The sequence below is a fragment of the Candoia aspera genome, chromosome 3 (genome assembly GCF_035149785.1).
Source record: "Candoia aspera isolate rCanAsp1 chromosome 3, rCanAsp1.hap2, whole genome shotgun sequence".
Lineage (NCBI taxonomy): Eukaryota > Metazoa > Chordata > Lepidosauria > Squamata > Boidae > Candoia > Candoia aspera.
Genome location: NC_086155.1, coordinates 140798726 through 140870814, shown reverse-complemented (window position 1 = coordinate 140870814; position 72089 = coordinate 140798726). Strand labels below are relative to the sequence as shown.

Sequence of the window (72089 nt, the reverse complement as noted above, 5' to 3'; positions counted from 1 at the left end):
AAGCTTTACAAAAGGACAATATAGTCAGGGCCATCCAAATTTCAGGGGGCAAGCTGTTCCATAGGGTGGGTGCTTAAGAGGGAAGGCCTGCTTGCTGGGTCCATCACTTGGCATTGCTTGATGGAAGGGGCTCAGAGCATGCCAAGACTGTTGGATCTGGTGGAACAAGCAGAACTTTGGGAGACAGGCAGTCCAACAAATAACCTGGCCCTATGCCATAAAGGGTTTTACAAGTGGGAATCAGCAACCTGAATTGCACCCAGAAGCCAACAGGTAACCAGTGCAGCTCAGAAAGTAGTGGTGTAGCATGGTACTACCAAGGCTTGCCAATAACTATCTGCTCCACTGCATTTTAAGCCAGTTGCAGCTTCCAGTGATTTTCAAAGGCAACCCCACGTGGAGCATGTTGTGGTAATCCAAGTGGGGTGGGGCTAAGGCATCTTTTGCTTTTTAAAATATTATGGATGGTCACACAGCCAGATGTTTAGACTGGATTTGGCATTTTTGTCCACCTATTGAGTCCTTCTCAAGGACCTGGGATAGGCGGATGTTGTTTAATAATATCAAAGGTATATTATTATTATTATTATTATTATTATTATTATTATTATTATGTATTTTGCATCCCCTTGCAAAATGATAGCCAGCATGGAGAAGGCATGAGGCAAGTCACATACAAAACAGGAATGGTAAATATAGAGATTGGTGTTTTCCTTTTTAGCATGCCAGAGTTTATGTTATTCCAAAATGAAAGAATCTGACTAAGAATATTGGGACAGGAATCCTGATAAATACCAATGGAGGAATCAGGGGGCACCAATGTGCCAACAGACACTAGGCTGCCTGCACCTGTTTTCAAACTTAATTCCTGAGCTTGGGTCACTTTGAAAGAGGAGTCACAACTTGCACAGGCCTTGTTTGCTGGTTTTTGTTTTTGTTATTTTAACCAGTGCCCGCCATTTTGGATCTTGCACCCTTTGGGCTTTTTATTTTTCTTTAACTGGCCCACAATACACCTGATACGTGATCTCTGGTCAGTGTTAATTTTCAAAGGAAATGGAAGGTATTTAGTTTCGGTTTTGGTCTGGAGGCTGTGAGGGACTGAATGGGTTATGACTGTGACTTAATCCCAGCAGAACAGAATAACTGTTGTTTCGGAAGACTACCCATCTACATATCTATGACAAATAGAAGACCAATTCTGACCACTCTTTACATTTTCTTGTCTCAGAAAAGTGGACTGTAGTGTTAATGCTTCTGTTAAGTATGCATCATTAGATGTACTCTGTGGAGGTGTGCTGAGTTTTGTCAAATTCATGCCTCCAACACAATCACATTCCTGAATAATTATCTAGGAATATTGTAAGATCATGGGCCTTGGCTAGAATCAGTAATTACTGTGATTGGCTAGAACTCAAGAAACATGTTGTCCAGAAGAACTTTAATATTCTGGAAAACCTGCACTGATGAAAAGATTCTGATGATGAAATATTTTGCATCACTCTAATTATTTCTCTAATCTTGTGTTAGCATTATTGGCCCATCTATCGGACACAAAGCTTTATAATAACAAATTGAAAAACATTCCAGCATTCTATTGTTCTCCAGGCTGCAGATGGAAGATTGCACTAAAAACTTTTCTATTGCCCTACTGGGAGAACTGAATTATTGCTAAGCACTTCAATGGTATTTTGCCTTTTATTTTTATTATTAGCCATTTCCTCCACCAAGAGAGTACTAACATTTTTATTCGAGGACATTCATTTCCAAAGTGAAACGGCTAAGCTTGTAGTTTGTTTATGCACCTGGTGAATAGTCAAATCCATTCAACGTAATACAAAATATTATTTCTTAAAGAGCTCTGAACACTTATTCAGCAAGATAAGCATATAGGAAATTGATTAAGCAAGTGCAGTTTCCTCCTGCAATTGCCTTGGTCATCCAGACGTTAAGAAACAATTAACATTGGGGGAACTGAAGAACAGAACATTGAAGGCAAACTGCAGATCAACAGCAAATCTTTCCAACAAGCAACATTCCATTTTTTTTCCTGATTTGACAGAAGGCAGCTCCTACTATCTGCACTACAGAGAGAAGTTGCCTCCTGTTAATTTTACAACAATGCCTTTCATAATTTAAATAAGCTGACACAGGTATTGTGGCAACTTTCACCAAAGGAAATACACTTATACACTTAGATGCAAGATCATGGTGCTCAGGCTAGAGAAAAGCTATGTTAGATGCATCATTGCTTGACTTTTGCATACTTATCCAGCCACATACAACTAAACTGTTTTTAAACCACCTGGGGACAAAAGAAATGAGAGCACTTGTAGATGAGGATAAGAGCATCCTCACATCACTGGGTTCCTCATCCATGGAACATAGTCTTCTTTGGAAGAACCTCAAGCCATGTAGGGAAGGCTACTCTGTTTAGTCCCACAGCCCCCACAGGCTGGATGCTATGTGATCATATATTTTCTAATGAGAAAAATGCAGCTCATCCTATTTTTTAGAAGATAAAAGTTCTTGGGAAGTACCATGCTTTTCATGACTTTGAGTCAGAGACTTGATGTCCCCTCAGTGAGTCAGTTACTTATTAAATAGGTATAGGCAAGAATCAATGGAGACTGCTTGATACAGTTATGTTATTTATCAGTCACTTCAAATTTCTACTCACTCAGTGGGTAGACCTGCATAAAAATAACTACAAAATTTTGCTTTGCCTTTGGGCTGCTTACAGAATGACTAGGGTGCCTTCAAGAGTGCCTGGTCCCAGGTTTTCCCTCACCTGCCAGCTGCTTTGTTGGATTCTTCTCAGATGTAGGTTCAGTCAGCTTTAGTTAATTAATTCTATGTTTTATTTTAAAAGGCAACAAACTGATCATTTCTGAATCATGGAGCTGGTTAATTTACTTTGCCTGATGTAAAGTTAGATTTACAGGCTAGACTATTTTAGCATACGTGCTTAGCATCTGTAATAATTAACGGGAGCTCTGAAAGACGACAGCTCCTTGTCCAGAATTACAAATCATGAACTTGTCTTATCTTAAGTATTCAAGTTAAAGATTTATAACTTAAGTAGTCACAGCGGTGGACCTGCATCCAAAATAAGCAAGAAAAATATCAGAAGATTCCTGATTTCACAGAGCTTGAAAAACACACTCCTCTCAACACCATGTAAGAATAATTAAAGGAATTCATTGACACAAAAGATATAAAAATGGTCTGATAATTTAGGAAGGAATATTAGGCAATTAAGTACCATTTGCTGGGAAGATTAGATTTCCTTCATGTCTTGACTATAAGCTTCCAGAAAAATCGGGATGTCCATTACAGGAAACAGAATGTGACTAGGGTAGGTGGACCTTGGTTTTGCTCTAAAATTAAACATGATATAGTTCCATTCTATACTAGCTAGGCCAGATGCCTTATGCCCCAATATTATAAATGTATATATTTATACATTTATACATCTGCTCCCCAAGTAAGCTGTTCATTAGCTTTTATTCTACATCAGCATCCCCCAATTTGGCATCCTCCTATGGCTGGCTGAGGAACCTAGTCATTGCAGTCCTAAAACATCTGTAGGCTACTAGGTTGGGAGAAGGCAGATTTGTGTTGTGCATGCATGGCAGATATGCTTATCATAAAAATAATAATTTATGGCTACCAGACATGGTCTACAAACTTCTGGATGGCAGCAAAGAGACAGCCTCCCCTCATTTTGCTGCCATCTACTGGTCATCCTGATTTTTGCATCTCAGATCTGATAGCCCTACATATTCCAACAAAAAAATAATGGGGCAGCTTTCCATTGGGTTTTATCCAGAACACTGAGAAATATCTCCATAGATAGACTTCTGGGCTACTATGCTGTAGATCTCAATGTTTCTAACTATAATTACGTACATCATTATTTTCTATTATTATTAGTAGTAGTAGTAGTAGTATTAATTGCAGCCCATTATTATTATTATTATTGATGAATCTACATGGTTCCTTAGGAATAAATCCATCCAAGTGTAAGAATAGATCCTTATGTCTTAATTCTGAGTATGGGTAGTCAATGTATGAATCCAAGCAACAGTTCTTTTTCCTCTCTTGCTCTATAGTAAATATTTAAGCTACCCATAAGCTTCTGCATGCCACTAAATTCTTGGGACAGATATGTTTTTGAAGCATCCATGGCATATGACAGGATAAAATGGCACAACCAACCACATCATCCCCAAGTGACATTTTTTGGGATTTAAGATGGAAAGGAAAGCTAAGTTTTCAGTCCCCCTTCTATAACTGTCAGGGAAAAGATCAATTGATTTAACCTGCTGATGACCCATCTCCTGTTTGCAGCAACTAATTAGGCAGATAGTATTACAGGCAATCTATACTTTCACACAGGTGCCCAACCAGCTGTTTCTGCTTCCCTTTTACTATGGAACTAGCTGACTGAAAACTGAATACTCAGATTTGAAGTCCCATGACAGAAGCTGTTCAGCAGAGGAAACATTTTATTATATTTTCTTTTTGAATTAGAACAGCAAAAAGAATTTTGCATTAACAACATGGTGAAACTACATGTTACTTCCTGAAAGCAGGCCTGGTTGTTTAGTTCAAATTTAGCCTCACAGCTGCTGTATCTCTTGCACAGCAAATACTGTACACGTTGATATTTATATCTTTTCTTGCCATAGGATGAAAAGTAACACTGAGTGGGAAACCAGCCAAAAATGAAAAACTTATATACTTTAAATCATTAAGATTTTCAAATTAGTACGAACTACTTTCAGTGGAAATTTAAGTGGGCTATGGATGGGATGCATTTCTGAACAAATATTTATCAACAAATACTTTGCTTGTAGAAAGAGAAAGCTGGGGATATAATTACATTTTAAGAAGGTAATGTTTCTTATGTTTGATGCTTCTTTCATTTTATATAATCATTCAGTTTTTGAGATTTCTATTACATTGATTGATTGATTATGTACCATCAACTTGTTTTTGACTCCTAGTGATCACATAGACAGATTTTCTTCACAACCACCTATCCCTCAGGTCTTCCAATGGTACACACATTGCCACTATGAGTCCATCCACCTTGCTGTTGATCATCTTCTCTTGCCTTCCACCTCTGAGTACTCACAAATTTCATTGAACATTCTAAGTACATGTAAATCTTGCATTTCCCAAGTTCCAGAAAATTTTGTTCTGAATACTTTACTGTTCTGAATAGTTACTGCTTTGCTGTCACTTTACACTAGCAAGAATTCCTCCTATCATTCTGGATTCCGTCTGGTAGTTTCTATTGAGAATTTTAATGCTATTTACTGAGTGGATTTTACAGCTTGTCCTGTTCAAAAAGTTAGGAGCAAAATTTTGCTACCATTAGGGTTTCACTTATTTTTTTGAGGAAATAGAACAAGCTATTCTTCCTTCTTTTGAGGGATTTATAAGTACATCCTGACCTGCATGGAATCTGGCTCCACAAGGCCTTTTCAATGGGACAATAATGATTGGGAACCAATTCAGGTAGGTTCCAACTTCGGGCATTTTGGACAAATGTTATATAGCCTTCCCAGGACACAGCTAAAATGGAAATTTTTGCAAGCCACCTCAAGTAGCACTTACACATTAAAAACCCTACAAATATCAAGAACTTCTTATGGCAGGTCCTCACTACCTAGATTTGATAGAAGGATGTGACCTAACTTGAGATACAGGGTGGATTGCACACTACATTCCTTTTCCAAGCTGAAAATAAACATAATGCTGTAAATTGCCATTGGAGTTTATGACTTCAGTGACAGAGACTGGTTGACATATCACACTGCACACAATGGTTGGGTTTGAACAATATGTTACGCTGAACCCACGTCAGATTTCTGAATAGAATCTCCTAATGCATTGCTACGGTGACACTAAAAACATCAAAGACACAAACCTTAATGAAAAAGTTGAACTGAGTTTATGTCTGAATTCAGTGTGACTATTATTGCTACTCCACTGGATATCAGGCAAGCTATAAAACTGAGCTCCTTGATTAGTTTAGAATGTCTAACAGTATGAAATGAATGGGTGAAGGGCACCATCTAGTGACAAATCTTCTACTCTACAGATTGCTCATTACCCACAAATTAATGTCATTCAAGTTGTTATTCTGTATCCTTAGAAGATCTTGTGGCAATTTTGGGCCAGGTTATCCATTTCACCTCCTATTTTGGTTGGTTTTCAGAATGTGAACTGCATAGATCTGCTAGCACATAATTCTTCTATGGTTAATTAGTAAAGCACAAGCCTTACCCTTTTCCACTTCTTAAACCCCACTAATAATATGTGGTATCACTCCATATCAAAGTGTAATTTACATCAAGATCAGATTATAAAATACCTCATAAATTCAATGAACAGTTTAATCAATTTATTTTGCTAAGTTAAAATTAGGGGGGAAAGTATTATTCATGATTGTCAGCGTCATGGTCTCTTCTGGTTTGGAGGAGTCAGACGTTGAAGGGCCTGCTCAAGTAGCTGGTAAGCTTCAGGATTTGGTTAGCAGTCAACCACCTGAGGCTGACTCAGCCAACAATCATCTGGGGCAGAATGGGAAAAATCAGCTGAAAGACCAAGCAACCCTGGGACATGTTGGAAATTCTCAAGAATGGCTTTAATTGAGTCTCACCTGTGGCCAGCCTTCATTGGAACAGCTTCCAGTAGCAGGCAACTTCACTGAGAACAAGAGTGCCAGCCTTGGCTCCATGTTCCTTTATTTATGATTCCTGCTTGCATCCTAAACCTCAGTTTTTCAGCCCTGAACTAGCTGACTGATCCCCTTGGTGACTGGACTTCTGAATTGTTGTGGACTATGCCTACCCATGTTGTTTTGGCTTTGGACTGGGCTCTCTCAGATGAGACCTTGCTCTCCTGAAAATATTGGCACCTACTAGCTTCTTGTCCACTTTCTCCATGCCATAGATGATTTTATACATCTCATCATGCCCTTCCTTGATTACATATTTTTTCTAAACATCCATACCACTCTAGCCTTTTCATGTATGGAAGGTGCTCAATATTTTGGGTTTTTTTGAAATGGTGCTGTGGTAGATACCTGGGCAGGAGGTGTGAAAGAGGGATATGATTAAAATGCCTATAGTAGCTGAAAGTGAGTGTATGTTAGCTGAGTTGGACAAGCGAACACAACAGAAAGTAGTAAGAGATGGTGCATGAAGGAAAAGTGAAGTTGAAAAGAATGGAGTTGAACAGAGCGAAATGATTGATGCAGCAAAGAGGCACCTAGCCAGGACTAGTGGTGGAACTGGAGATGATGTGGCTGGTGGATCTCAAGAACTGAGGGAATATAGAGAGTAAGGAAGATGACCTTGAAGGAAATATGCAAGCTCCATTACCAAAGCAACAAGGAGTGAAACATATCTTAAGTCCATAACTTGTGAGGGTAGTAGAGTAGAGATATGTATGAAAGATAGGTGACCTGTCATATAGGCAGGAGATGGGGATGCTGGATGAAGATCGAAGTAGTAACAGGAAGAGGGAGATATGGCAAGAGGCAGGAGATGGGCTGCTCTTGGGGAATGGGGATTGGCTATCTGAGACCAATTCCCACTTTTGGTCCCCTGTACTCCTCCCAAGAACCAGCTCACCAGGTATTTGGAGGCCTTGGTTTCCAACTGCTGCATATGAATGCCAGGTCTGCCTGTTATTCACCTCTCCTCATCCATTATCTAACAGTGGATTAGAAAGTAAAACTGTTAAGTTTCATGAGACCTGGATGGGTGAAGAGAAAGATGTTTCCCTCTCAGAAATGCACCCATGCAGGTTTCAGATTTGGCACCAGCCACAAACCCATAGCACTGTAAGAATGCCAGTTGGGTTTATAGGAACCTTTGCTGGCAACCAGAGGCATTGATCTGGTTATGAGATCATACTGGGTATGAGGCTCTGCTTCTGAAGTTAGGGACTAGCTGGGAGTGTAGCTTTTGTACTGTTCCCCCACTGCACAGCATTGTCCCCTCTTAAGCTCCAGGATCTTATCTCTGGTTTGCTGCTAGAGTTCCCTAGGCTTATAGTTCTGTTGATTTCAACTTAACTTCCCTGGGGGTGGGTTCAATGGCAATTTAGGAGTTCATGGTTAACACAACCATCGATTTGTCCCAAATTATTAAGGGATTAATGCATTATACCTGGGTTTTATGCCAGCTGGGTGGGTCCAATACAGGTAACATCATCTGCAAGATTATCTGGGGTGAATTTGAATCTGTTAGTCCTGATGAAGTAGAGTGTATCACTTCTGCCATTTGTGGGTTAGATTCCTGCCTCTCCTGGTTTGTGAAAGACTCCAGGGAAGGGACAGGTGGCTGGGGCAGACCAGTAATAAATGGTGTACCTGAAAGAGGTGTTGGTGTGCCCACTCCTTAAAATGTTATTGCTTGACCCAGGTGTGTTAGATAATTAAAGGCCATTCTCCAACTTCTCCTTTGGGGGGAAGGTTATTGAGATGGTGGCGAGCCTGCAGTTACAGAGGGTCCTGGAGGAGACAGATTATCTGGACCTATTTGAGACTGTATTCAGGTAGTAATGGCACTAAGACTATTTTGATTACTCTTGTGACTATAATAGGAGGAATGCAGCCTTCTGGTCCTACTTCTCAGCTGCCTTTGATTGATGGTATCTTTCTTTACAGCCACTGGGGCTGAGAGAGGTTACTGTGTTGCAGCGGTTCTCCTTCCTCCAGTTACTGGTGCCGGTGGGGAAAGATCAGGCCCTAAGGCCCTCCTTTGTGGGGTGCTAGAGTGCTTAATATTCTTACCCTTCCTATTCACACATCTATATGAAACTGTTAGGTCATCCATAGGCATGGGGGCAGCTGTACATCTCGACCCTGGGCCAAACAGAGGATGTGGTCATGGTGCTATTCCAGTGCCTGGAGGCTGTGAGGACCTGGATAAGGAAGAAGGGACTCGGGCTTAATCCTGGCAAGATAGAATAGATGTGGGTTCAGAAACCAATTGAGAGCAGAGATACTCCATCTTTGATTTGCGACAGAGTCTCACTACACTATAACTATGAATCCTCCTGGACTCAGGTCCTGCTTGAGGGGCAGGTAAAAGATGTGGCTAAAAGGGTCTTTGTACGACTCCATCTTTTGGACCAGTTACAACCTTTCCTGATCACAGGAGACTCTACTTCCAGTGACTCATGCCTTGGTCATCTCGACTGGACTACTGCAGCAGAGTCCAGATTCACTTTTTTGTGAGATGGGCAGCTACATAAAGCAAACAAACCAACAAACATTAAAATCACCTGGAAAATATATATAGCCACCTCTACAGTATGTTTTACTATATTGTGTTTTACCATTTTACTTTTCTGGATGTATTTAAGCCCCGTTAGCCACCCATGGTAACTTAGTGAGTGGGTGGCCACACATATCAATCAATCAATCAATCAATCAGTACATAAATGCAGCCTGGGTAGTTAAGGACACCTCTCAGTTCACCAAAGTAATCTGGGAGCTGCACTGGTCACCCTTTGGCACTACATGGCTTGGGACTTGGATATCTATGATATCTGTGAGACTGCCTTCTCCCAGCAGCTTTTGCCCATCCAACACAAACTAGTAGACACCACTTGAGTCCTACCCTTGAAGCAGTTTATCAGAGACCACACGGGTGTGTCTTTTAAAATGCTTTACTCAAGGTTAGATCAGCACTAGCTTGCTGGTATTTAGGACAGTGTCATGTTCATCGTTCCAATGAGTTGCATACATCGTAACGTTTCGCATGTCATGTCTCTGATCCGTGTCTATCACCTGCGGGGTGGGGAATTGCAGCTCTGCCAGGCTGTTATCTTTCTGTTGCACTGAAGGAATGTGTGTTTGGGTTATGACATGTATTCAAGGTTACTTTCCCAGGCAGATGTGTGACGCTTGCCAGGCCTGGGAGGGGGTGGTTGCAATGGTGGGGGGGGGGGGGCGGGATCGGCTTGGAGGCGAGGGTTTTTAGTTTGTATTTGGCACGCTTTTGCTCATTCTCAGCTTTCTTCGTATTTGCATACTATCCTTTCAATAAATCAGTTTTATTCACTAAACTCTGGTGAGACTGACTTCGTTGGGATAAGGCAATCATTACATAAAGCTGAGAATCATCAAAGAAACTTATCCCGCCAGGTTACCTGTGACGGGGAGCGCTAGCGATGTCTCTACTACGGGAAGCCGAGTGGATTGAAGAGGAACCGGACACCATGGTGCGGGTGGCCCGGAGTGCCCGTGCGGAGAGGGCGGCCCGCCGGGAACAGCTGGGGCTACTACCCGGTGAGCAGTTGGTAACGTCGGAAATGACGGGCACGTCAGGGGCCGAATATAGAACGGGGGACGAGGACGAGGACTCCGCTGTAGGGGATGCCCAAAAGGTCCAGAATCCAGGACCTCCGTTGTCCCCTACAGTGGTAGTGGTAACTGGTGCGGCCGAAGAATCGGTCACCCCCGCACGAATGAAGGCTCTGGAGGAGAAGTTGGAGTCTTTGGCGGTGATGCTAAGGGAAAGCCGTGGGAAGTCGGGGTCAGCTGAGGGGAGACGAAAGGACGCTAGGGATCAGAGCGTTCACCCGGGGTCACCACCCCCATCTCCGCGGAGAAGAGGTCGGACTCGGTTCCGACAGTCAGCGACAGGGAGGAGGACCCTAGACATGACTGAAAAAGCCGAACGGCTGGAGGCGACGAGACCCCCCCCCCTTTCCTGTGAAGTTTGACGGCGACCCTACGAAGCTGTCTTTCTTCATTACCAATGCTAATAGCTACATGGAAGATTGGGAGCAGAGTTTCCGTTCCGAGAGGGGGAAAATCAATGCCATGGCTAATAGGCTGAAGGGGAGGGCGGCGGACTGGTACGTCCAGCTGTGTCAAGCAGAGGCCCCAGAGCTAGAGGACTTTGAGGAGTTTCTGTGGGCACTAAAGCAACACTTCGAGGACCCTCTAGCACAAGAGAGGGCAAAACGGGCTCTAAAGAACCTGGCACAAGGATCGCTGTCAGTGGCAGACTACGCGTTAGAGTTCAAAGCACTGGCCGGAAAAGTTGAGGATTGGTCCCAGTCCACCTTAGTAGAGATGTTTAAAGATGGACTGGAAACTGAGGTCCTTCGGTGGGCTCTGGGGCGTGATGACCCAAAGACTTTGTATGGGTGGATTCAACTAGTGGGCAACGCCGAAAACGCCCTGGAAACCTTCGCACATCGTAAGGCGGTGAAGCAAGGCAAAACCATCAAAAGCGCCCGCGCTCCGATCTCTTCGGGACGACCCAGCCATCGTGCGTGGGAAGAGGAGAGGGAGCGTCACTTTGCAAAGGGGCAATGTCTGCGCTGCGGGAAGGAAGGGCACTGAGCGGCGGCGTGCCCAAAAAGACGAGCCGAGGATCGCCCAGCTAAACCGGCTGGGAAATCGCCATCCCTACCAAGGAAGATGAAAGCCGCTCTGGCTGAGGTGGAACCTGAGGGCATCCCTTTCTTTGGAGATGAGGGGGAACAGGAGACCGATGAGCCGGCAGGAAACGCCAGCCACCTGCTTTAAAGGGCACCGTGGGGCAGGTGGAAGACGCAGAAGATGGGCGCGACCATGTTTTGGTGAGTGGGGATTTCCCTACCCTGACCGTTAGAGTGAAGTTGGGGTCCAGCACCCGAACCATAGAACTGTGGGCCATGGTTGATTCGGGGTGCTCACGGTCCTTGATGCACCCTGACGTGGTTACTGCGTTGGGGTTACCCACGTTCCCTTTAAAGCGGCCGATGATCTTTACCCAGTTGGACGGGACCATGGCAGGGCGGAAACCAGTCACCCACTCTACCGGGATGGTTGCCTTGCAAATGGGCAGCCATTGGGAAAAATTACCGTTTATTGTGGCACTGGTAGGGGGACCTTTGGTCATCTTGGGGATGCCCTGGTTTGTACGGCAAAATCCCTCCATAAACTGGGTGCATCGAACGGTGATGTTCGCAGATGGATTTTATAAAGCCCCTGCGAAAGACCAGCTAGACGACAACGAGGTGGGACGGGCAGCAACCACTTCTCTGCAAATCCTCCAGCCGCTGGAAGGGCTGCCAGAGCAATACCAGGACTTTGCAGATGTGTTTGGTGAAAAAGAGGCGGATCGGCTACCGCCTCATCGCAAAACTGACTGTGCAATAGAATTTGTTCCTAATGTGAAATTGCCTAGTCCGAAAATTTATTCTATGACCCAGAAGGAGCTGGCAGCACTACGAGAGTTCATTGACAAAAATCTAGCTAGGGGTTTCATTGAACCCGCCAGTTCTCCAGTAGGCGCACCTGTACTGTTTCGACCAAAGAAGGACGGCACTTTGAGACTGTGTACAGATTTCCGTGGGCTCAATGCAGTATCGATATTAAATAAATATCCTTTGCCCCTGATAAAGGACATGCTAACACATCTGGCAAAGGGGAAAATATTCTCTAAACTGGACTTGAGGGAGGCATATTTCCGTATTCACATACGGGAAGGGGATGAATGGAAAACTGCGTTTAATTGTCCTTTGGGTGCTTTTCAATACAAAGTGTTGCCATTTGGATTGGCGGGGGCACCAGGAGTTTTTATGCAACTTATCAATGAGGTCTTGCATGACCACCTATTTAAAGGGGTATTGGTGTATTTAGATGATGTTTTAATATATACTGAAACGATGGAGGAACATATATATCTAGTCAGACAGGTGCTCAGCAAACTGAAAAAGGCAGAATTGTATGCTAAACTGTCAAAATGTGCATTTCATAAGTCGCAAATTGATTACCTAGGCTATAGGATTTCCGATAAAGGAATTGAAATGGATCCCGCTAAAATTGAAGCCATTTTGGCATGGGAGCCACCACGCACGCGTAAGCAGCTCCAAAGTCTCCTTGGATTCGCGAATTTTTATCGGCCCTTCATCCAGGGGTTCGCGGAAATTGCGCTACCCCTCACTGAGTTGCTCAAAACTAAAGGTTTGGGGGACACACGGAGGGTGAAAAATCCAGGAGCGCTGCTAAAGTGGACACCCGCATGCCAGAGGGCTTTTCAGACCCTTAAAAAGCTGTTTACGTCCGAACCCATCCTGCAGCATCCTGATCCTGACAAACCATTTGTGGTACAGGTGGACTGATTTCTCAATTGGAGCTCTATTAATGCAAAGGGACAATCTCGGACAGTTAAAACCATGTGCTTACCTCTCCCGAAAATTTTCGGAGACAGAAAGGAGATGGCACGTTTGGGAGAAAGAGGCTTTTGCTGTTAAAGCTGCTTTGGAAAGCTGGCGTCACTTATTGGAGGGGGCTACCCACCCGTTCGAAGTTTGGACTGATCATAAAAACCTGGAGGCACTGACTGCCTCTCGTAAACTGAGCCCAAAACAAATTAGGTGGGCTCAATTCTTTAGTCGTTTTGACTTTAAACTGAAATTTATACCTGGAAAAACCAACTTCCTGGCTGATGCGCTTTCACGCCAGCCTCAGGATGCTAGTACGGTGCCAGATCTAGTGGGAACTCTCTGGACTGAGCCCCAAATGAGTCTAGCAGCTGTGACTCGCAGCCAAACCCGAGCGCAGCACACAGACGCTGCAGTTTCACCTCGCCTGCCTGTTCCCTCAGACTTGCAACAACAGTTTCTTTCCGAGCTAAAAACTGACACTTGGTTGCAAGCAAACCTCAACGAGGTTACTTTTAAACAAGATTTTGCATGGAAGCATGATCGTCTCTATGTACCTGAGACGTTGCGCAAAACCATTCTATCACGATCCCATGATGACAGAATGGCTGGGCATTTTGGGTTCGGAAAGACCCTTCATCTGGTTAGATGCCAATTCTGGTGGCCAACGCTCCGGCGCGACATCAAAGAATACGTCAATTCCTGCCCAGTATGTGCTGCTTCCAAACGGAAAGTGGGAAAGCCCCAGGGCTTGTTACAACCAGTGGCTAATCCTTCCCACCCTTGGGAGGAGATCTCTATGGACTTCATTGTTGATTTACCTCCTAGCCAAAGAAAAACTGTCATTTGGGTGGTGAAAGATTTTTTCTCTAAACAAGCCCATTTCATCCCGTGTACCTCCATCCCCTCTGCCCAACAGCTAGCCCGCCTTTTCATTGTACACGTGTACAAAATTCACGGATGCCCCGCCCGCTTGGTGACGGACAGAGGAACACAATTCACGTCCAAGTTTTGGCAGGAATTTATGAAATTACTGGGTACTAATCAAGCATTGTCAACTGCGTCGCATCCGGAGACTGACGGAAATATGGAGGCGGTCAATTCCACCCTTGAACAATATCTGCGTGCTTTTGTCAATTATCAGCAAGATGATTGGGTCGACCTCCTCCCATTTGCAGAAGTTGCCTACAACAATGCTGTTCATCAAAGCACTGGCCAGGTGCCATTCCATACCGTTTTTGGCCGTGACTTTGTCCCAATCCCAGAACTGCCTCAGCCAGCCTCCCCCCCCATCTTCACCTGCTGATTGGGCTACACGTCTGGCGGCTGCCTGGCCAACAATACAACAGGCGCTTGCTGATGCTAAAGCCACCTACAAACGACATGCAGATTCCAGATGATCCAACTCGCCACCTTTCCAAGTGGGTGATAAGGTGTACCTTTCCACCAAATTCATCAAGTCTACACAACCTTCAAGAAAGTTGGCACCTAAGTTTATTGGTCCTTTTCCCATCGTAGCTCAAATTAACCGTTACTTTTAAATTAGATTTGCCTGCAAATCTTAAACGCTTACACCGTCTTTCATTGCAGCCTGCTTAAGTCTTTCCATGAATCAGCCCGCTGGCATCCACAGCCTCCAACCCCTGCACCTATCATGATTGATGGTCAACAACACTTTGAAGTCCGAGAAATCCTGGATTCCTGACGATGTCGTTCTGTCCTACAATACCTAGTTCGCTGGAAACATTTCCCTCATCCTGAGTGGGTTGCCGCCCATGATGTTCACTCCCCTATTCTAGTTACCCATTTTCACGCTGCTTATCCCGCTAAGCCTGCTCCGTGAGGTCATTTCCTTTATTGAAGGGGGGCGATATGTCATGTTCATCGTTCCAATGAGTTGCATACATCGTAACGTTTCACATGTCATGTCTCTGATCCGTGTCTATCACCTGCGGGGTGGGGAATTGCAGCTCTGCCAGGCTATCTTTCTGTTGCACTGAAGGAATGTGTGTTTGGGTTATCACATGTATTCAAGGTTATTTCCCAGGCAGATGTGTGACGCTTGCCAGGCCTGGGAGAGGGTGGTTGCAATGGTGGGGTGGGGTGGGGGGCGGGATCGGCTTGGAGGCGAGGGTTTTTAGTTTGTATTTGGCGTGCTTTTGCTCATTCTCAGCTTTCTTCGTATTTGCATACTATCCTTTCAATAAATCAGTTTTATTCACTAAATTCTGGTGAGACTGACTTCGTTGGGATAAGGCAATCATTACAGACAGTCACAATCACTACTAGCTATTCGGGAAAGTCTTGAGGGGTGGGGGCTGGTAAAATGGTCCTTGCAATAGATGATTGGCTGTTACATACTCCTCAGGGTAATGATGAAGAGAAGGAGTAGGAGCAGTCTGATTTATATTGCAAACAAACTTTGAAGTTAAATTCGGAAGGATGCTGAGCTATTGAATCAACTTTCATGCAGAGACTTTCAAGACAAATACATTAACAATGCAATTTAATATCAGTCTAGTGAAAAATAAATTCCAGTGAATTGAATTAGGTGTCCAGTGATTTGTATATAGGACTGCAGTTGAAATGCAGCATTAAGGAAAATATATAAAGGCTGTCACCCTAAAATTTGAACAATCAAGTATTTCAATGCAAAAACATTTATTGTACAAGTGATTTACAGTGGGTTTTGTACATAATTTGAGAAATTAAAAAGCAGTTTTTATAAAATGAGAGTATACATTATTTACATATTATACACAAATGTATTATCCTTTTCCTCCAATCTAATCTAATTAATAAAACATGCAGTATAATGCATTAGGTAACATATACCTTAAATCATGAACACATTATCTTTGCTTAATGTATTATTCCAGAGCATAAATGTTCCCACTGACTCTTGAATGGCCAAGCCAGTTCATATAGAGAAATTACCTTATACATAGTTGCATGTATGCACCAGCAACTACAATTTTTAAACTTCTAATTCAACTCTTTCCATTGAATTGGATCAGATCTACTGCTTTATCTAGTTTGCCAATGCATATCAAACTTCATTTGTCTTCATTGTTCCATCTGATTAAACACGTTTTGAACAAAAGGAAAAAAATTCTACAAAACTGGTTTAAAAAAAAATAAATTTGCTAGAGAGCAGAGACCTCCTTTTATTTACTGTGCATTTGGAAAGTATTCAGACGCCCTTCACTTTTTTCAATTTTGTTATGTTGCAGCCTGATATTACAATCGTTCAAATTCATTTTTTTCCCCTCATTAATCTACACTCAGTACCCCACAATGACAAAGTGAAAACAGAATTTTAGAAATATCTGTAAATTTATTAAAAAGAAAAAACTGAAATATCACATGTATGTAAGTATTCAGACCCTTTGCAACAACACTTGAAATTTAGCTCAGGTGCCTCCCATTTCTCTTGATAGCTGCTGAGCTGTTTCTGTGGTAAATTAAATTGATTGAACATGATTTGGAAAGGCACACACCTCTCTATAGAAGGCCTGACAGCTGACAATGCATCTTGTATCAGAGCACAAGCCATGAGGTCAGAGGAACTGCCTGCAGAGCTCAGAGACAGGATTATTGCAAGGCACAGATCTGGGGAAGGCTACAAAAATATTCTGCTGCACTGAAGGTTCCCAAGAGCACAGTGGCCTCCATAATTCTCAAATGGAAGACATTTGGCACAACCAGGACTCTTCCAAGAGCTGGTCACCCAGCCAAACTGAGCAATCGGGGGAGGAGAGCCTTAGTAAGAGAGGTGACCAAGAACCCAATGGTCACTCTGACTGAGCTCCAGAGATCCTGTGTGGAGATGGGACAAAGTTCCAGAAGGACAACCATCACTGCAGCCCTCCACCAATCTGGGCTTTATAGCAGAGTGGCTAGACAGAAGCCTCTCCTCACTGCAAAACACATGAAAGCCTGCTTGGATTTTGCAAAAAAGCACTTGAAGGATTCTCAGACTGTGAGGAACAAGATTCTCTGGTCTGATGAAACCAAGATTGAACTGTTTGGCCTCAATTCTATACGTTATGTCTGGAGGGCACCAGGCACTGCTCATCACCTACCCAATACCATCCCAACAGTGAAGCATGGTGGTGGCAGCATCATGCTGTGGGGGTGTTTTTCAGCAGCAAGGACTGGGATGCTGGTCAGGGTTGAGGGAAAGCTGAATGGAGCAAAGTACAGAGATATCCTCAATGAAAACCTGTTCCACAGCGCTCAGGAGCTCAGACTGGGCTGAAGGTTCACCTTTCAACATGAAAACGATCCTAAGCACACAGCCAAGACAACACAGGAATGGCTTAGGGACAATTCTGTGAATGTCCTAGAGTGGCCCAGCCAGAGACCGACTTGAACCCTATTGAACATCTCTGGAGAGACCTGAAAATGGCTGTCCACCAATGGTCCCCATCCAACCTGATTGAGCTTGAGAGGATTTGCAAAGAAGAATGGCAGAAAATCCCCCAATCCAGGTGTGCAAAGCTTGTCACGTCATACTGAAAAAGACTCGAGGCTGTAATTGCTGCCAAAGGTGCTTCAACAAAGTACTGAGTAAAGGGTCTGAATACTTACGTACATGTGATATTTCAGTTTTTCCTTTTTAATAAATTTACAGACATTTCTAGAGTGTAGATTAATGAGAAAAAAAATGAATTTGAGTGATTGTAGTATCAGGCTGCAACATAACAAAATTGAAAAAAGTGAAGGGGGTCTGAATACTTTCCAAATGCACTGTATTCACTTTATAGCACTAACAGAAGAAACAAAAGAGATTAACTTAATTTCATTAATTCTTTTAGCTGGAAAACATAATGGAAACACCTTACATTAAAAATATTTGTAATGGCCAAGCTCCATTTAAAGCTGTTTATACACAACTTCTTCATATTAAAAAACCAGACTGAACCAATTCCTGAAGGAAAATGCATATTGCATCAGTGCATAAGATCCAGTGTAACTTAGCCAAAAAAAAAAAAAAAGTGGGGGGACTTCATTTGAGCTAATATATACTTGGTCCTTGTGTATAAAAAGAATGAACTGCTATTTCCATACAGATGTCCTATGGTCATAATGTTGATTATCTGATATATTAAAATTGAACTCACAATCTACCTCTGTGCCAAAAAAATTCCTCACTGATCAAGGTCATTTAAAACAAGAATACATCTAACAGACAATGGTTTGGAACTGGATTATCAGATCCTTTGTACAGATTTGTTCTTTGAACACATGTTTGTGCTGCAGGGTCGCTGGATCATCAAGTTACAAAAAGAACACTTTTACATAATATACAGCTTTAGGCAGCAAGACAATTTACAAATAATTTCAGATATTGGCTAGGAGCTAGCGGGCATGATTCTGACTAGCCTCTTTTAATAAAAGGGCTTTTAGGGTTTTTGGAGGGAACCGGAATCCAACAGAGGCTGCCACTGGAAGAACTAAGTCCCCTCTCTCTACTGCCCCCAGCACTACCTTTGAATGTTTGAGAGGATTCCCCAGGCCTCTCCGTGGAATCACTCCCTTTGCACTGATACTTGAGGGGGAAAAAAATTCCTTAAACGTGTGTGGATCTAATCCAATTTGTGTAATAGTGACTGGGTTCTGAACTTTTGTAAATAAAGGAAATGTAACTTCATAAGCAACAATCACTATTAAATAGAACACCATGAGAGCCAGATATGGCAAGATCAGAACGCAACGGCCTGAAAATATGCTAGCCTGCTATAACAACAGTATATAAGCATTTACCATTCCTCTCGCCCAAAGTGAGAAGCTAGCACTGGGGGGAGAAAAGGGTGCAAGATTCACTCATGTTACAAGTATAAATATGCTTTGCATTTATACTTCTGGATTTTAAAACGTACATTTTACATTTCTGAATTTCTCAAACAGCTTTTCCAATTCTTACAATAAGCATAGCTTATCGAAGAGTGTGTCCTTGAATCATTGCTGCATGGCTTCTGGTTCTAGTATTGGCTGGAAAAAGTCTGACAGCAAACCTAGCAACTTTCTTTTCTTACAGAGGAAAAACCTACTGAGTTCTTAGCTCTAAACCATGGCTACCAATCCTCTTGCAATACTATTGACTGCATAGTATTACCAATGCCTTGATCCAGTATCAGAAAGAGTAGCACAGCATCAGAACCAGGGAGCCCAGATGGACTACATGAACCAGATAATGGGCTAGTTGAATCAGCTCAGCAGATGTGCCATATCCTACTCCAACCAGCCATTGGAATTATATATCTTCTCGAGACTAGGAGAATTTTCCATAAACTGCTGCTAAGTAGGATTTATAATTGGGATTTTGACCAGAAAAGCTGTGAAGTGGCTAATTCCTCTCCTGCAACAAACTGTCCACAGACAATTATATTCACTTTTATTTATTTATATTTCAAATTTAGTCATCGCCTATTTCACTCAAAGAGCGACTCTGGGTGGTTTACAATAAATAGTAGTGCCAAATGGTAACCAGTGCAGCTCTCAGAATTCTTGGTAAACTGCGTGGTGTTCTTAACTACCCAAGCTGGATTTAGGTACTTATCGATTGATTTACTGTATGTGGCCACCCACTCACTAAATAAACTTTATGAACAGTCAGAGGGCTGCCTATGATAATCCCAGCAAATAGACAACAGCTAATCATGTATATCAAAATCAAGCATGGCATATGCCTAGAATGTGGCTGGAATAAATTAGCCTTAGTTGACCAGTTTGCATGGATGGAAGGCTCAAGGAACTGTGTTAAGAGTACAGATGAGAAGCAGAGATGCCATTTCTGTCATTACCTCCTCCCCCTCTCTAGGTCCACCCCTCAGATTCCTTGGATGTCAAAACCTTGCAGCTGGGAGTCAGCAGGTCTCAACTGTTGGTTAGAGAGGACCATTTCTGACGCACATGCAGTGTGTGTTTATATTGCCATGGCTCCCTTTGCACAAGATTGCCCTGCTAAATTCCCTCTCTCTGAGGCTGTGGCTAAGTGCCTTACTTGTAGAAAAGTGAGGCATTTTGCAAGCAGATGTTCTATGCCCGGTTTTAATTCAAACTGTGTTCCACAGAACCCTAGGGTTCCACCAAGAAATTGATGAAGTTCCATGAGAAACAAAGGGCAACGTAAGCCAAATGCAGCCATTTTTTTTCTTTTTTTTTAATCATAGAGCTTTGCCTCCTGATCAGCAGTTCTGGGCTTATTTCTTTCCTCAAGCTATTTCTGGGGAACAAGTTACTCCCTGCCTCTGGGAACCACCCAAAAATTCAAAGGGGCTCATATATATGATACTCAGTACTGTTCTGACACTGTCCTATTTTGCCTTGACACCTTCTCTCAATGACATGAATAATTTTTAATTTCATCCCTTTTTACATCTCACAAAAGGGCTTTCACAGAGCTCACTGGGTTTTCAAATGGGTTTTCAATACCCAACAATATTCCCTCACTTTTGTTTCATAGCACCATCCCCCAACTTTGTGCTGGCAGCTGTTCCATTACAAGTAAAGACCTATATCATAATTTATTGCTCTGGGCTTTCCCCCCACAACTCTTCTAAAAGCAATTATATTTTTAACAAGGAGCTATTTGTGATCATAGATGCATTTCAAACTCCTGGAGGAAGCTTCACACCATTAAGGTTCACAAATTCAAGTTCACAAGAATTTGGAACATCTACAGACTTTCCCCACTTCACTCAATACCAGATCAGTTGGGTACAGTTTTTCATTGTGACTTCTGCATTACCTAGGTTCCTAGGCTGAAGAATGGACAAGTTGATGTTGAGGTGATCAACCTGACTAATGAGGCTTTGTGGCAATCTTTCTTGGTCACTGTTAGGGGGCTTGAGAGTAGCAGCAGGATCCTTATGTGCAGGCTGAAATATATTATGTTCTAAGGCTACCAACACTAACCCCTGCCTAACATCTGTCTCTTTGCCCTGCTCCTAAGGCTTCCCACTTTCTGGAGCTCCAGAAAGTGCCATAATTCCTCAAGGAAGAACTCAATCTTGCCAAGGCTTTCTAGAAATAAGCTACAGAACATTATCACCTGGTTATCAGTCTTCCCCACTGGAGTTGGAGACTGTGTTTGCTTTCTATAAGATTCTTCGTGTCCACATGTGTCTAAAAAGATGAATATCAAATTCATTGGACCATTCCCAAAATTGGCAAAAATCAATCTGATGGCAGCTTCTACATATAGTGAAAACACATCATTTTACACCTCTCTGTATCTTCCATTGTCCTTTACACTGCCCCCCACCCCATCTCAGTTGTGGGAGTAAAAATCTGAGGTGAGGCAGACTGGAATATCTGATTTATTGGAAGGGTTACACTAACATAAGGAAAACCCTAAAAAGCAGTAGTGGAAGTCCATGTGCTCCACCTCACAAGTTCCATGAGAAATATCCACACTCAAGCTCCTAGACTAGCCTATCAGTCCCACCATGGCAGCTATCAATTCTACAAATTTTGCAGGGAAGGGAGTCAGGAGTGGCGAATGTGGTTGGGAGTCAGATTATTACCAGCAGGACTGTAATTTCTGCATCCAAATCTGTACGTAACACCTCTGGACAGGGGAGGGCAGCAAATAAAACAAAAGAAATGGAGAGTCTCTCCCTCACTACCTTAAACTGGGGAAACAAGTTATAGACTGGGAAGAGCTATTGAAATTCTCCCTTCACTGGCTGCAGCCAAGAAATAGCCCCCACCCCCAACAGCCTGCTTTTTCCTCTGCAGTGATGAAATTCTTTTCTCTGATTCACCTGAGCAAGAGTGGAAGAGAGGGAAATCCCTTTTTCTTCTGGGAGGCTCTCCTTACATTATGTAATATGAGTGGGAGAAAGTCTGTTAAAAGTCACGTTGTTGTTATAAATTGTTTTAAGTGAAACTACTCCATTTCCAATGTAGTCTCAAGAAAAATGAAGCATATGTAGAATTATCCCAAGACATGATATGGGTAACTCCTTGTTTTTTAACAGATCTTGTGAAGAAGTGTAATTTAATCATAAATGATTAAACAACTACTTTTTGAATAAATGAAAATGGAATCCACAAGTAAAAAAATAAAGTCTCCTTGCAGTTGATCTTTACAAATAGTGAGCACATTTAAATCTACATTTCAGATCAATATATAAAAAAAAATCAAGCCACCTAGTTCAGTTCAGGTTTAATATAATGGAACATTTCTGCATTACTATTTTAGCTCATAGTCAGCAATATGTAATTCATAAACTGTAACCAGATCCCAAATGTAGAGTAAACCTGAGCAAGCAATTAACCCAAAGGAACAAGATCCAATACATATAATCAATGAAATGAAACAGAACTAAGCATATGTTCTTCCTGAACAGGAGCAACTTACAACTGGTGAATTTTCAGAATGCACTCATTGCCTTGGACTAATTATGGGGAAACTGTATTATAATATTTATTATATGTTAATACATATTATATATGTAGGGTGGATTGAGATTGAAGTCTAACTATGCTAACCAGCCGCACAAATTAATGACACATATTAAGTTGGGTCTGGAAAGTAAAACTTATTTCTAGGAGCAAAAATGGGTATTTGGAGGGTGATAAATGTTATTTTGTTTTTAACAAGTCAAAGATGTAATCCTGTATTTAGTTATACAATAGGAGACACAATGTGAATTTATCAGTTTACTACTAGAAATCAGGACATACTGTTTTTTTTAATCTAGATTCATCATATTGTCTCCTCAGAGGTAAAAGGGAATGCAATTAATAGGCATCATTGCAACACAAATCTTTCAAGCCTCTAACAGAAACAAGTACACGTTACAGGTAGTCCATGCTTAACAATGGTAATTGGTACCGGAATTTCTGTCACTAAGTGATGCAGTCATAAAGCATGATGTCACATGACTGCACCGCTTAGCGATGGCAGTTCTAGCAGACAGACCCCGATTACTGTCAAGTGAATCACCATGGGTTATTAAGCAAGGATCTCACATGACTGCTTCTGACTTCCTGCCAGCTTCCTGATTGACTTTGCTTGTGGGGAGCCAGCAGGGAAGATTGCAAATCACAATCATGTGACTGTGGGATGCTGCAATGGTCAGAAATGCAGGCCAGTTGCCAAGTGCCTGAATTGTGATCATGTGACCATGGAGTTGCTGCAATGGCCAGAAATTCAAGGACCAGTCATAAGTACTACTCATTCAGCATTGTCTTAAGTTTGAATGGTTGATGAACGAGTGGTCATTAACTGAAAACCACCTATAGTTGCCAGGTGCTTCCAGGTGTGATTCAAAGTGATGGTTATTTATTTATTTTATTTATTTATTTGATTTCTATAGCCGCCCATCTCAGTGAGTGACTCTGGGCAGCTTACAACAATAAAACCATAAAACAATTAAAACAATTACAATTAAAAGTTAAAATATAAAATAAATACAAAATAAATATACATGGCTGCTGAGTGAGCAATGCATGGATATTAATACAGCCAAGAGATGGGACCATTCACATGCTTGAGGCCCCAGGCCTGGGCACAAAGCCAGGTCTTTAGAGCCTTACGAAAGGCCAACAGGGTCGGGGACATCCTAATTTCTGGAGGGAGGATGTTCCAGAGGCAGGCACTACGGAGAAGGCATGCCTTCTAGTTCCCGCCAGCTGACACTCCCTGGCTGACGGGACCCACAGCATACCCAACCTACTAGATCGAATTGGACAGGCAGAAACAACTGGGAGAAGGCAGTCCCTTAGGTAACCCCGCCCCAAGCCATGAAGGGCTTTAAAGGTGACAACTAGCACTTTGAATTGCACCTGGGAGCACACTGGCAACCAATGCAGCTCATGTAGCAGTGGTGTTACATGTGTCGAGTACCCGACACCATTTACTATCCGTGCAGCTGCATTCTGCACCAGTTGAAGCTTCTGAATGCTCTTCAAGGGCAGCCCCATGTAGAGCGCATTACAGTAGTCCAGATGGGAGGTCAGAAGAGCACGAGTGACTGTGAGCAAAACCTCTCAGTCTAGGAATGGGTGCAGCTGGCGCACAACCCGAAGGTTATTTGTTATGACCTATAAAGCCCTACATGGCACAGAGTTGAGTTACTATTGAATTACTGTCGCCTGTGGTGTCAACCTGGCCAATTCAATCTGACAGGGTTGGCGCCCTCTAGGTTCCTTTGATTAAGCAATGCCATCTATTGGGACCATGGAAGTGGTCCTTCTCTGTCGCAGAGGTTCCCGCTGAGATCTGGGTGGCTTTCCCTCTGATGGCATTCCAGAAGGCCTTAAAGACCATTAAATATAAACAAAACTACTGGAGAGTACATTCAAGATCTTACATACAATATAGTCATTTCATGGGGTCCCTATTTCCCTGGGATCCCCGTCTGCTGACAAAACCAGGTTTTAATGAGATTTTTGGAAGGTCAATAGGGCCAGGGCCAATTTCACTTCAGGGGGGAATGATGTTCCAAAGGGCACGTCCCACAGCAGAGAAGGCTTGCCTTCTGGGTCCTGCCAGGTGGAATTCCTTAACAGCTGGGACCCATAACATGCCCCTCCTGCTGGACCTGATGGGACAGGTAGATGTAACCAGGAAGAGGCAGTCCCTCAAATAACCCGGCCCCATGTCACATAGGGCTTTAAAGGTCAAAACCAGCACCTTGAATTGAACCCAGAAGCAGACTGGCAGCTAATGAAGCTTGTGGAGAAGAGGGGTAACATGTGCCATTCTAGGAGCACACATAGCTGCTCATGCCATTGCATTTTGCACCAGTTGAAGCTTCTGGATATTCTTCAAGGGCATCCCCATGTAGAATGTGTTACAGTAGTCCATTTGGGAGGTGACCAGGCCATGAGTAGCTGAGAATAGAGCCTCCTGATCAAGGAATGGGTGCAACTGGCACAAAACATGAAGCTGTACAAAGGCCCTTCTAGCCAAACTGCCACCTGCTCTTTGAGCAGGAGTCGTGAGTCCAGAAGGACCCTCAGATTGTGCACAGGGTCTGCTTGGGGCAGCACAACCCCATCCAGCACCAAAGATGGTAAATTCCCAGATTCAGAAAGCCCCAAGACCCAAAGCCACTCAGTCTTGCCAGGGTTCAGCTGATGCCTGTTGCTCTCCATCCGGATCCCTGCAGTCTCCACGCATCAAGACGGGACACCAACAGCATTGCTTAATTTACCAAGGTAGAGATGTACAATTGGGTACACACCATGGTGACAGACGATCTCACCCAGCCACTTCATGTAGATGTTAAACAGGAGCAGAGAGAGTATCCCACATAATAGGGGCTGAGGGTAGGCCCTCTCACTCCTGATCAACACGACAGGAATCAGCCTCACAGGAAGGAAGAGAACCAGCACAACACAGTACCACCTCCTCCCATCCCACGGAGCCAATCCAGAAGGATACCATGGTCAATGGTTTTGAAGGCCACCAAGTGTTCAAGCAGAACCAGGATTTTTATTTTTATTTACTTTATTTATTTATCCAGTTTATATGCCCGCCCATCTCAACAAGTGATACTGCACTACCCCCATCCTGCTCCCATCAGAGGTCATCCAACAGACCAATGCTGTTTTAAGTGAATGAATAAATTTATCTAGTAAATCCTCCATGTGTGAATTAATTACGATGCAAATCAGATTTTCTTTACACTGTCATATATTTAAAGGACTTGCAGTTGAGTAGAGAATCTTCCAACATCTGTGTTAATTGTGCACAAGCAGTTTGCTGCAGACATAAAGGTGGAGGAAATTATAGTAACCACCACTTACATCATGCAAACAGCTGTCTAAGGTTATTATGAAACAACTTCTACAGCTATTTAGATAATATGTATCTCTTTCAAGAAGAAAAGTTACAAGGTTTTCCTATCTTTTCTTCCAGGAGCATGTTTAAGAGCATGGATGTGCAAATGTTCATAAACAAAATGGAAAATGTACCTACACTTATACAAAGAAAGGAAGAAGCCTATTCCTGAGGAAAAAATTAATAGTAATGACTAACCAGGTAGCCTAGAACATCTTCAGAATTAAAAAATAAATAAATTCAGAAACATCGAGGCAAAACTCAGTATTGTAGCTTTCTCATGGATAACATTCTGATTTTTTCTTTCGATTTTTTAACCAAAAGACTTAAACTTTAAATGGCATTAATCAAAATCACAGTATCACAATCTGGCCAGAGACATATATGTAAGCACTGAGGCACTTCTCTCATATAATTCAATGAGGTACCAATTTGAACTGTATAGAATCAGAGGGAAATCCTGCAATTTCCTGTATCTTCAGTAATTTCTACAATTTGCCCACATTTTAATCTCCCAAGTTTTGCAATAAATGGAGAAACAGCTTCTTCCACATTTTGTATCCTTTTTTCCCCCCAGTTAATTCTATTAATCTCAATGGAAGAGAAACACATTTTTCCCCAGGGACCCTACAAAAAGGCAATTTTTAAGACACTATTATTTTCTGTGGCTGTACTTGCATCTGAAGATCACTGTTCTATAGCTGACTTGTGGTCCCCAACACTGTTTTCTTACTCCAAAGCACCCACAATTTGTGTTGTTAAAATTCAGGAGCAATTCTTAACTTTCCTTCTTTCCCAAAAGGTGAAAAAAAAGCTGCGTTAAGCTTTTGTGAGCTTTAACATACCTATTTTGCTCTTTAAAAACTCCTCTCCCCACTGTACATGTCTCTAACAAAATAATAAAATCATTAAATCTAGGTATGGATTATGAAAACCACACAGTCCCCTCCTATGAAAGTAAATACGAGGCTTGGAAGCACATTATTTTACAAGTAAATGCAGATAGAAAAAGGCTTGACTTATTTGGAGAAACTTGGACCCACTGAATATTTTATGCAATGATGCAAGACTCTGATAACATGTACAAAATTAGTGCCTTAAAATGTTAATCTTAAACCTGTTTGGAGGGGGGAGAGACATGGAGTTACCTAAATGGATAATAAACTTCAACCATAACTAATTTTAAAAATCAGTTTAATTATACCAAAAGCTGATTGCTTGGTTTTACTACATACAACAAAAATATGCAAGCTTCAAGTAGAAATAAGTTTATCATACTGAAACAAAATATAGCAAAGTGCAAACTGAAGAGGAAACACTACTGCTTTCCTCAAAATACTCAAGAAAAATATATTTAAAATGCTGTATTACAAATAAATACAACAAATACTAAACCACCTCTTTGGTCCATGTGTTTATAAAACAAACCAACTTAATCTCAGTAACTAAAGAGAATATCTAGAATGCCATTAGAGATTCTTTCATTAAACTTAGGCTATGTTATTTACTTAGAAAACTGAAAGGCTGGAAGAGTTTTACTTCGAATCGTGCAAATTTTTAAACTGATCTCCAACAGTTGCTAATAACTCTGTTCATGGTCAAATACTGGTACTGCAGAAATGTTACACTGCATTTTTCTTAAGAATGCTTCTCCAAGTTGAAACATTTCTCCAAATACATTTTTGGAGAATAGCATAGATAACCCTTTCACTTATTTTAGCAGCTGGAGATATTATGGTAAAGCCATTCATACAAAGAATATTTCACCCTGAACTAAAGCACTGTAATATAAACTTACAAGGAATCCATATACACTCACCCTTTTTAGAAGATGAAAAGTTGTCCTAGTAACATTATTCCTTATATATTATGTTCAAGACTGAATATAGAAGAATATTGCTATAAAACACACTTCCTTGGTTACTTCATTCCTGTTTTTAATATATAAATCTGTTTTTAAAAGCAATAAATAACCATCACTGCAGTCACTTTAAAATACAAGTTTGATGTATTCTGTTCAAAGGCATGGGAGACCAGAGATGTCTTCACTAAATGGTATCTACTGTCTGTTCCAATGTGTATTTCAACATCCATTGCTAAGCAAGAACAGTAAGAGGTTCTATCCACCATTCTTTTATACAAAAAAAAATCATATACAGTGATTTATCTACAAAACACTTCATCAGATTAATCTTACTAGGGATTATCTATGATTGCCTCCTGTTGTAAGATAATTTTGCTTAGTTTTTCTCAGGAGATCCATGTTCAGAACATGTTACATAATACTGGTGACAATAAATGCACTGCAGTATTTTAGGGCTGCATTTCTACTAGCATATAAATTATTCCCAGCCTAGTTTTAATACCAATAGAATTAGTTTTGTGAAAAACTGTTGGTAGTTTTGTCTGATGAGGCAACCACAAACAATATAAGAAGCATCTGAGTCTCCAGCATGACAATGGTTCTGCATATAGCCCTGAAATCATTATAATTAGCAATTTACAATCTATCTAACTGTCTTTAGTTCTGGGGCCTGAGAATGTTTGTTTTGTAAAACCATTAAATTTGTACATGTAACACTAAATATCAAATCAGTTTACATATAAACACAACAGCATTACATACAGCATGTTTTGATGCTCAATAAAACATGGAAATTAAGATGCAGGATTCTAACTATAAAGCCTTGAAGAAATAATCTTCCTCCAACTGAATTAATTCTTTAAAAATTCTCATGGCTTGAATTGGGGTAATATTTTCCAACTGTGTTTTTGTGGTATTTTTAATGGGAACTTCACTACCATATCCATTACAACATTGCCAAACAGTAATCCATCAGTACACACAGAACAGCAGAAAAATGGAAAAACTAAATAATTAGTTCTAATATATACTCAAGGCACTACCACCCCCAAAATCATTTTATACTACTGTATATTTAGTAAATACATTCGTACATTCATACATAAATGTACCTTGGTATTTAAATTTAAATTATCTGAAACAAAATATATTTTATTAAATTCCCAGTAGTAATGCTATTTCCACTGCCTTTTGACCTTAATTCAGAGCCCAGGATGAGCACAAAATTTCTATTTGTAACTACTGCAGACAGAGCTCTGCAGTCAAATGATGAAGTAAGTGCGTTTGTGTATTCTCTCTCTCTCTTTCTCTCTGGAACTGCCTACCATTGTTATTATAAGAATGACAAACAAACAATAAATCTCTTAAATTTTTACCTAGACCAAGGTAGACCTAGGTAATTAATGTATTAACACATATGATTATAAATTGAGATGTTTACCACAATATTTAGAAAAGCTATGGAGCAAAGAATTGTACTGTCAAATTATTATTGCTGTGGGTATGATTCTGTTATCATGACAATTTGTGGCCATGTTTTTATCTTTTAAGATGCATACATAAACACAATGCCTATTTTAATCTTAATTTTAAGGACCAATTCACATAGTGCCTCCTTAGTGGAGAAGTATGTATATATGTATGTATATGCCCTTCCACTGCCAGTATGTATCAGGACTGTTCCTTCCGATTCCTAGCCACACTTTATTAATGGAGGAACATCCGCAGCTAGAGTGAATGAAGTGCTGTGGAAGTGGATAAACTGGTTGGGTGATGAAAGTACCTAAGGTTCTCTGGTAAAACATGCAAGTGTGTTTTTCAGCCACTGCTACTTGTACTGTCTTCCAAAAGTACAGAACCTCACTTTTCTTTCAAATGCTAGCACATGCAGTAGGGGGCTTGACTGCACAGGAGACCTGTATGAGTTAGGGCAAAGGTACAAGTTAGTCACATCTTCCTAACACCCACATTGGTCCATTAAGACACTTTGTTATTGGTACTCATTTCCTAACATTTTACAGTAAAGACAGCTACAATCACACAACTATTGCTTTTGTTCAAGCACACAAACAGAATGTATCTACTCAAAGCTAAGCAGATGAAAGTCACATATAATTGCTTCCAAGCTATCTAAAAATTGGGAAATTGAAATAAGAAACTGAAATTAGAAATTGAACTGTTCTGTTTTTAAAATTATAAGCTTACCAGAATAATTTTGTTCTGAATCACATAAAAAAATGCTTTTTCTTTGTTTTCTTTTATTTGTGTCTGTCACAGTATAATCTACGTGGTAAGCATCTGCTTTTTAAGACTGATGGTTCCCACTGGTCTTAAAATGATATTACTCAATGCTTAAACTTAGAGATCATTACAACTTGCTTTCTGTTTTAAAACAATTAGATTTAGAAAATTATGGATCATTTCATTAAAGACATTTCATTTTGTAAGCTGCATCGTCTGACCCATACAACTTTTTAAAATCTGTAATATGACTATGGGGTGTACCATAAATTATAAGGTATGAAAAGTAGAAATAAAGTTACTGAAACTGGCTTTAGTGAATACAAGGTGTCTTAATAAACCTCTTCATAAAATGCTCTCATTTTGAATCAGTAGCATTCATATCCTTATTAGAGCTTAGTTTCAGTTACTGAATCTGCTCACATTTAAAATCAGTTCACAATTGTTTTCTCCCCATAACCTTGCTAATGTTCTGAACTGAATGGGATTCAATTAATATTAATAATAAGCAAATACCTAGCTGTTATACCTGAATCTTTTAACTGTGTCTGCAGCACTCAATCACTACACATGTAAATGGTCACATTATCAGTATTTTTTAAAAAAAAAATCAATTTCACATTTGGCACATTTATTCATTCTTCAGAAATGCCCCTGTATTTCCTTCAATACTGTCACAAACAATGATCACAACACCAACTGTTTGCCTGATTAGCAGCTTCACAAGGTGATTTATATCAAGCTTCTCCTTAACGGATCACACCTTGCCTATGACAGAGGCACGTTAGGTACAGTGCAGTAGTGTGTCATTTTTGGACTCTAGAGGGAAGTATTTTCCAAATGGATAGGACCTCTAGTTTTGCAGTCCACATACCATGCATTGCCCTGGTAATTCCAATCCATCAGCTACTGAAGCCATTTCTGGAAAGCTTCACTGCAGACTGTTTCCTTTCACACACAGCACTTACATAGAAAATTCAAAGTGTTGCAAGAATCCTTGAAAATGAAATAATTATTGTCAGTACAGTCTGCCCAACTCCAAACACCAGTGCTTCCATGGGAGCCATGCTTTTCCCAGCCACTCTGTAAATTCCAGCTACTGCTGCACCTAAAAGGAACAAGGCAAAAAAAAGTAAAATTACAGTAAGATAGAACAAAAAAATGCTATTCAACAATCTCTATACAGTCAATATGTTAATGTTCCCTTTCTCCATACTAAAAAATACACAATTTATTTTACAACTCGTATCACACTGGACAAGTATAGTTCTACAGTTTACTGAAATGTAGATGCACACTCTTCTACATGTCCTTAATATATTTGAGGGAATGATCCAGCAAAAGTTAAGCACTTCTTTCTCATTCATCTGAATGGGACAGATCTAAATATGTATTTAGCTCCTCCATTCAATGAGATTTAAAGTCCCCAACCCACGTAAGGAACTAATAATTAGAAATCAATGCAAGACAGATTATCAAATAATCTAAAGGTTTAGTTTCTGATTGTTGACCGTCCATGAAACACCCTAAAACAGAAATCAGGTCTGCAATGATAGACTGCTCTAAGCATTCTTTATTTATACAGTCTCAGACCAAATTCCTTTGAACCCTGAGCCACTGTCTAATTCTTTAAAATGTTTAAATCTTATCAGGCACTCTGCCAAGAAAACATGGGCAAAGCAACCTACCTTCTCCAAGCTATCCCACTTATACTTTAAGATAATGCATATTCTTGGTTCAACAGGGCATGCATTGGCATCTACTCTTTCCTTTTGCAATGAATTGGAACAGTGAGAAATATTTCAATTTAATCAGTTTCCCACTTCAACTGATCAGGGAATAAACTTTAGAACAAGGAAGAATCACAAAATCAACTTCAGACTATAGTCTAATATACTGGATTGGTTCAAAGCTGGTAACTATACTATTCCACTTGAAATAAACTGAAAGTTCTTTTCCCCACAGAAAACTGAACATTTTATTGAAGTTTTTCTAGAAGAAATAGGATTCATCCTAGTAAACAGTTATTGTTCAATAATCTGAAAAATATTTTTGAAGTTTAATATAATTTTCCTTATAGAAAATTTCCATAAATTATGCTGTCTTAGCATAATTGTCAGATTCCTCCGATCAAAAGGTTCACAGAACCCCTTATCGGAGCATCTTCCATCACTTTCTTATCAATGGTGGTGACTCTCTGTCACCGGATGGGAGGGGGTGTTGAGTTGGAGTGTGAATTGCATTATTATGGCTACAGATTTATGATGGTTCACATCAAGGCCAGTCAGTAGAGATACACCAGCAACACTACCTGGATGGGAAAGGGGGGTGACATACTTTCGTGGGAAAGGAAGGCAATCAAGGGAATGTAGTTTTAAATGTATGTTTTAGCCGGAATTCTCCATTCACAGCTTTACCTCTGTCCTAGTCATTTTGCTTCATTATACAATTAAAGGAACCGAGTCTCCTGACTGTCATTGTGTGAATGCTTGAATGATCTAGTGCTGACAATAATATTAATACATCATCTTTCTCACCCCACCTTCCATTATTCAATGTATAACTTTCTGTATATGTTTACGTTCTGATTCATGTTTTGGCACGAAGATTTTAAAAAATATAGAAAGTTTATTATATGTAAATAAAATTCTGTATGTACTGGATTTTTTTTAAAAAACCAGACATTGTTTCCTATTTAAAACAACAGTTGGCAGTAGGATCAATCACAATACATGGATCCTTATAGGTAGATGTGACAGTCTTTATTAAAGACGTTACCATGTATATGTATCAATATAAATATCTATATACATAATTAATTATTTAATCAAATCAAAGGTGGCAGACAAGCACATTTCTTTTATTTCTTCTCTCTGCGATAAAAAATTGCTTGTGCTCTAATTCATGCCAGAGAACCACACAAGCCAAATATAAAAATAATAAAAAACAAATCTTCGGTAATTAAAGGGTTCTTAGTGATAACAAACTAAATGCATCACTCTTTTCTACTGCACTTAAGCGTATTCTGCAAAGAAGATAAAATTGACTTCACGCCCAAATGCAAGTCTTGTTCATATCTTACTTTATTAAACCAAAATATCACAATCCAAAAACAAGTAGAAGAGAAAAAGCCCGAAAGACAAAAAGACATTAATGGCTTGCTCAAAGTTGTGCTATAAAGTACTTTTTACATTTCTATGGGCATCTCAAAGCATGTGTAAAAATCTGCACAGAAATCTTTTTAAAAATTAGGGAAAACACGCCACTAAATAAATCCTAAGTATCATCTACAGTTAACAAAGCAAATATTTATAAAGCAAATATGTACTGTACAAAAGGATTACAAAGGCATTAATATAGGCTGTTGCCCCTAACAAGTTTATGAAAATTTCCATAGGCAATAGAAATCTATCACACAAGTATACAAAGGACCACCATACATTCTCATATAACAGTCCAAGCATTGCTCCCCACAAAAAGATTGTCAAAAACTCATGAGATTCCAACTGTTTTATTTGGGGTGGTGACATGTCTCCTGAAATCAGCAAGCACTACCTTGCCAATCCCAGCAATGTTCCTTTTCATACCACACTAGTAAATTGTTTAGGAATCCTGAAGTCATGGAAACAAGTTAATGATGTGGCTGGCTCACATACAAGGGTTGTCTACCTTGATACAGGAGGGAGTTACTCTACAGTACTTTCCAGATTCATTTAGCAATTGTGTTTTTTATTTTTTGGGGGGGAAGGGGTTTATTTTTTAAAAATCAAGAATATACATTATAGTATTATAACTTATTTTTACAAAGTAAAAATGACCTTCATATTAAACTTTTTTTTTTCCAGGAAAGCATATTTTAATAGGCACTTAAGATTTAATATTTGGAGACAATTCAGTGAGAGAGTGCTGCAGAAGAATGAAATGAGAACGAAACCATAGCACAAACCTTGCTTTTTATTATGAGAGAAAATTGTTTAATTAAGATCACATATCTCAAGTATATAAAAATGATGTTTTCATGCACATTGAAAACATCACATATAACAAACATAAATTTACCCTCATAATTTTCTGTGAAATGAGCTAAGCTAACCTTAATTTGCTATGACAGACAAAATAGTGCACCTATTCTACAAAGGGTCAGATCACACTATTTCTTTTCAGAAGCTATTTTTATTAGATATTACTATTTCAATAGCTATCTCCTAAAGAACTTTAGATTGTAACAAAATCTCGAACAGAATCTAAGTGCAACAGATTTTTAAAAATTGTCTTAAAAACACATAGGCAAAGTATCTTTATTGGACAAAGTCACATTGACAATTTATTAAACATTCTTTAAAAACTTCATTACTTAAATACAATAAGAAACATGAATCAACATATAAAAATGCCAGGCTTATTCGCTATTTACTATTTGCTGTACTTAATATAGTTTGTGTACATTATTTAAAATGGGCATTCACATTTCAAATGATTTTTGATCTAATCTAAGAATCAGCTTTAAACAGTAATTGTGAAAACCCACTTGCACCCCCTTTTTTAGGTACCTGAAGCTCCACTGCAATATTTCATTAATGTAGACTAGCAATAAGTGCAAATTTGTCCTGCTGGCAATTGAAAACCTGCTATCCAATGTGAAGATTATGCCATTATTATTCATCCAGAATTCTATGGTGTGACAGCAGACTCTTACAGACTTTATAGAGCATTGTCATAATTTTTCCATCATCTATTGCCATTGTTGCACTAGCTATCTTTTAAAGAGAGGGTAAAAAGACTACTGTGGCACCATGAATAGCTATTGCTATTTTCACCAAAGCTAGAATGGCAATATGAAGGCAATGGAATCCTCTTCAATACAGAAGTCTTTTTTTTTTAGGTGCAGATTTGTAATGTATTTTTTTCAATTTGAATCACTGAAACAGGTACACCTACTTTAGACTTCAAAATGCAGGTTTTTAAAATATCAGTTCATTATTTTGTACTAGGATAAAAGGACAGCTTATAGAGCAGGCCTGATCCAAGTACATTCTCAGGAATTCAGAAAATATATATCTAAGCCACTATGTAACCTGAGAGTAAGAATAGTGGTTATGTTTGCAGTACTTTACCAGTTAATGGCACTGGTAGAGAATTATGCCTAGGATATTATTGTATTATATGAAAAAATATGGCTATAATCTTATGATTTTTTCCTTCAGATAATGAATAGCAATCCAGTATAAAACTCCAAAATTATGAACAACAGAAGCAATATATGAACATTCACCACAATTGCTAATAAAAATCTTCAAAAAAATACATGACTGTATTTGAACATTTAAGACTTACTGGTTATCATAGCTCCAGTTACAGAACCCAGAAATCCAATGCTGACCACAATGACAGAGATTACTCTCCCTTGCCTATGCCTTTGCAGCATGACAAACATTAAAACTCCTGCAGCACCGTGGACAAAGAGAGAAGAGAAGAGAGCCCATAGGAAAACCCAGTACCACATTTCTGGAAAAAAGTAATCAAACAGCAGGTTAGTATTTCTGATTTCTTTCTGATTGAAACAAAAATATAGACACTAAAGTAGTTTGAAAAATGACAGAGACATAAATGCATGCACAGAAGTAATTACCACTTACCAACTAATTTTATCCTGTCCTACCCGTTTTTAAAAATTATCCTGTCACTACCTGTTTTTAAAAATACTCTGTATACTTCAGTGTTAGCTTTTTCCTTATTTTCTTCTTTTTCCGTAAACTACCAATAGGACACTTTTTTTGTTAATATGTAAAAATAATATAAAGAAATAAATATTAAATATCGGTATCCTATATGTTAAATGCATAGAAATAATCCTCACCTACCAATTCATTTTATTATTCAGTCCTCTACCCATTTTCAAAAGGACTGTGCATACTTCTGTGTTAGATTTTCTTTCTTTTCCTGTAAGCCACCAACAGGACTCTTTTTGTTAACAGGTTGTAGAACAATGATATGAAGAATTAAATATTAAAACAAAAGAAAATAAAATGGATCACTTTTCAAAGTTATGCTAATGTGTCTGTGTTGGGGTGTGTGTGTGTATGCATATAAATCTCTCTCTCCCACACACACAGACACAAACACAATATTCATAAAATACTCTGAAAGCCAAAAGAAATAATTTAAGGGAAGCAACATACAGGATACTAATCTTTCAGAAATAGTATTGGAAGTAAAGTACTGAAGATATTTGCTTTCCTTAAATGGACAATATGCATGGGTTTTCCTCTGATGAAGCTAATAATATTTCAATTATCAATACATCATTTCTGAATGCTTATAGAGTGAGGTTCTTTATTATTTGAGGATTGAATGGCAGCTACATAAGACTGAGATATGTAAAAAAACAGAATATTAATTTTTTTTGCATAATTCAATGAATGCCATAAGTAAAGAATGCAGGATGCATTACAAATATGTTATATTAAAATGACTTTTATTTGGAGATGTTAAATACAACTGCTAAAAAAACAGTTGTCAATTTATGGAATTAACTAGGTGTACAGATGTAGAACTTTTCCAAAAAATAACATTTAAAGCCATAGAATTTCACCACACATACTAGTTATACTGCTTTAAGAAAGCATACTCCTATCATGCTAACATTCATTCCCCAAAACTGTAATGTTTTACAGTACAGTACAATACAGTATTAAATATTACCATAGTATGCTTTGCAGTTTTTTTATAGTTCATAATTAGTACAATACAGTATTACAATATTATCATAGAATGCTTTGTACAATACAGTATTAAATATTACCATAATATGCTTTGCAATTTTTTTATAGTTCATAATTAATTTGAAAATATTCCTTCATTTAAAGGCACATACATGAAACCATATAAAATCTATGTAACTAAAACAATCCAATAAGGATACTTCTAAACAATCAGGCAACAAAGTTTCCACTTGCCCCCATTTTCTTTTAGGCAACAAATAACTAAGCACAGGAAAAGAGACAAGTAAGTATTTAGAAGAATCTCTGTGACATTGTTCCCAAACCTGTACTATTCCAAAAAAGACTAAAGTTGATTAGAAAAATAAAGTGATTTTTTAAAGTTTGTGAACCCTTTTCAATTTTCAGTATTTCTGCATAAATATGACCTAAACTGTAACCTGTTCACACAAATCCTAAAACTAGATAAAGAAAACCCAATTAAACAAATGAGTCCACAACATTATACTTGTTCATTTATTCACTGAGGAAAATGATCCAAAGCTACATATACCGTAGCAAGTGTTCTTCTTTCCAAAGTGGAGCCCACAATGTTATCATACCACTTTAAATGACTGATTAAACAGGCACCTTAGTATACTGCATAGCTATCAAGGAATTCTATTTCTAGTATGTACATATCTGGGAGACTTATTCAGGCATCATCTAAACTGCAGCACTCACTATGTTAGTATGCCACTGAACTTCCACCATTAGCATTTGGCTTCCTTGAAGTATTCACGCAGTCAATGTTAGTACCCGCAGGAGGAAAGGCAACATATGTACAGTATCTTGACTCTTTCAGAAGCCATTATTTTCTGCAGGTATTTTCAATGTTTATGTGAATGCCTATGGAGAAGCCAATGCTGTTATTGCAGTATTGATGGTGGATAGGGAATTATTCAAACCAATCATGTTATCAGAGGTCTTGATTCACAGAGCCTGTATGGATTTAGCTGCAGAAGGCATTCATTCAATAGTTGCATGTCTTTCACATATCCAGTTTGGAGAGCCTTCATATCTCTAGAGTTGTTTCATTTATTTTTACTGGACCTTTATGAAGCTGCAACAACTCTGAAATTATTCAATAAAGATTTATATTATGATTACATTGCTATTAGGCTGTGTCTTATATTAATTATTAAACTGGGGAGGGTGGGTGTTATTAGTATCATTCTACACTGTGCTGTATTCAATTGTTCTGCCTCTACTGCACTTAGCTATATGTACATACGAAATAAAAATTACAGCTATTGCTATAACTATTACTACTAGTAGTAGTTTCCTAGGCAAAGTAATGGAAGAGAACTTCCAGAGAGCTCAATTACTCTACCATATTGCAATAGAGTATATTGTGGCATCTTAAAGACTTATTGTTGTGTGGTATGCTTTAACAGTCATTTTATCAAATGAAATGGAATTTGAAAACCAGGAAGAGCTCTATATCAGTATGTGAAGAAGGGGAGGGGGAACAAACTGCCTCTAGGAACAAATAAAAAAATCAAGGTAGTTATGGAAACGTGTTGTGTACCATTCATGAATCAGCCAAATAACCATCTGTTTGCTTGAAGTATGACACATTTTAATTGTGATCATAACATTCTAGGGACTATAACCATGACATACTAGGGACTGGCAACACACTGAGAATGCTATGTCACCCAAAAGTAATTCCCTCAAAATTAAATCAACATCTTTTTTAAATGGCTGAAATGTCAGGATATCACCGAATCTGCAAGATTTCAGCATTCTCACATAAGATATTGGAGTGAGATTACAGAAAGCACATGAAATTACAGGTAATTTTTAAAAGGAAATGTGTTGCAGGCTTAGTATATTCACTTTCACCAGACTGTCATTGTATCAACCTAGTGCGCTGAGTCATGGAATAGTATTCCCAGACATGTTCATCTTGCACCATTAGTAGTAGATGAAGAACTGTTCAACCAAGGATTAAAAATAATGCAAACTGTGGTTTGGAGACCCTACAATTTTGTTCTACCATATTTCATGTTATTCATTTTTATAGTATTATATTTTTAATCAAATTGTTTTTATAAAAAGCCAGAGAACTTACGACACAGCATACTAATACTTAAATAAAATAAAATGCTATATTAGTGAGCATTATTTATTTTGAAAAGTATTAGAACCAAATATTTAGATTTTTTAAAAATGGATTCATTTGGTATAATTTGAACTAGTAGTCTTTTTATCTCAGTCATGCAGTAAATCAGAAATTTTCATTAATGCTAAGTATTTGTATCCTTCTTCAAGTGCCAAGTGTTTAATGGCATTTCCATTCATTAGCTGTAATCCATTTTCTATAATCTTATCTTCATTAACTGCAAAACTAGCACATTTGTCTAGGCCAAGTTTCATTCCCATATTTTCACTAAATATATAGACTACGGCCATCAGAGACTCAATTTCAGCTTTTGATTTACCATATAGTTTTAGGTCTATCGTATAAAGCAAATAGTTTATTTTTCAGGCTTTGTTTTGTGAATTGGAACCCACAATTGATTTTGTTCAGGCACCTGTAAGTGGAATCACTGCCAGTACATAAAGTAACAGTGACAATAATCTCCTCAGAAAATGCCTTGTTTTATTTGTATTTTCCCCAAATTTTCTCTACTTACCATAAGGCTGGTTTTCCTATGAAGCCCACAGAAACATCTCCAGGAATCTTCTAATATTTCTGCTTATTCCAAACATTTCCAAGGATTTTTGAATCCAGCTATGGGGGAATCTACTGGGGATTCAGCCACTCTGCATCTGATGAAATGTGCAGCAGCTCACAAAAGCTTATGCCTTTTTAATAAAATCTATTAGTCAGAACAGGTGCTACCAGACTCCTCCTGATTTTTGGCTACCATAGGCTAACACAGCTTTCCTCCTACAATCTCTAGGGGGAGTCAGTCTAATGCCTTTTTATAGTATATACTGTACAGGCTAGAAAAAAATTGTTGTTCTTCTGAGATTTAAGGATCGTTTTGTCAATTAGTAGCTGGTACTTTGTGCTACATGAATTTTTGCAAGCCTTTTTTGTTCCACCAGGAAAATTGCATTTTATCTCAAATAAACTTGTTTTAGATTTTCTGTAATCCCAATTAACAATTTCAGTGTTGTGGGCAGGCAAGTTATAGGCCTAGAGACATCAGGGTGTGTTGCTTTTCTGTACCAGAAATGTCCTCCCCCTCCCCTCCTTCTTCTTCAGTTTCCAAAGGTCATTCAGCTGTGCTGCTAGCCTGGAGTGTAGGCTTGTCAAGTATTTGAGCCAAAAGCCATGTAGTTAATCTTTCTGGAGGGCACTTTAGTTTTTGGTATTTTTTACTTGCATCTGAATCATTTTTATTGCTCTTATATCTTCCATTTGCTTTTCATCAAATTCTTTCCCAAATGTGTCAATCCACTGTGCTTTTTTATTGTGGTCTTGATAATTTTCCATAAAGTTTTCCAATATTTAACAGCTTATTAGGATTTGTTATAAACAGTGTTTTGTTTAAACTGATTATTATAATTGCTTATTGCTACTAAACTGGAATTCTCAATAACTCAACTTTAGAGTGGCAGCTGACATTATCCAGATAGATTATCTGTCATGTTCACCGTTTCAATGTTAAACGTACATTGTAACGTTTCGCATGTCATTTTGCTGATGCGTGTTTAGGTTGGGAGGGGAGGAGGATTCTGCCTCCTGGGATGTTATCTGTATTCAGCTGGATTGGAATGTGTTTGGGTTATTTCGTGTGTTCAAGGTTTTCTTCCCAGGACATCAGCAGAAATTGTCATCAGCACCTGCGGTGGGGAATTTGAAATGGTTTGGGCGAGGGGAGAGATTACGTTTGCACTGAGGGTTTTTAGTTTGTATTTGGCGCACTTTTGCTCATTCTCAGCTTTCTCTGTATTTGCACACTATTCTTTAATAAATCAGATATCATTAAGCTTCTACTTGTGAGTCTGGTTTTGTTAGGGTAGGCAATCATTACATAAAGCTGAGAATCTTAAAAATTTACCGTTAGCCCCTTTCTGGATTTATCTTGTGAGGGAGTAGCGCTAGCGATGACCGAACCAAAACCCCAAACCGGGGAAAGCGAGGACATGAGCGATGGGGAACCCGACTCCACAGTGAGGAGAACGGAGAGGGTCCCTACTCGGGAACTATCTGAGGTACAGGAGATTTCATGTTCCAGTCCGGAGGAAGAGGAGGTTGGAGGAAAAGGAGCCCCTGAGCCTATCAAAGAGTCACCCGGCGAGCTGATCACTTGGGATGAAGCACGGGGACCCCTACCAGGGACATCCAAGACGTCTTGGAAGCAGCGGTACCCCATGTCCCCAATTGTTGTGAGGCAGGACGGGGGAGGGAAAGAGGATTCTCAAACCCCTGAAAGGATAAGACTATTGGAGGCCAAATTTGAGTCGATGGAATATATGTTAAAGAAACTGTCAATGGACTGGGGGCCCCGGGAGAGGGGAAGAGGAGAATCAAGCACCAGGTATCTGTCCCCTTCTCCTCCTCCTCGCTCGGTGGAAAGAGGCAGGAGAAGGCACAGGGCTGAGCCACAACCTCACAGCACCAGGTATTCGTCCCCTTCTTCTCCTCCTCGATCGGTGGAAAGAGGAAGGAGATGGCACAGGGCTGAGCCAAAATCTCACAGAGTATTTCGAGGTCCCCTCTTCGAGAGCGGAGATCTCCAGTATCCAAAAGAAAGACTGACCGCCCAGATGTGGCGAGGGGCCCGCCTGGAGCGGGGGTTAAAGACTTTACAGTCAAATTTGACGGGGATCCAACTAAGCTGTCATTCTTTCTTACCAATGCAAGTAGTTATATGGATGAATTCAGACCGTATTTCCATTCTGAAAGGGCCAAGATAAATGCCATTGCCACCAAGCTAAAGGGGCGGGCTGCTGACTGGTTTGTCCAGTTAAATGAGGCGGACGCTCCTGAGCTGGAGGATTTCAAAGAATTCTTGTGGGCATTAAAGCTGCACTTTGTAGACCCATTAGCCAAAGAAAGGGTGAAGAGGGCTCTAAAAGAACTCAGCCAGGGGCAAAGATCCGTAGCCGACAACACTTTGGAATTTAAGGCTTTGGCTGGTAAGGTTGAGGACTGGTCCCAGGCCACCTTAATAGAGCTGTTTAAGGATGGGCTGAACATGGAGGTCCCACGGTGGTCATTGGGCAGAGACGACCCAGATACTTTGTATGAATGGATACAGTTGGCAGGGAAGGCTGAACATGCCCATGAGACTTTTGCACACAGTAGGAAGGCGCTGAGACACGCGGCACTCAGCAAGGGATCCCGACCCACTGCCACGACTGGGAAACCCAGGCAATGTGCCTGGGAGGAGAGGGAGAGCCGTTATGCCAAAGGGCAGTGCCTTTGGTGCGGGAAGGAGGGCCACAGGGTGGCTGCTTACCCAAAACCCAGGCCAGACGATCGGTCCGGAAAAGCAGCAGGCAAATCGCCCTCACTACCCAGGAAAATGAAGGCAGCCAAGGTGGAAACCGAAGTGGAGGAGGTTCCTTACTTCGGGGGAGAGGAGGAAAACAATCTAAAAGAGCCGGCGGGAAATGCCAGCCACCTGCTCTGAAAAGCGCCTGTGGGCAGGTGGTGGATGACGGGTGCGAAGATGTTTTGGTGCGTGCAAATTGTCCCACGCTGAATGTGAAAGTGAAGTTAGGCTCCCGCACTAAGACCGTTGAGGTTTGGGCGTTAATTGACTCCGGGTGTTCGAGATGTTTAATGCACCCCAACGTGGTGGCTGCTTTGGACTTAACCAGCTTCCCATTGCAGCGGCCCATGATTTTCATCCAGCTGGATGGTTCAACAGTGGGAGGGAAACCAGTGACTCATTTCACGGGAACGGTGGCGTTGCAATTGGGCAGCCACTGTGAGGGGTTACAATTTGTGGTAGCACCTGTGGGTCATCCCCTCGTCATCTTGGGAATTCCCTGGCTGGTCCAGCAAAGCCCCTACATAAATTGGGAACACAGGACTTTGACTTTTTCCGATGGCTTTTACCAAGCTCCTGCAGCGGAACAAGTACCGTCTGCTGCGGTGGGGAGGGCTGCGGCAGCAACCCCGCATTTCAATGTGACACCACTGGAGGGCTTGCCAGAGAAATACCAGGACTTTGCGGATGTGTTTGGTGAGATGGAAGTGGACCAACTCCCACCCCATCGAAAAACTGACTATGCGATAGAGTTGGTCCCTAACGCTCAACTGTCCAAGCCGAAGATTTACACCATGACTCAGAAGGAGCTTGCGGCATTGAGGGAGTTTGTGGATAAAAACTTGGCCAGGGGATTTATTGAACCAGCAAATTTGCCAGTTGGCGCCCCCGTGCTGTTCCGGGGAAAGAAGGATGGGACACTGAGACTCTGTACAGATTACCGCGGATTAAATGCGGTCTCAATATCAAACAAATATCCTCTGCCATTAATAAAAGACATGTTGGCACATCTGGCAAAGGGGAAGATCTTCTCTAAGCTAGATTTGCGGGAAGCCTATTTCCGCATCCCCATACGGGAGGGGGATGAATGGAAAACTGCTTTCAATTGTCCACTGGGTTCTTTCCAATATAAAGTCTTACCTTTTGGATTGGTGGGGGCACCAGGGGTGTTTATGCAATTAATCAATGAAGTGTTACATGAACATTTGTTTAAAGGTGTACTGGTGTGTTTGGATGATGTGTTGATTTATATTGAAACTGAAGAGGAGCACGAACGCCTGGTGAGACAGGTGCTTAGCAAACTTGAGAAACGCTGAGCCAAACTTTCCAAGTGTGAGTTTCATAAGACTCAACTTGACTACCTGGGTTATAGGATCTCTGACAGGGGCATTGAGATGGACCCTGGGAAAATTCAGGCTATTTTGGGGTGGGAGTGCCCATGCACCCAGAGACAACTCCAAAGTTTCCTTGGATTTAGCAATTATTGCCAGTTCATCCAGGGGTTCGCTGAAATTGCATTGCCCTTAACTGACTTGTTACATACCAAGGGGTTGGGGGACACGCGCACAGTAAAGAACCCGGGGGCACTGCTGAATTGGACAACTGACTGCCAGGTGGCTTTCGACAAACTCAAAAGCCTGTTCACTGCTGAACCGATTTTGCAACACCCTGATCCCACTAGACCGTTTGTAGTTCAGGTAGATGCTTCTGATTTTTCAATTGGAGCGCTTTTATTGCAAGCAGATGCTGACAGTCACTTGAAGCCTTGTGCTTATTTGTCTCGGAAGTTTTCCGAAACTGAGCGGAGGTGGCATGTCTGGGAAAAAGAGGCTTTTGCAGTCAAGGCTGCTTTGGAAGCGTGGCGGCACCTCCTAGAAGGGGCTAAATGCCCTTTTGAAGTTTGGACTGACCATAAGAATTTAGAAGCGCTCAGAACACCCCGCAAACTCAGTCCTAAGCCGATTCGCTGGGCTGTTTTTTAGTTGCTTTGATTTTCAATTGAAATTTGTCCCGGGAAAGAAGAACTTCCTAGCTGATGCGCTTTCCCGCCTGCCCCAGGATTCAGTCCAAGCCCCTGAAATCGTGGGCATAGTGTGGACCGAGCCCCAGCTGGGGTTGCAGGCTGTCACACGCAGCCAAACCCGTGCGCAACTGCCTCCAGCTTCGGTTTCACCGGGGGGGAGGAGGACGCCAGTTCCCTCTCAATTGCAACAACAGTTTCTCCAGGAACTGAAATCCGATACTTGGTTGCAGGAAAATAGAGACAATGTTACTTTTGACAATGGGTTAGCTTGGAAGCAAAACCGCCTCTATGTGCCTGACAACTTGCGAAGGGAAATTTTAACCAGGTCTCACGATGATAAAGTAGCTGGTCATTTTGGGTTTGTCAAAACATTGGATCTGGTACAGCGCCAGTTTTGGTGGCCTACCCTGAGACGTGATGTGAAAACCTATGTTGCTTCTTGCCCTGTCTGTGCCATGTCAAAACGGAAGGGGGGTAAGCCGCAGGGGCTTTTACAGCCAGTTGCAAGCCCATCCCGTCCATGGGAAGAGGTTTCTATGGATTTTATTGTGGACCTACCTCCTAGTCAGAAAAAGACTGTGATTTGGGTTGTCAAGGATTATTTTTCTAAACAAGCCCATTTCATTCCATGTGCTTCTATTCCTTCCGCCCCACAATTGGCACGCCTTTTCCTAATACACATCTACCGGATTCACGGTAGCCCCTCCCGCTTGGTCACGGACCGCGGGACACAGTTCACTTCCCATTTTTGGAAATCATTTTTGAAACTGGTTGGCACCAAACAGGCATTGTCCACTGCTTCGCATCCGGAGACTGATGGATCTACAGAGGTTTTAAATTTGACCCTTGAACAATTTTTAAGGTCAGCAAGATAATTGGGTTGATCTGCTACCTTTTGCTGAGGTGGCTTACAATAATGCTGTCCATCAAAGCATGGGGCACACCCCTTTTTGGGTGGTTTCTGGGCAAGATTTTGTACCCATTCCTGAGTTGCCACAACCTTCTACACAGCCCTGTTCTGCTTCTGATTGGGCTGCTCAGCTGGCTGACTCGTGGCCGGTGATTCAGCAGGCATTGGCTGATGCCCAGTCTGCTTATAAATTGCATGCAGATAAGCGGAGCACCCTTCAACCTGATTTTAAGATTGGTGATCAGTCTACCTTTCCACCAAGTTCATGAAGTCCCCACAGCCTTCCCAGAAATTGGCTCCCAAGTTTGTGGGTCCTTTTCCCATTGTGGGGGTTGTGAACCCTGTCACGTTTAAATTGGACTTGCCTCACAACCTGAAATGCTTGCATCCTGTTTTTCATTGCAGCTTGCTTAAGCCTGTCAGCCACTCGTCCCATTGGCATCCACAGCCTCCGCCTCCTGCTCCGATCATGATTGATGGGCAGCAGCATTTTGAGGTGAAGGAGGTCCTTGATTCGCGCAGGATTCGTGGCACCCTGCAATACCTGATTCGGTGGAAGCACTTCCCCCACCCTGAGTGGGTGTCTGCCCGTGATGTTAATTCTCCTGTTTTAGTTAGACGCTTTCATGTCACTTATCTTCTGAAACCTGCTCCCTGATGGTTTTCTTTTGGGGGGGGGGGCGGTATGTCATGTTCACCATTTCAATGTTAAACATACATCGTAATGTTTCGCATGTCATTTTGCTGATGCGTGTTTAGGTTGGGAGGGGAGGAGGATTCTGCCTCCTGGGATATTATCTGTATTCAGCTGGATTGGAATGTGTTTGGGTTATTTCGTGTGTTCAAGATTTTCTTCCCAGGACATCAGCAGAAATTGTCATCAGCACCTGCGGTGGGGAATTTGAAATGGTTTGGGCGAGGGGAGGGATTACGTTCGCACCAAGGGTTTTTAGTTTGTATTTGGCGCGCTTTTGCTCATTCTCAGCTTTCTCTGTATTTGCACACTATTCTTTAATAAATCAGGTATCATTAAACTTCTACTTGTGAGTCTGGTTTTGTTAGGGTAGGCAATCATTACATTATCCAAATCCAGAATTACTCTATCAGCTTCTAAATAGCTAGATGTACAAAATTTATGAAGTACTTTTACTAAGTGTCAAAGAGCTATACATAAATTATGTCAGCAATTGTTATAATACCTCTAACAGGTAAGCTAATATTATCATGGGGAGCTCAGGATAAGAACATAAAACTAGACCTGCTGTGTTTCTAGGTATTTTATTTACAGTGCTTAGAGTAGCCAGAAGCAAGAAAGCAAGCTTCCAAGTTCTCTACTACTGTCTATTACAATAACATTATAATATTTAGAGGCACTCTGTCCCTGAACCAGGACATTCCATTTACATATCATAGTTAATAAGTACTGATAAATCTGTTTTTTATTAATCTTTTTAACATTTCATGAGTGCATGAATCTGTCAATAATTTTCTATGAAGACCTTAAGGTACAGGTAGCCCTCATTTAGCAACCGCAATTGAGACTAGAAACTTTATTGTTAAGCAAAGCAGTTGCTAAGTGAAAAATCATGTTACCATGACTGTGCTAATGATTTTACTTCAGGTTTCCTTTGCTTTACAGCATCAGAAGGACACGTTCCCAAACAGCCAGGTGAGCCCAAACGGCAGAGTAGGTTTCTGGAACTCAACTTATGAGGAATCTGGGTAAAAGGAACAAATCTTGTAGCCCTTTTTCTCCACTCCCCTGCCTTTAGAATGTTCACCTTGGCACTGGCATAATTAGCAAGAAGAGAATTAATGTTTGTATTTACATTCATTGGAGAGGAAGGGGTTACAAGAGAGTAAGCAGGCAAACAATAGGGAATACCTATCAAAAGGAATGCACTACTGCCAGCTGTTTGCCTAGCACACTTGTGGCTTTGAAAGGGTAGCTGCTTAGGAGGCAAAAAAATCCTTCAGTGTGAAATTGATTAAGGTCTTGTCAATATCAGGCAGCAGCCTGAGCAGGAGAGTTCTAATCAACTAATTAAAGTCACAGAGCTGAGCTTGTGGTTAGCACCGTTTAGGGACACACTGCGCTGCAGATCAAAGCACCTCAGGAAGAGATAGCTTGTTGAGGCAGTCTCTCTGCTCTGCGAGGAGGGAATAAAGAAAAAAAAAAGAGTCAGGCGCAGGACAACGCACAAGAGTACTGACTGTAATGGCGAACATGTGACCCAGAGAGAGATGCTGTGAAGTTCATAAATGCGGGGATTGATCACAAAGCTACTTTTTCATCACTGCCGTAACTGTGAATGGTTGCTGCCTGAGGCAGTTGCTAAATGAGGACTATCTGTACTTTCTGTACATATATGCTTTCAGAAACATTATATTCTTTATTTTTTTCCTACAATAAAAAAAAATCTCTCATACAACCCATACACTTTTTGAATTCTAGAATTTTGCCTCAAAGACAAGAGATTGTATTTTGGCTCTATCTATATCAGGGTTTCTCAACCATGGTTCCACGGAACCCTAGGGTTTTGCGAGAGGTCACCAGGGGTTCCCTAGGAGATCATGATTTATTTTAAAAATTATTTCAAATTCAGGAAATTTCACATTAAAGAAGTTTCATTATTTTTAATTTAAGAACACTGTTAATGAATATATACAAGCCTACACACAAAACGAATATAATAATTTTGTAACTTCTGGCCTATATTTGAGCCTGAAGTTGCAGGGCTTCCCCAAGGCCTGAAAAATATTTCAAGGGTTCCTCCAGGATCAAAGGTTGAGAAAGGCTGATCTATATACATACTACGCAAAATCACTTAGAATTAGTTTTAGCTGACAATTGTAAACAGTGGATAGTAAGTCCCACTGTACAAAATGGAATTTATTTTCAGTAAAATATGTAAAATTGAATTCTAAATACTATAGCCTTTCAGACAGGACTACATAAACTGTCAGCTCCAGAGTGGCACTGGGTTTTGCACAACATGTCAAGGATTATTCCAAAAGTGAGAGTGGCCAAGAACTAACTTAGGGAGGAGGTTAGCAGTTGTTAAATGAATGTCTTAAAAGTCTCTGAAAGGTCACAAGTTCATTTTGGGGGGATCTGGCATAGGCAGGACAGATGAATAGGTACAGAATTAACTCTTAAAGGTTTCTATTGTTGCTTCATGGATACAAAGGCAGTGCTTAAATTTTTCTAACATAAAAATTTAATGCTACTCTTATACTTAACTAAGCATACACTGTTACTTATTTACTTATTTGCGGAGCTTTCAATGCTTTTTCTTAGATTCATGGTAGCCTGCATTCAAATAACGTATGTTTCCTGCTTTTATGTCTGACTCTGCTCCTTTAAATGCTATACAGATTTCTTTTCCTTGTCTCTAAACTGCTTTTACTTTCAGTTTCTTTTCACATACTACCTTTTTAGCTTACCACCTGTAGGAGATCTGCCATCAGGAGTTTGAAAGCAGGAAAAGATTCCTGTTTCTTCTAGAACAGTTATGAATATACAGAACAGGGAAAAATTCTATCTTCCAAAAGTTTGGCTTCTGTCCAAAACACCAGGTAGGGGAAGACAAGGGGAAAAAAAATCCCTGCACTTTTCCAATCTATTATAGTTATACTTTTCTCTATATATAAACTTACAGGAAGACTTCGCATTTTGCAGCCTCTCCAATGCAAGCTTCCTTCCACATACTTCTCATAGCCCTCCAAACTGGTTTAAAAAAGAAAAAGAAAAAATCAAGCCTTTTCACCCCATTCATGGGGGAGTTTGTGGCTCTATGCAGTCCCTGGACTGCACACTTTACACCCCTTTGTTAGATGCAAATGCTGGTAATACTAGGCAAAAATGTATTTCCCAGAGATGAAAAATACATGCCCATGCTTTTAAAGTAATAATTCTTCATATGGTCAGAAATACTCAAAATTTTAAATTTGAACATGTTCCTGAGCCTTGGGTGATTGGAGGACATAAAAATTACAATTATGGGATTACACAAGTACTCTCAAGAGAGGAATGCAGGATGCCATTTGCTGGATTCTCTCAAAAATATTTTATATTGTCTTTAATATAGTCACACAAAACCAATCTTATCACTTATCTCCAAGCATAATTTTTTCAAATAGGCTTCATGTATGTAATTTTTAGAATAAAATACTACCTCAATTGCATTTCCAAACCATTTGTTAGCTGAATATATCATTAGAATACATTCAATAACTACCAACACTCATACCACATCAAACTTGCATCTTATTCATATCAATATGTAAGCATGTAACCACAAACAGAAAAGGAAAGAGGATTCTCTCATTTATTTAAACAGTGTATCTAGCAAAAGAATGGTAAGCTAGAGAATCAGTGATTATTTAAAACCAGTTTATACAAAATTGCCTCCCTGCCCACAAAAAAAGTGTTTATCAATGAAAAATGAATTAGGAAACCAATGGGAGAAAATCCATCAATGTCACTTTGGCCATTTGATTAGGAAATGTATGATTTTGTGAGTTACTACAGTTCTATGTCTTGCCATATCCATCATGCATGATTTTAATGGCAACGAATTCTGAACCACCACTGATGAAAACAGTGAGAATGTATTATTGCTGAGAGCCAGAGCAGCATGTGAAATACTTACGCTAACAAATATATTAGTATTGCACAGTTAATTCAAGAACAGCTAGGAAAGACAAAGCAATACAAGTAGAATTCCTTCCACTTTTTCCACGTGATTTTTTCCCCTTTCAGAATCCATTACAAAACACTCCTTTGCAATTTAGTTTAGGCGAATCAATACTCTGACAGCATTATCATTTAATTAGTTATTCAATCACTTATTTAATCAAATAAATTTTAATAAATCAAATTATGTATTGAAAAATTAAATCTCTACGTATTTTACTTTGTATAAAAGAATCATTCTAAAGGAAAAACAGTTTTATTGGTGAAACATCAATTCACCAGAGAGACATGCTTTTGAAAGAGGTTTCTCTTGCTGCACAAGAGAAAAGATACGCATTGTTTCAGATGATGTTATCTAGATGTTTTTTCATAATTAAAAATATTTTATATTAAAATATTACAGTGATTCTAACTCATTGACAAGAGATGTATCTATTTAAATAGCCAAAAAATGTTTAATTGATACCAAACTTCATAAAAGCATAGAGTTGGAAGAGGCCATTTAGGTCACTAAATCAGACTCCCTCTGCTTAGTGCAGGAATCTAAAACATCCCTGACAGATTATTTCCACTCTTTATTTATTTATTTTATTTATTTACTCTCAAAGGCTTTTCACATCCAGAGAAGGAAAGCCCACTATCAATCTAGGTAACTGGTTTTATTTCAGACTGCTCTTTTTGACTAAGATTTTTTCTAACATCAACTAGAATTTGGCTTCCTATAATTAAAATCCACTATTCTTTCCTGTACTCTGGAACAACAAAGAACAGGTTCTGATCTTCCTTTGTGTAATATCCTTTAAGGTATTGCTATTTCAAAGGCTTACTCCCAAAGGCTTTTCACTTCCAGAGAAGGAAAGCCCACTATCAATCTGAGTAATTGGTTTTATTTCAAACTGCTCTTTTTGTCTAAGTTTTTTTCTAACATCAATTGGAATTTGGCTTCCTATAATTGAAATCCATTATTCTCTTTCCTGCATTCTGGAACAGGTTCTGATCTTCTTTTGTGTTTCAGGTACTGCTATCTCAGAGGCTAAACATTTTCAATGTCTCTTCACAGGACACCATTTCTAGTTTTCTAATCATACTTTTTTACTCTCCTCTGAATGTGCCCAATTTCTCTTAATATTTCTTAAGGTGTGGTGCACAGAACCAGATACAGTACTGTACTCAAACTGGAGTCTGACCAATGCAGTGCAAAGTGTAACTATTACTTCCCATGATTTGAAAACTGCATTTCTGCTGATGAACCTAAAACTGCATTTGCCTCTTCTGCAGCCACACTGCAAATTAAATCAACAAAAGGAAAGGGCAATCAACTACTGTTTCAAGATATGCCCATGCATTTGATTTTTGTTTCCTAAGTGAACATTTTTGCACTTATCACTATTAACATTTTATTTTGTTATTCTCAGCCTATTTCTCTAATGGATCACACACATTTTGATTTTGATTTCTGTCTTCTAGGACATTAGCTATCCTTCCCAATTTTGTCTGATCTGCAAATTTGATCAGCATTTCTTCAACTTCTTCAGAACAGATGAGAGCTCAGAATGGATGAGAGCATTACTAAAAAAACTGAAGGGCAGAATATCCAGGGTTGTTACCTGTCAGCCCATTCAATCTCTCTTTGCAGTTCAATGGTGAATTATTAAAATGCACTCTTTTGAGTACAATTTTCAAACCAGGTATGTATCCACTTATCTAGCCCACAATTAACTACTTGGTAATCAGAATGTTATGTCTAATAGAATGAATTTTATAAAATGCTTTGCTAAAATCAAGACCTATTATATTTATGGCCTTCCCATATTCTATTAAGGAACCTACTCCCTCCCCCAAATGAGAGATTAGTTTACTTATAATTGTTCTTCACCATTCCATCCCAACAAATGGTATATATTACATTGCTTTCTGCTCTTGATTTTAGCCAAAAGGTTCAAAAGCAAAGTTGAAGCAACATGTTTGTTATTCTGATGTGCAGAAAGATCCCTCTTAGTGTAACAGTGGTCTTTTCAGGTTACCTGACCAATATTTTCTAAGTGCTACATCAGACAGGTGTTATGTTAGTCAGATTCAATGCCTAAGGCCAAATTCTGTTCCATTGCCACTGCTGTTCAGAGGCTGTTAGTATAGTTCATCACTTCCAGGGAAGAAATGGTGAACTGAAGATGGCTCTGCAAGAGTGGAGCTGATGACTGCAGTGGAATGAAGAGCTGGTGAATGGACTGACTCTTTGCGATTCCTCTCTGAACAAGGAGAGGACTGGGATTGCCCACAAGTACTCCAGACAATTGCTCCTTGCAAGGAGATAGCAAAATAGCTGTCTCCAGTGGGTTTAGAGCTCTGGGAAATGAGGGAATGCCATTGTAGCCCAAGCCGTGGTTTGGCATCTTCAAAAAAAGACACAGGGTTCACATACTTCCTTTCTTAATCACTTTTGGAAATTGCCTGTTAACTGCTTTTCGGATATTAGGAACCTTCATAACAGCAAGTTTTACTACACTGGGTGAGTTTCCTTCAGTCCTTAGCAAAAGAATCAAGTTTAAGGACTTAAAAAATTATTTTTTGTTTTTTTGAATAAACAGCAAAAGGGTGATTAGAACATGGATTTGGGGAAGTTATAAATGGACTAAGGGTCCAGATGGATTTGAAATAAGACTTTAAAACTAAGTATCAGAATCCTTCCTGTGAGAAAATGCTGTTGTTCTGAATACTTAATAAAAATATATAAGGGATTTTGAAGGTTAGACACAAAAGGGAACCAGAAGGAATTAAAGATTACCATTAAAGGAGAAAAGCACCAAAACTTAATAATACAGAATGGAACAAAATATTTTAACATTAGACATATTGAAGGATATTCATGACCAATGGATCCAGAAGTTAATTTTAGAAATGTCTGCCAGTATAGACAGACTGTGTTTGGAAGATGATATGGAAGAGGAACAAGCTTTACTGGATAGGATAGGACTGAGTCTGATTTGAAAGTGGATTTAAAAATGATGGACTATGGGAATGTCGTAGAAGGAGATGCTACATTGGATGTACATATTAAACTGGTCGATGTATTTTTTGAGGATTTTTTTAGAAGGGACAAAGAAAAAATGAGAAGAAATCAAGTTCTAGGACATTATTTAAGGGGATTAAGGATCAAGATTGTTAAAAATAAAGGGAAGGAATATAAAAAGATCAAGTTTGTTAAAAGTAAAAGGAAGGAATATAAAGTTGGTTTATTTGATGAAGGTTAAACATAGATATGTTGTTATCTCTGGTAACCCTTAATGGACTTTTGCTGATCAGGACTGAACTGAAACTTTAAAGATTTGTTTATAGGAAAGATATGAGATATGGGAAGAAAAGATATTTTGTTGTATTTTAAGAGAAGGTGGTAAGTCATTAAAACTGTTTATACTTGTTATGAAAGCGAAGTCATTTCTTTATATATTTTCTTTCTTTTTCTTTTTCTGCACTTTCTATTTTTTCTTTTTTAGTTTGTATTGGTTCTTATCTTTTTAATTGTAATCTTCAATAAAATTCCTATAAAACAGAGGCTTTTAGTATACAGTAGTTCTGCAATCTGATATAGTATGATATGAAACTGTATCACTTGATGTAATACATCCTTCAAGCTTTTTGCATATTCTTTGTGCTTCCAGACTATATATTTTTGTTTTAACTGTATGCAAAGTATAAAGAACTCTAGAAATCTTTTTAGGTATCATCATCAGATTGAATGATAAATAATTCATTCTGGACCAGCCTTTTCCCCAGTTTTGGAAACAGAGACAACACTTGCCATCCTCTAGTCATATGTCAATTCAACAATTTTCCAATATGCATGTGATTCAAGTAGCTCTGCAGATTTAAACTCATTCAAAGTAAAGAGATAGTCCCTGGCCATGATTCCATCAATCTGAAGCTTTAACCCTCCCCGTTATTTTGCTTTTCACCATTTCCTAGTGGGACACATACATTCTTCTTCGAGAGGACTGAAGAACTGAGAAGCTTTGTTACTTGTTAGAATTTTGCCACCACTGAGCAACAAGTAGTTTGAACTATCTATGGAAGCCCTTTTAGATGTTGTTCTTAGTATCCTTTACTGACCTCATATCATTCTGAGCTTTAGCTTTCCTGACACTGGATTTAGAGTTCTAGACTACCTGCACATGCTTTTCCTTGATTACCTTCCCTCTCACATTGGTGAGCCTTTTTTCCCTTTTCAGTCATTCACCATGCTTTTTGTATAGCCACACTGACATCTTTTGATGTTCTCTATTTTTTCTGTTACTGGAATTGTTTGTATCTGTGCTTTCCATGTCTTTTTAAGGAACTCTCACATATCTTAAGCTCTTTTTCTCATTACTTTTCCTAACTCTTTGCTGATCAGCTATGAGCATCACAGGCCCTATGCCTATGAGCTATCTAGCTTTATAAGAAACAGAAAATTAGATTTCACAGCCCAATGCAGAAAATAGGTTTCTGATATTCTTTCCTCTTGGTCATTCTATCAAATTCATTGTCAGAGCTTTATGCCTACATAAAAAAGGCATCAAAAAACATCCCACAAATCTAAGCTGTAAGCTTCATTTCCTTGAAGTCTCCAACACAGCATCTTACTTTTTATCTATACTCCTACAGAATATTTACTTGATCCATAAACAATTCTACCATCTCACTCCAACTAAGACCCAGTTTGGTCTGATGGCTAAAGTGCTGGACTAGGAACAGGAAAACCGAAGTTTTAGTTCTGCCTTAGGCATGGAGAACAGTTGGGTGACCTTGGGCCAGTCACTCTGTCACCCAAGAAAGAATGCAATGGTACACTACTTCTGAAAATGGTACACCACTTCTGAAAATTTCACCTAGAAAAATTTCTAGAAGGCTGACTGACTCAAGATGAAGGCAAGGGGAAAAATCATCCTACACCACCCACACAAATACTTCTAGCAACAATTATGAAATTATCATCAGCTATTAACATATAGCCTGCCACTTCTACTCACCTTTTCATCAGGGAACCTGAGATCTTCTACATGTCACAGATGTAGAACACTGGTAGGCAAAGTGGTGATTGCTTCTCCCCACTCCCCCCCCCATTTTTATATTGCATATCCCACCAGCCCCAGCTAGCACTGTCAGTAGCATTCATCCTAAACATCTGGACAGCACAAGATTGTCTAGTCGACAGCACTTGGGAGGAAGCCTTCTCCCTTTCCAACTGCTGCCCACCCACCACCCTCTATCACCTGCCCCCCCCCGCAAAACCCACCGAGAGCCCCTCCCCGGCCGTTACCCGTGAGATGCCGGAGCGATGTGCCGTGAGCCCATAGGCTCAGCACCTGCTGGACCGACAGGTTTATCATGTGGTCTCCCGCCTCCGCCTTCATGGTCGCCGCGGGGGAGACGGCCAGGCCAGTTCTGTCGCCGTTGGGCCGCCGCCTCGGGAGTCGTGCCTGGCTTGGGCAGCAGCCTCGGGAAACGGGAGGCCGAGGCCGGGCTCCCAGGAGGCCTCTAGGGGCAGAAAGGGCACGGGTGGGGTGAGCTCCCCCCGGCGGGGGAGACATCGAGGACGGCAGCTGGACAAACAAGGAGGCGACGGCGACGCTAGCTCGCTCTCCGCCTCCCACCGGTGTTGCGGTGGGCGCCGCGGCCCTCCTACGGCTGGCAGGCACACAGAACCCCGTGGTCTGGGGCTGAGGAGGGGAAAGGAGGCGGAGGTAGGCGCTGGGCGGCCGCGGCGGCAGCAACGGCCATCACCACCTCCTTTCGAAGCCGCCTTCTCATGGCCCCCTCAGAAGCTCGTGTCGAGCGCGAGGGAAGGGTGGGGGAGGCGCCCGCGAGACGCAGCCGACGAGCAACCGCCTCCCCTTCCCGCTGGCCGGCCGGCCGCCGGACCAACCGCTGCTCCGGGCGCGATTGCGCGCGTGGCCCCACCTCCACCAGTCGCCTCCCACTGCGAGGTGGACTCGCGCGAGGGCGCGCGAGACACAGAGAAAAAATGGACCGCGCTCTATCAGCGGCCCCCTGTGGCTCGTGTAAGGGAAGGCGCGAGCGTCCTCGGAGAAGGGCGAGGCGCGTTCGCGCGACGAAGCTGGGGAGCGAGGTGCTGGTGGGGTGGGGGTTGGGCAGGGCATGGTCATTTATCCAAGCTTTCCTCAGGCTTCTTTAACTGGGCGCCCCCAGATGCGATAGACAACCATTCCCACTTAGAGGGAACAGCGATGTGTCTGTTACAATTGCCAATACTGCTTCGGTTCCATCTTCTATATGGCTCTTTAGTACATATGGGGTGCTGCTTGAATAGATCATCATCAAGCCTAATAACAAAAATTCTCTAGTCCACCACAGAGAATTTAACAAACTAAGGGAAATGGAGACACTCGTTTGATGTAAGCAGGCATGCAAGCAGATGATTGAGGAAATCGAAGATAATGTGACAACATGCCTTCTGTTTGCCTCTAGCATAGGGGGCTTCAAAGTCTTAGTTAGCCCTGCCCTCTCCAGGAAGATTGCAAGCATCTTAGAGGAAGGCCACAATATTTTTAAAAAGGCAGGCCTATGCAGGCAAAGTGGAAGGGCTGTCAAACTTTGTTCCCTGCTTAGCCCATTTGGCCAGCTGCAGAGGGGCCCAGGCAAAATGTGAGCAAATTTTGACATAACTCTCATTATTCTGTGCAGGCAAAGCAGGAGTGATGTCAAGCTTGCTCTGGGCTTTGCTCCTCACTTCCTGTTCAAGCTTCAAGTAGAAGTTGTGGCACTGCAGAGGTTAAGAGGTCCTACATTATACAGATTAAAATGTAATTACTAGAAGTGGCATATTTACTCCTTGTCCAATCCTAATTCCAGTTAACTCATTTGTTTTATTAATGGGTGGGAGTGGGGTTCATTTATCATTTCATGGAGCTGTGATTCTGCCAAGCTTGAGAACTAGCGATATGCTACAATTGAGATCCAATATCAAAAAGGTGCTTCGGAGTGGCCAGCTACTCTGCAAGTGTAAGAAGATGTGCACATCCACCCTGCTCCAAACTGCACTGGGCTAATGAAATAACTTGTAGACTCAAACACATGTATATGGAGAACCTGAGCACAAACATTTACAATTTATGTGTGTAGTCAGTATTGGTAATATTTGGGAAATCTATATGTAAGTACAGTACTATATAGATTAGCTAGACATGAAAAGGTCTGCCCCTTTGATTTGATTGAAGAAGTGACTCAATTACTGATTTGTACAACATACTGAATCAGACTGCATTATGGCTTAGCATGAGGCTTGAACAAAATCAGCTGCGGCTACAAAGCATGTACCAGGCTGAGTTCGTATCAACTCAGTGTCCTACGATGTGCAACGTTAAAAACATTTCATATAAAAGTATCCAAAGTTTCTTCTAACCTTCTAGGGCAGGTTTGCTACAAAGCCCATTTTTACAGCCATTCTGGGAAGCATAGAGGGAACTACAGTATGTTCCCTGAAAATTAGGCTGCTGTTAAAGTGTGGGTGTAAATCAATCAATTCAAATGATTGATTGATTTACAGCAACTCAGTCTGGATAGTTAACAACAACAACAAAATCATGAAGTATAAAATTAAAGTATCGACATCAAATATGAAGCAATTCAAACAACATTGGAAAAAAAGCAGTTACACAGAAACAACTACATTGCTTTAAAAAGCATTAAAACTGAAAAGCACTTTAGGACCAGAGGGTTAGAGCAGAGACCATATTATCTAAAATGGAGAAATCAAATAAATGATTGTAACTGGTAGAGTAATCTGGGAAGACACACCATAAAACAAGATAAATAGGAACTGAGCATGCTCAGTGGGCTTAGAATATTGATAAATCAGATTGAAAAAAAACAAAAACAAAAAGGGTAGAATGGAATGAAGTTGATGAAAGAGTTTCCTAGCTTTGTATGGGAACAGGTTTTGATTAGTTGATTAACTCAAAAATCATTTGTATCATATAGTAGCCTCCCCTTAAATTTAATTCCTGCCTTCCCAAGTTCTGCTGGGAATATACATTTGTACTCTACCAGTTTGCCCATGTAATACTGTAATGGAAAGATGGAAACAATGGAACATATTCTTCACCTCTGTTAATGTTTTGGAAGTCACAATCAATACTCTTGTTGGCATTTCAGCTTAGTAAAGCAGCAGTTATCGTCTAGCAGCCAAAATTCATGAAGTTGGTGGTAAAACTCCTGACAGAGGCTGAGAAGACCAGGAAGCAAATGCAGAAGTGGTTATTTGATCTTTATTATTGTGGAAGTTACTCATTTGGGGATTGTCATGTGCTGTAAAGGTTACCTGTATCCAGAGTGTGTGTCAGTATATTTCATCTACCTAATTTCTTGTTGAAATGTGGCTTGCAAAGTAGTTCCTAAATTAGAGATCGATGCTTACATAGAATAGGGTGAGCATGCTTGGAGTAAAACTAGGCTATGGTTGACTTGTGATGTACTGGCCAAAATGTGCCAAAACAGGCTGGAATTTTCTATACTTCTAGCAGGCATTGCTACATGTAGCACTGGTGTGACTAAGGCAAGTAGCCTAGTCTATTACCTTCTTTGTCTTACTAAAAAGTATTTATTATTTGAAACCTTTGATTGAATAAAGCCATGATGAGCAGCTAAGGTCAATAGCCATTAGCCATAATCGTGATGAGCCTACTACATTGAAGATTATGACTTAATAAGAGGCATAAATGGTAAAGAGTATGAATTAATGAAAGAAAAGCTAATAAGATGCATGTCTGTGAAACTAAGAGAAAAAGGGAGGAGGTAGTAGATTTCAATGAAGGTAGCCTGATCTTTTGGAGTAGACTTGAGGTACACATGCAGGAAAGTGAAAGTGTAGGTTTCATTATGAATGGAAGGGCTAAAATGTATGTCAGAAAGTATGAATTAGTATCGTCTATTTTATGGATGCTAGCAGGAATCCATAGGTTGGTGAAAGTTGCATGTTATGCCTCACTCAGTGAATGGTGATAATGAAAGTACTTGCAACAAGTTTGGGGATAATTTGGGTAACATTCTGAATGAATGTGAACAAGGGGAAAAATTATTCTGTTGGGTGATGTACATGGATGGATAGGAACAAGATAAGAAAGTAATAGTTCCAATAGGGCTATTTGAAAACCCAGGAATGAATGAGTATGGTGCCTGTTTGCTGAATGTCTGCGTAAAAAAAGAATTGTTTGTTTCAGATATATGGTTTAGCATATGTCTATTCATATCGACACATGGAAAAAGAAAACAATGATTGATTTATGATGAAAAATGGGAATTAATGAAGATTACAAGAATACTGAGAGATTCTGCATATGGGACATACGTACCAATATTTAGTAGCACCAGGAGTGGATCTTGGGCATGGAAGAAAAGGAAAGATGTAAATGAAAATAGATTGAAAATAGAATTGTAGGAAGCGAAAGTATGAGTCCTGTATGAAGATGATTGCTTACTCTCCCAACAGAATGAATGGAAAGTGGGTGTAAGGAAATAGGATGTGGAAACTCCTTGGAACAGAGTGAAAAGAAGTATGTTGCAGAGTACCACAGAACAGTGTTGTGACTCTGTGAAGGCAAATATGAAAAAAAAAATGCTTGGTAGACTGACAAAATGAAAGTGGCTGTCTGAAAAAACATGCATATAAGATAATATGTTGTGCAAAAAATCAGGATGAGAGAAATATATTGTATGCTGTAATGTCAAAGAGAGCAAGGGAGGAGAAAGTTTAAAAAGGCAGTGAAAATGAATTTTTGATTGAAATAAACATTGTTTTGGAAGTGGGTGAAAAGGGCAAAACAGAGCCCTAGAACTGAAACAAATCCTATAAATGTGTGTCCAAGGGAAAAAAATGGTGAAAAGGAAGTCATAAATATTGTGAGAATGTTGAAAAATGGTAAAACTGTGGGAGAAGATAGTATAACTGGATAAATATTAAAACATGGGTATAGATTACTTATAGAGTGGCTGTGCAACTTATTTAACGTGTATGAAGACTGTGTCCATGCCTGATGATTGAAAAAAATGTTGTTGTTCCCCTGTACAAAGGAAGAGGTAGCAAGAATGAATGCACAAACAGCCATTTGAATTAGCTTCAGAGAACTGAGGCTTTATCTGTGAGCTTAAATTGGATTGTAGTGAATTATTGAATTAATTACATTTTGTTATTTTGTACTGCACTTAGTTATAGGCCTATGAAAAATAAAACTATTACTACAGGGGGATTCGTTTATTACATGCCTGAGAAAGCGTTTGGAAAAATTGTACAGTGTAGGGGATGGGCCATCCAGGGTTTTACTCTTTAGCAGGTCGTTGAGAAACATAGGAATGTAAGAAAATTGATTCTGTATTTGTTTTACAGAAAGCATATGAACCAATGAACTATGGAATGTTTTGCACAAATACAGAATTGAAGGTTGATTAGTGAATACAGTAAGAGCATATATGATGCAAGTAAAGCCTGCGAGAATAAATGGATTGCTTATCAAATGATTTGGCCTTAATAGGGTCTAGAACAAAGAAAGATGATGTTCTCCTTGGTTGTTTACTATTATGCATGTATGGATAATAGTATAAGGAATGTATAAGGAACACTTACGCCGATGTTACCGGTGTATTGGTTAGGGAAATGAATATGCCTGTAGTTTGCAATCTAGACAATGCCATGTTGTCTGAGAACCCAAATTATTAGCAGCAAACATGAAGTGGACTGTGTGTTGCAGCAAAGAGTATGGATTTAAAATTAATGTTTAAAAGACCAAAGTGATTCTGTTTCACAAAGGAAATGGAGTGAATGATTGCAGGTTATATATAAATGGCAAAAAAACTAAAGCAGGTAGATACAGTAGAATGGTACAAAAGATGGGGAAATGAATGGAAATATTTTAAGATGTGCAAATGCTGATAGAAAAGTAGTAAATTGTATGTGGTCTGTTCTGGGAATGAATTATAGTTCTCTTTCAGAAGTGAAAAAGAAGTGCAAACCTGTCTAGAGCCATAGATATCTAGAACCATAGATATCATATCTCTGGAATCAGAAGGCTTTCATACGCAAAGCCACTCCATCTTGCTGGGCGTAAGTTTAAGTTTGTTCAACCCCATCCAGACTTTCACAGCCTCCAGATATTTCTGTTTGCTCCATTTCACAAAACTACATATCTATCACAAAACTACATATCTGGATTGGCTGTGGAGTTTCCCAGGCTTATGGTCTACCTTCTCTGGGGGTTCAGTTTGAGGCTGCTCAGGTGTTCATGCCATTATGATAGTCATGGGCCTATCCCAGGTAATCCAGGGCCCAACATGGAACAGTGGTTGCACACCTGATTTGGTTTTCTTGTCAGAGCAGTGACAATGTGATATGGAATTAGGGGAGCTCCCTGTGGCTCCCCTATTATGGGGAACCAGATGGGTTTCAAAGAGAGCTGGGGGTTGTTCCTGATGGTTTGCTGCACAGTCTGACTAAGGCCTTGGTTGTCACCTGGAATAAAAGGTGGCAGAGGCCTTGGATAGGAATTGCACCCAGGTGGCCTCTCTTCTCAAGAACCCAGTCACTCTGTGGTTTATGGAAAATTTTTGAGAGATGAAGTGGGATAAGAGAGTACTGCTGGAGGTCAGTGAAGAATGAACTTGAGAAAACATGGGTTATTAAGACCAACCTGGTAGTGGTAAGGGTAGCAAAGCATAAATATGCCCTTATTGCATGCACAGATAACCACACGGTGGCCCTGTTTAGGGTGACCAGAACCCTCCTGGGGAGAGGGGACTTGGGGATGCACTTATAGGGCTGTACAGAAGATTTTGCAGAGCATCTGTTGGACAAAATTACTTGGATTCATTTCCAGTTAGATGCTGGCCTTAGTACAGGTCCTATGAAAGTTCCTGGGGTGCAGTCTAGCCATGTTAACTGGAAGGAGTTTGGACCTGAGGAAGTAGATAGGGTCCTTATGTCTGTGACCTTGGCCACCTGCTTATTAGATCCATGGCCTTCCTGGGAGGTGACATGTGATTGGGTTTTAGTTCTTTGAGAGAGGGGGTGGTTCCTCCATCCCTTAAAGAGGTGTTGGTCCATCCTCTCCTCAAGAAGCCATTGCTAGACCCATCCATACTGGACAATTTTTGTCCAGGATCCAACCTTCCCTTTTTAGGGAAAGTTGTTGAGAAGGTAGTTGTGCAGCAGCTTCAGAGGATCCTGGATAAAATGGATTATCTGGATCAGTCAGGTTCAGGCCTGGGTATGGGACTAAACAGCATTAGTCACACTTTTAAATAACCTCTGGTGAGAGCAGGATGGTGCATCCATCCTTGCTCTACTTGACCTTACAGTGGCCTTCAATACTATCGACCATGGTATTCATTTGGACAGGCTGCAAGTGTTGGGGGTGGGGAGCACTGGATTGTGCTGGTTCTCCTCCTTCTCCTCCTTCCTTTGTGGCCGATGACAGTCAGTGTTGTTAGCCTTGTGAGGTAGACAGTGTTGATTGATAGTGAGAGGTCCTGCCCTCAGCCCCTACTTTGTGGGGTGCCACAGGGTTCAGTACTTTCTCCACTCCTCTTTAACATCTACACAAAACCTATGGTGAGGTCATCTGTAGCCATAAGGTAATGTATCATCAGTATGCTGATGATACCCAGCTGTATACTGTATCTCTGCCCTGGTGAAGTAAGCAATGTTGTTGACATCCTGTCTTAGTGCCTGAAGGCTGTAGGGGTATGGATGGGGAGCAACAGGCTTCAGCAAACCCTGGCAAGACTGAGTGGCTTTCAGTTTGGGGGCAACCAGGATCTGGGAATTTACTATCTTTGGATGGGCTGGCACTACTCGAGACAGACCCTGGTGTACAATCTGGGCATCCTTCTGGACTCACAACTGCTGCTCAATGAGCAGGTGGCAGTTGTGGCTAGGAGGACCATTGTGCACCTTTGTGTTGTGTGCCAGTTGTGCCCATTCCTGGACCTGGAGACCCTACACTCAGTCACTCATGCCCTAGTCACGTCCTATATGAATTTCTGTAATATGCTGTACATATGGTTGTCCTTGAAGAGCATCTGGACGCTTCAGCTGGTACAAAATGCAGTGGTGCGGGCAGTTATATGCACATTTAGATCAGCACACATTACCCCTCTGCTTCGTGAGGTGCATTGGTTACCAGTTTGCTTCTGGATCTGACTCAAGGCTGGTAATGACCTATAAAGTCCGACATGGCATGGGGCTGGGTTATCTGAGGGACCACCTCTCCCCAATCACATCTTCCCATCCCATCACGTCCAGCAGGAAGGGTAGGTTGCAGGTCCCATCCACGAAGGAATGTCATCTGACAGTTCCCAGAAGGAGAGCCTTTTCTGCCATGGTACCTGCCCTTTGGAACATTCCCCCTGAGGTCAGATTGCCCCCAGCCTTGCTGGCCTTCTGGAAGGGCCTGAAAACATGGCTCTGTCATCTGGCCTGGGGATCCAGTAACATGGGTATGAAGCCTACAAAGTGGCTGTGTTGCTAGGGAAATTGAGTGCATTCTCTTGTGGATAATGTAGTTTTTAAATAGTTTTTAATATGTTTTTGGTTTTTTTGTTGTATTGCTTTTGTGTTTTTAACTTGTATGCCACTCAGAGTCATGCGTGAGATGGCCAGCTATATAAATTTACCAAACAAACAAACAAATAAGTGATTGTGATCAGTATGTTCATTTTAATATTAAATTGATGACTAAATATTAGTAGCTTCAGCAAAGGATCGTTACCTTGTCGTGGTGCTGGAGCTTGAGCACCTCAATGATGCCATGAGCTAAACCATGAAGGGCCACCCAAGACGGGAAGGTCATGACAGAGAGGTCAGACTAAATGCGATCCCTGGGGAAGGTAATGGCAACCCACCCCAGTATTCTTGCTGTGAAAACTCAATGGATCAGTACAACCAGAAATATGTCGGTATACCATCGGAAGATGAGACCCCCAGGTCGGAAGATGGTCAAAATGCTACTGGGGAGGAACAGAGGATGAGTTCCACAAGCCCCAGACGTGATGACGCAGCTAGCTCAAAGCCGAAAGGACGGCTAGCGGCCGACGGTGCTGGTGGTGAACGGCGAATCCGATGTTCTAAGGATCAACACACCATTGGAACCTAGAATGTAAGATCTATGAGCCAGGGCAAATTGGATGTGGTTATTGGTGAGATGTCAAGATTAAAGATAGACATTCTGGGCGTCAGTGAACTGAAATGGACTGGAATGGGCCACTTCACATCAAACGAGCACCAGACCTACTACTGTGGACAAGAGGACCACAGAAGAAATGGAGTAGCCTTCATAATTAATAGCAAAGTGGCTAAAGCAGTGCTTGGATACAATCCAAAAAATGATAGAATGATCTCAATTTGAATTCAGGGCAAGCCATCTAACATCACAGTGATCCAAATATACGCCCCAACCACAGATGCTGAAGAAGCTGAAGTAGAGCAGTTCTATGAGGATCTGCAGCACCTACTGGACAACACGCCTAAAAGAGATGTTATTTTCATCACGGGAGACTGGAATGCTAAGGTGGGCAGTCAAATGACAACTGGAATTACAGGTAAGCATGGCCTGGGAGAACAAAATGAAGCAGGACATAGGCTGATAGAATTTTGCCAAGACAACTCAATGTGCGTAACAAACACTCTCTTCCAGCAACCTAAGAGACAGCTTTATACATGGACTTCCCCAGATGGACAACACCAAAATCAGATTGACTACATCCTTTGCAGCCAAAGGTGGTGGACATCTATACAGTCGGTAAAAACAAGACCTGGAGCTGACTGTAGTTCAGATCACAAACTTCTTCTTGCACAATTTAGGATCAGACTAAAGAGATTAGGGAAGACCCACAGATCAGCTAGATATGAGCTCACTAATATCCCTCAGGAATATGCAGTGGAGGTGAAGAATAGATTTAAGGGACTGGATTTAGTAGATAGGATCCCGGAAGAACTATGGACAGAAGTCTGCAACATTGTTCAAGAGGCAGCAACAAAATACATCCCAAAGAAAGAGAAAACCAAGAAGGCAAAATGGCTGTCTGCTGAGACCCTAGAAGTAGCCCAAGAAAGAAGGAAAGCAAAAGGCAACAGTGATAGGGGGAGATATGCCCAATTAAATGCAAAATTCCAGAGGTTAGCCAGAAGAGATAAGGAATTATTTTTAAACAAGCAATGCACGGAAGTGGAAGAAGACAATAGAATAGGAAGGACAAGAGACCTCTTCCAGAAAATTAGAACCATCAGAGGTAAATTCCAGGCCAAAATGGGTATGATCAAAAACAAAGATGGCAAGGACCTAACAGAAGAAGAAGAGATCAAGAAAAGGTGGCAAGAATATACGGAAGACCTGTATAGGAAGGATAACAATATCGGGGATAGCTTTGACTGTGTGGTCAGTGAGCTAGAGCCAGGCATCCTGAAGAGTGAGGTTGAATGGGCCTTAAGAAGCATCGCTAATAACAAGGCAGCAGGAGACGACGGCATCCCAGCTGAACTGTTCAAAATCTTGCAAGATGATGCTGTCAAGGTAATGCATGCTATATGCCAGCAAATTTGGAAAACACAAGAATGGCCATCAGACTGGAAAAAATCAACTTATATCCCCATACCAAAAAAAGGGAAACACTAAAGAATGTTCAAACTATCGAACAGTGGCACTCATTTCACATGCCAGTAAGGTAATGCTCAAGATCCTGCAAGGTAGACTTCAGCAATTCATGGAGCGAGAATTGCCAGATGTACAAGCTGGGTTTAGAAAAGGCAGAGGAACTAGGGACCAAATTGCCAATATCTGCTGGATAATGGAAAAAGCCAGGGAGTTTCAGAAAAACATCTATTTCTGTTTTATTGACTATTCTAAAGCCTTTGACTGTGTGGACCATAACAAATTGTGGCAAGTTCTTAGTGGTATGGGGATACCAAGTCATCTTGTCTGCCTCCTGAAGAATCTGTATAACGACCAAGTAGCAACAGTAAGAACAGACCACGGAACAACGGACTGGTTTAAGATTGGGAAAGGAGTACAGCAGGGCTGTATACTCTCACCCTACCTATTCAACTTGTACGCAGAACACATCATGCGACATGCTGGGCTTGAGGAATCCAAGCCTGGAGTTAAAATCGCTGGAAGAAACATTAACAACCTCAGATATGCAGATGATACCACTTTGATGGCTGAAAGCGAAGAGGAACTGAGGAGCCTTATGATGAAGGTGAAAGAAGAAAGTGCAAAAGCTGGCTTGCAGCTAAACCTCAAAAAAACCAAGATTATGGCAACCAGCTTGATTGATAACTGGCAAATAGAGGGAGAAAATGTAGAAGCAGTGAAAGACTTTGTATTTCTAGGTGCGAAGGTTACTGCAGATGCTGACTGCAGTCAGGAAATCAGAAGACGCTTAATCCTTGGGAGAAGAGCAATGACAAATCTCAATAAAATAGTTAAGAGCAGAGACATCACACTGACAGCAAAGGTCCGCATAGTTAAAGCAATGGTGTTCCCCATAGTAACGTATGGCTGCGAGAGCTGGACCATAAGGAAGGCTGAGAGAAGGAAGATCGATGCTTTTGAAGTGTGGTGTTGGAGGAAAATTCTGAGAGTGCCTTGGACTGCAAGAAGATCAAACCAGTCCATCCTCCAGGAAATAAAGCCAGACTGCTCGCTTGAGGGAATGATATTAAAGGCCAAACTGAAATACTTTGGCCACATAATGAGAAGACAGGACACCCTGGAGAAGATGCTGATACTAGGGAGAGTGGAGGGCAAAAGGAAGAGGGGCCGACCAAGGGCAAGGTGGATGGATGATATTCTAGAGGTGATGGACTCGTCCCTGGGGGAGCTGGGGGTGTTGACGACTGACAGGAAGCTCTGGCGTGGGCTGTTCCATGAAGTCACAAAGAGTCGGAAGCGACTAAACGAATAAACAAGAAATATTAGTAGACTCAATAATTAATTCCAGTGGAGTATTCCTATGTTATTATGGAACAAAACCCTGACATGTGATCATGCTGGTTGGGAATCATAGAAATTTTAGTCTAATCTGGATAGTAAGTATCTGGGAAAAGTAAATTGAAAAAGTATTCTGGGAGGATACAGTGGCAGACAACATCCATATTTTTTTCAAGAAAGCAACATAGAAATCACCAGGAGTTGAGGGAGTAGAATGAAATGAACAAAATTTTAAGCAAGTCATCACATTCATCAATGCTCATAACAGATGTTAAAACTGGAGGTATCCTGCAGACTTATTTAGGTTTGATAATGGTTGATGCTAAAATTGCTCAGGTTATACCAGAAAATACAGGGGCAGAGAAGTATGTTTGTTCACCGCTTAAAACAAAAGTGTATCCAAAACTTTGGATGCAGCCACCAGGGACTTCTAGAAGTTATTACCAAGTTGTATTTTTTAATATGGCAAAAGGAGAAAAGTATTAAAAATGAAAAACATGATCCCCTGGCCTTTACTAACATCATCTGTCATTCAGGATGAGGGTACTGGATGGGTTGGTTCTACCAGGAGAAGGCAGTGCTGCAGGTATCTGAGAACCGTCACTTAGAGCATTAAACCAACATTTTGAATTATACTGTATCCAGAAATCTACTGGTAGTCAATGCAGCAGCTGCAGTATAAGGGTAGCTTGGCTGTAATGGATCTCACCCATCAGCACATGGCTATAAGTAGTTGTCCAAGGTTGTTCCATTCAGAACACACTGCAGTAGTCCATTGTTTTGGGTTGAATTCTAGGAGAATTTGCCCCAGTTCTCTACATTTTAATCTAGACTTTCACTAGACAGTGAAAAGAAACTATCTGAATGGAGACCAATATAATCAGGAGTTTGTAAAAGGCAGAGTTATGAAGTTAATGATCTCCAGTGAGACACAAATAATAAACAAAGAACTCCCAAACCAAAAACAGGGAGATGGTAAATTGCACTAATTATTAGAATTGGGAATAGGCTGTTACAGTGTTTTGACCGTAAGAAAACTATGTTGCATCACACTTTGGTTATCTTTGAAGATATATGCTCAGTTTTTTTTGAAGATTCCTTTAAAAAGATTTCTGTTCTGAAACAGATCATACTAAAAAATATTTATACGATGAGTATGGCTCATGTAGTCTTATGAGCAGACTTCTGTAGCAATACTTTGACTATTGCTACAAGGGACAGAATTGTACCTAATGTAGGAGGGAGGATGTTCTTACATGTGTTCATATTTTGGTGCTCCATAGATCTGATATTATATGACATTTGGAAATTATAATGTAAGCATGCTTTTCAGAATTTACTTATGCAGAGGATATTTCCTGATTATTGTAAAAAGATTCCAACTAAGCATATTCCATGGCTTGTTATTATGTTAAAAAATGCATGTAAAATTCACACAACCACACTCTATACTGCAATCACAATGGTAGCAAAAGTAATTCCCAGAGCTGCTATTTGTTACTCCCAAAGCACCAAAGCTCTCTTCATCTCAAAGGACATGCCCAGAGGGACAAAGGTTCTCTCTCAGGTGAGATGGTTTACAAGGCAGCAATTTTCATCCAACATTTGCAATCCTGTTCCAGCTAAAAACCTTTTAATGCAATTGGGGGATTGCAACATCAAATGCTTTGGTTATCTCAGTGGGTTAGAATTGTGGATGAGAGAATAATGGAGACATATAAATTTGCATAACATGCTTAACTGGATTGCTGAATTAACCCATTTTTAAAGTTCATACAGTGCTTGAGTTCTTCAACCAGGTCTTTAACTGGCAAGTATTGGTATCAGCATGACTATTGCTGTTTATTTACAGATATTCACATGTATCATATTGGAAGCATCAAGGCAGAAACAGCCATTGGTCCCATATCAGGTTCTCAAGGAGAGCCTTTTCAGCTAACCCAATGCTTTCTAACCTGTTTCTCCTAATTCATTCTCCAAATTCAATTACATTCACAGCCAGGGGAGCATCTGCAGTTATATTGTGTGTGTTCGTAAATTTCAAACCCCCATGACATTTTAAAACATAGTGACTAGGCATGCTGAATGAGAATAATGGGCATTTTAGTGCAACTAATTTGTAAGGTATTAAATTGGGGAAAGCTATATTTAGGCTTCTTTCAAGCTATAGTAGTGATCCAAGCTCATAAAATTGTGTTATTAGCCATTTATGTGGTTTTGCCTGGTTAGTGCTGAAATATTATTTTGTCTTGTTTTAACTCTGATTGGCTTCCCTAAAGGAGTTCCATTTTAAGGTCCAGTTTCATTTATATGGCTCTCATGGAATGAAGTTGACAGCACTCCTCTGTAGCAAGCACCAATGTTCAAAATAATGATTAACATGAGAATGAGAAGCACAGTTGCATTATATATATTACACACACAAGTGCTGTTAAAGTCTTGCAAGATGACAAAGGCTAATACAAACATGGTGAATGGGTTTCCTAATTTGATGAGCATTGCCAAAATGTGTGTCACAGGTTCGTTTGATACCCAAGGGTTGTTTACTCAGACTCACCCAGACCTTCCAAAATGAGACACTGCACACAAAGACCTTTTGTTCACCCCTTTCATGTTCGGGGGGGGGGTCTTTTAGTTATAAAACCACTAGTTACAGCATAAAAGTGCTTTTTTCTTACTTAGGTCACCAACTAATACCATTCTTTCCAACTAACCTATATGTCTATCACTATTACTACTCTATGTCTATTCTAACTAATACATGTAGGTCACTAAGCTATTCTATCACTATTCTATTTCTATTACTATAACTATTAAACACTACTAACAATTCTACTATCTTTAGAACCCAGTTCTCCTTTAAGTGGACAAAGTCTCACTCCTTCTCCACCTTTGCTACAAGCCTTGACTGCTGCTCTCACCCTCTTTTCCTTCTGTCTTCTACTTCTCCTACACACCACCCCCAGCTGTTCCAAACCCAGGGCTTTTAACCATCTCCCTGCCCTCCTTACGCCGAGGTGTGTTAGGCTTAAAGGGGAAGGAAAGCACTTAAAGGGTGCTTAGAATTTTAGTACAGTCCGTCCTGCCACAATGTGCCAGCAGATGGCAGAATTTTACATACTATGAAAGCCATGTACCAAGCATTTAATTTATGCTGAACATTTTTTGTTTTAAATACAGTTCACTTTCATGACTCTAAATAGAATCCTTCTTCTGGTAATCATTATATGGAAAATCTCAGCGTGAAATGCTTTTTTCCATTTTTAAATCAGGCAAGGATTTGGTCCAAGGATTAGGAAACTTTTTTTCCTCTTTACAATTATGCTAAGCATTTTAATATAGTAAAAGCCAGTTCTGTATAAGGGTGCTATTAAACCTGTTGGCTTTAGCTGAATGTGGGGTCATGAGACTCAGCTAAAGAAATGGAACAAGGAAAAAAGAAAACCTTACCCAATTCTAACCTTTGACAGAGTGTGGGGTCAAGACACAGAGATAAAGGAGAGAGACAAAATCTACTCAGAGTTATTTGGAGAAGGAATTCTTTTCCCATTCCCTGCTGCTGCACAGCTCCTGTTCTGTATAGCCTGGATGATGAATGGAAAACTTTCCCCCTCCCTCAAAGAGACTGAAATCAGAGCAGCTAAAGGTTGTACCAAAATGCCCCATTCTTTCCCACTCAATCTCTGAGGAGCCCAATCTCTACTTTTCTGAGATGAGCATGCATCCAGGCTTAGTGCCCTCCAGATATATTCTGGGAGCTGTAACCTCAACACATCTGGAGGGCACTAGATTGTGATGGCAACATGAAGAGATCAAGTTGACACAAATGGAATTAAGATTTGTATCGACAGATCTGGAGTTTTCAAATACTATTAGATTAAAACTTGCAGACCTCTTAGTGCAGGCCATATGGCAAACTAAGACAGGAGCAGAAAACCCAGAGGCCATGGTCTGCATGCAACTCAGCATCAGTACTTGCACTACTGGAAGTTGGTGGTAAAACTTTTGAACAATAGTTTCAAAATTCTTAGCCCTGTCCTATGGACATCATTATGTCACTCGACATGCCTCCTAAGTTCCTAGAGGCCTGAAGTTTGTTTTAAAATTTATTATGGCCCACACTTGAAAAATTTTGCCCAGATTTTAATGTCAGACTCCTCAGGGCTTAGCTTCCCAGACTTGCCACTCAACCTGGCAAGGCTAGATAAGAATTTTTATTGCCTTATTGCCTATGTGGATGTTGCCACTATAAAAAAAACTCTCCTCTGTCAGTATGACAGTCAGTATTACAGTGTGGTCCCCTCTTATACCCTCTGAAGTTTAAATCCACAATTTTTTTTCCCTTTTCCCATGCCTAATCAGATGTTTCGCCTTGTACTTTTCAGTGTTGGAGTTTTAAGATGAACAAACAGAAGATAAAGGTGTTTACAAAAGATATGAAGATACAAGATCAAACAGGATTGATGAATAAAACAGGTTTTAAGATTGAGAAAAATGTAAAATACTTGGGTATTAATATGACAAATATGAATTGTATGTTATTTCAAATAATTATGTTAAGACATGGAACAAAGTTAAAAATGATATGTTAAGAAGGGAGAAAAGACAACTGTCATGGTGGGGAGAGTTTCTGTGATTAAGATGAATGTTTTGCCCAGAATGTTATTTTTGTTTCAGACAATACCCTTTTTGACAACTGATGTACCAAGTAAACAATGGCAGAAATATATATCTAAATTTGTGTGGCAGGGGAAAAAATCACGAGTTAAATATAAGGTGTTACAAGAGGAGGACTGGGGTTACCTGATTTGAAATTATATTTTGCAACTTGCTGTTTAGTTTGGTTGAAAGAGTGGATGTTGCTGAGAAACAGAAGGTTTTGGCATTAGAAGGATATGACTTGAGATTTGGGTGGCATGGATATTTATGGTACGATAAAGCTAAGGTTAATGTAGATTTCAAAAATCATTTTGTTAGATGTGCCATACAGAGAATATGGAACAGATATAAACACAGGTTGTGCCCGAAAATACCTTTGTGCCTCTCAGCACAAGAAGCATTTAATAGAAGAGAAATGATAAGTAAACACAAATGGCTAACTTATTGACTTTTTTTCAGAATTTTTATCCTGCTTTTATTATTTTTATAAATAAATCAGGGTGG

General features: G+C 40.4%; 1 protein-coding gene across 1 annotated transcript; it reads right to left on the bottom strand.

Moving 5' to 3' along the window:
* Positions 1–30709: 30709 nt before the first annotated feature.
* TMEM170B (transmembrane protein 170B) lies at positions 30710–55821 on the bottom strand. Its single transcript, XM_063300211.1, has 3 exons — positions 55250–55821; positions 35439–35609; positions 30710–31212 (listed from the first exon to the last, which is right to left on the bottom strand). Exons 1-3 carry the CDS (start codon positions 55518–55520, stop codon positions 31082–31084), a joined length of 573 nt encoding a protein of 190 aa, XP_063156281.1. The 5' UTR covers positions 55521–55821; the 3' UTR covers positions 30710–31081.
* Positions 55822–72089: the final 16268 nt, after the last annotated feature.

Coding starts and splice junctions, on each gene's coding strand:
- TMEM170B (XM_063300211.1), bottom strand. CDS start 55,520: ATGTCTCCCCCGCCGGGGGGAGCTCACCCCACCCGTGCCCTTTCTGCC. Junction 35,610..55,249: donor ATCGCTCCGGCATCTCACGG/GTAACGGCCGGG, acceptor ACTTTTTTCCAG/AAATGTGGTACTGGGTTTTC. Junction 31,213..35,438: donor AACTGGAGCTATGATAACCA/GTAAGTCTTAAA, acceptor TGTTCCTTTTAG/GTGCAGCAGTAGCTGGAATT.